The sequence below is a fragment of the Carcharhinus amblyrhynchos genome, chromosome 1, assembly GCF_965287045.1.
Source record: "Carcharhinus amblyrhynchos chromosome 1, sCarAmb.v2.hapA, whole genome shotgun sequence".
NCBI classification, from domain to species: Eukaryota; Metazoa; Chordata; class Chondrichthyes; order Carcharhiniformes; family Carcharhinidae; genus Carcharhinus; species Carcharhinus amblyrhynchos.
Genome location: NC_137324.1, coordinates 6,130,877 through 6,202,965, shown reverse-complemented (window position 1 = coordinate 6,202,965; position 72,089 = coordinate 6,130,877). Strand labels below are relative to the sequence as shown.

Genomic DNA, 72,089 nt, shown 5'->3' with positions numbered 1-72,089 from the left:
TGTCTCCTGGTTCTAGAATTCTCCACCAAGGGAAACGATTTTATTCTGTTCACGCCACCTCTTCCATTAATAATTTTGTACGCCTCTATCAAGTCACCCCTCAGGTGCCTTTGTTCCAAGGAAAATAACCCCAATCCATCCAATCTCTCCTCATATCTTTTCTAGCCCCTGGCAACATTCTTATAAACCTCTGCACTCTCCCCAGAACAATTACATTGTTCCTGTAATGTGACCAGAGCTGCACACAATACTCCAGTTGTGGCCTCACCAGTGCTTTATACAATTCCAACTTTATATCCTTACTTTTATATTCTGTACCTCAGCCAATAAAGGAGAGCATTTCCATTCGCCTTCTTTACAACCTTGTCTACTTGAGCTGCTGCCTTTAGAGACTTGTGTATTTGTACGCCCTGAGATCTCATTTCATCGACCATTCTTAGTATTTATTGTGTACTCCCTGTAACTTTCTGACCTACCCAAATGCTTCACCTCATACTTCTCTACGTCAAAATCCATCTGCCAAACTTTACCACCCACTCCACCAACCCACCTATATAATTTTGCAGATGATAGCTATCTTGTATGCTTTCCAATACTCGGTTATTCTTTGTGTTGGTTGCAAATTGTGCCCCCCACATTCATGTCCAAATGGTTAATATGTAACGCAAACAGCAAGGTTCTAAAACCGAACCCTGTGGAATACAACTTGAAACAACTTTCGATACACAGGGGCATCCATCGACCTTTCCCTTTGTTTCCTGTTAGGATGCCAACTTTTGATCCTTTTGCCACGTTACCCTGTATTCCTCACACTTCTTTGACTAATCTGCTATGTGGAACCTTGTCAAACATCTTGCTAAAATCCAGGTACACAACATCCACTGCACTACCTTCATCAACCCTTCTTGTCACTTCCTCAAAGAATTCTATCAAGTTTGTGAGGCAAGACCTCCCCCTAACAATTCCACCCGTGACTAGTCCATGCTTCTCTACCTGACAATGGATCCTCTCTCAGGATTGATTTGACTAATTTGCCCCACACCAATGTAAGACTGACTGGCCTATAATTGTCTGGCATTTCCTTCAACCCCTTTTCAAATTGTCAGGCAGTAACTAGTAGGATGCCACAGGGATCGGTGCTGGGACCCCAGCTATTCACAATATAAATGATTTGGATGAGGGAACAAAATGTAACATCTCAAAGTTTGCAGATGAGACCAAGTTGGGTGGGAGGGTGAACTGTGAGGAGGATGCAGAGATCCTTCAGAATGATCTGGACAGGCTGGGTGAGTGGGCAAATCAATGGCAGATGCAGTATAATTTGGATAAATGTGAGGTTATTCACTGGAAGCAAAAACAAGAAGCAGATTACTACCTGAATGGCTGTAAATTGGGAGAGGGGAGTGTGCAGAGGGATCTGGGTGTCCTTGTGCCCCAGTCACTGAAGGTAAGCATGCAGGTACAGCAGGCGGTAAAGAAGGGAAATGGTATGTCGGCCTTCATTGCGAGAGGTTTCGAGTACAGGAGCAGCGATGTGTTGTTGCAATTATACAGGGCCTTGGTGAGGAAACACCTGGAGTATTGTGTGCAGTTTTAGTCTCCTTTCCTGAGGAAGGATGTTCTTACTCTCGAGGGAGTGCAGTGAAGGTTTACCAGGCTGATTCCGGGGATGGCGGGACTGTCTGAGGAGAGGTTGACTAAGTTAGGATCATTTTCGCCGGAGTTCAGACGAATGAGGGGGGGGAATCTCATAGAGATTTATAAAATTCTAACAGGACTAGACAGGGTAGATGCAGGAAGGATGTTACCGATGGTGGAGGGAGTCCAGAACCAGGAGTCACAGTCTGAGGATTCAGGGTAGACCATTTAGGACAGAGATAAGGGGACGTTTCTTCACCCAAAGAGTAGTGAGTCTGTGAAATTCATTACCACAGGAAGTAGTTGATGCCAAAACATTGAATTTATTCAAGAGGCGGCTGGATAGAGCACTTGGGGCGAATGGGATCAAAGGTACAGCGGCAATGAAATAAAAGACCCTCCAACATAATTTGGACATGAACAATAAATGGGGAATTGAGTTGGCTGGTACGCTTGCTGCCTGCCAGCAGGTGGAGCAGTGGGTCTGGTTGGAGCTTTCTCTATTGAAGGGGAAAGCAGCAGATAGTTGTCCTTTAATTAGTTACCCTTAGTTTAGTTTAATAGTTACCCTTTAGTGGCTACAAAACCCTGTCCGATTCTAGGTCCCACACTACAGGAAGGATGTCAAGGCTTTGCTGTAAATATTAATTTAAGAGGCGTGGGGGAGGAAAGACCAAAGGGGTGACTCTATATAAGAACAATCTTTGCAAAAGCTGATCTAGGCACGGTAGCACAGTGGTTAGCACTACTGTCTCACAGCGCTAGGGCCCCAGGTTCGATTCCAGCCTCGGCTCTCTGTCTGGTATTTGCACATTCTCCTTGTATCTGTGTGGGTTTCCTCCGGGTGCTCCAGTTCCCTCCCACGCTCCAAAGATTTGCGGGTTAGGTGGATTGGCCGTGCTAAATTGCCCCTTAGTGTCGGGAGATTAACTAGGGCAAATGCATTTGGATAGGGCCTGGGTGGGATTGTGGTCAGTACAGATTCGATGGGACAAATGGCCATCTCCTGCACTGTGGGGATTCTGTTTTATTCTATGATGAGGGACTAAGTGGCCTCCTGTTAGCTGAGGTTCGATGACTGTGACCCAAGAGGATGAGTGGGGGTGAGGAATTAGTCTGCAGGAGTAGTGAAGTGGATGTGACTGGGTGGGATATTAAACAGTGAGGGGGTGGATTAGACTGGGTGGGATATTAAACAGTGAGGGGGTGGATTAGACTGGGTGGGATGTTAAACAGTGAGGGGGTGGATTAGACTGGGTGGGATGTTAAACGGAATGGGGGTGGATTAGACTGGGTGGGATGTTAAACAGTGAGGGGGTGGATTAGACTGGGTGGGATGTTAAACGGAATGGGGGTGGATTAGACTGGGTGGGATGTTAAACAGTGAGGGGGTGGATTAGACTGGGTGGGATGTTAAACGGAATGGGGGTGGATTAGACTGGGTGGGATATTTAACAGTGAGGGGGTGGATTAGACTGGGTGGGATATTAAACAGTGAGGGGGGGGATTAGACTGGGTGGGATATTAAATGGAATGGGGGTGGATTAGACTGGGTGGGATGTTAAACAGTGAGGGGGGGATTAGACTGGGTGGGATATTAAACGGAATGGGGGGGGATTAGACTGGGTGGGATATTAAACAGTGAGGGGGTGGATTAGACTGGGTGGGATATTAAACGGTGAGGGGGGGATTAGACTGGGTGGGATATTAAACGGAATGGGGGGGGATTAGACTGGGTGGGATATTAAACGGAATGGGGGGATTAAGAACATAAGAACATAAGAACATAAGAAATAGGAGCAGGAGTAGGCCATCTAGCCCTTCGAGCCTGCCCCGCCATTCAATAAGATCATGGCTGATCTGTCGCTGCTCAGTTCCACTTTCCCGCCCTCTCTCCATAACCCTTAATCCCCTCTCTTATCAAGAACCCATCAACCCGCTTCTTAAAAATATTTAGCGAGGCAGCCTCCACCACTTCAACGGGCAGAGAATTCCAGAGATTCACCACCCTTTGAGTGAAGAAGTTCCTCCTCAACTCCGTTCTAAACCGCCTCCCCTTTATCTTGAGGCTGTGCCCCCTAGTCCTACTGTCTTTTTTGAGCAGGAAGAGTCTCTCCACCTCTATCCTATCCATCCCATTCATCATCTTATACGTCTCAATGAGATCTCCCCTCATTCTTCTAAACTCTAACGAGTACAAGCCTAGTTTATTCAGCCTCTCCTCATAGCTCAATCCCCTCAACTCCGGCATCAGCCTAATAAACCTCCTCTGCACTCCCTCCAGGGCCAAAATATCCTTGCGCAGGTGCGGCGCCCAAAACTGCACACAGTACTCCAGCTGCGGCCTCACCAATGCCATCTGAGGACTTGTCAGCTTCCCAGGATAAAGAATTCCAAAGATTCCCCACCCTCAGAGAAGAAATTCTTCTTCTGTCTTAAATACCCCCGCCCCTCCCTTATTCTGCGACTATGCTCTCTCGTCCCTACACTCTCCTGAGTGGAAACATCCTTTGAACATTTACCCTGTCTAACCCCCCCCTCCGAGAATCTGACATATTACAATCATATCACCTCTCATTCTTCTGGACTCCAAGGAGAATAGTCTCAACTTGTTTAACCTTTCCTCATACCACAGACTCTCCTTACTGGGGACCATCCTCATTAACCTCCTCTGTGCTTCCTCCAGTGTTAGTATATCCTTCCTTAAATAGGGGACTGCACACACAGTATTTGAAATGTGGCCTCACTAGTACCTTAGCTGCAGAAACACCTCTTTACTTTTATACTCCAGCTCCCTTGAAATAAAAGTCGGCTTTCCATTGGCCTTCCCGATTACCTTCTGCAACTGTGTGCTAACTTTCTACATGATGTTTCATGAACAATAATCCTACCCTCGATTTGGACGTTCCCTTGAGAGCAACACTCGAGCAACCTTGCCCGAGGGTCCTCAACACCCGGTGAGTGATGAGAACCCTTGTATGCTCTGCTTCTGAACCCCCCAAGTGGTTGTTATCCCAAAACCCATTGTCAGATAGGGGGAAAGCAGAGATGTTTCACACATCTCTTCATCTGGTCTTGTATGATTGTTCACTGGGTATTTTTTAATGTGCCAACTCTCTGACAGAACATCTTGCCCAGGTCCACCCCCAATCCATCCGTCCTATCCAGTGACCACACAAAAAACCCCAGGGGAACCTTTTCATCGATAAACAAAAGTCCCAAGGAAACACTACATGGCTAAAATGAGTAATTATCCTGCTCTCCCAGCATCTGAGCTGTATTTCTTCCAGATATACCAACTGCCTGTAGAAGAAAGCTTAACTTTAAAATAGTCCCCGTAAACATCAAAATATTTACATCCGTCTCAACTACCATCATCAAAAGCTGAACGGCAGAGTTAATGAGGTAAAGGTGAAGTCGCCATAGCCCCAGAAGGCCATTGGTGGTGATGATATAACCTGAACATCACCACTCTGGGCGAGGGTTAAGGTTGAGAAAGCAAGGCCTTTGTGAGTAAGCTCAGCAGTATGGGAAAGACTGGGATATTAAACAGTGAGGGCATTAGATTGGATGGGATATTAAACAAAAGGGGGGAATTAGACTGAGTGGGATATTAAACAGAAAGGGGAGATTAGACTGGGTGGGATATTAAACACGGGCAAATTAGACTGGGTGGGATATTAAACAGAAAGGGGAGATTAGACTGGGTGGGATATTAACAGAGGGGGGATTGGAATGGGTGGGATATTAAACAGAGGGAATTAGACTGGGTGGGATATTAAACAGAGAGGGTGGTTTTTACACCATGGAAAGTATTAAAGAGTGAGAGGGGATGATAGAGTTGGGTAGAGGGGAGGAGGTCAATTCGCCTTCAGTTGGAATGAGTTGAATAGTTCAATGGGATGGAGATGCACGTGTTCTGTGCAGGAATGTCTCCTCCTCCCTCCTTTGCTCAGACTGTGTGATGTTAGTGTACGATTCTGAATCGAGTCTCCATCCTGCTCCGTGCTGCCCAGGACACAGTGACGGAAAATCTCCAGCTCCAACACTGGAACCATTCAGTCTGAGCAGCAAGCGAGCAGAGAGGCAAAGCATTCATTCACAAGGCAGTTTGGGGAGGATTTTACTGGTTGAGCAGCAGACTGTGCCCTCGAGAGTTTGCGGAGTTGACTCTGGCCCGAGAACACACCAGCTCCTTATATTTTCTGTTCCAGGCGGAGCTGGGGTCTGGGCCCAAGCCACTCGATAGGAGTGTCACTAATTCCAGGCAGGTTTGGAATTCCTGCTTGGGGAATGTGGTCTCCTCTCTGCCAGAGTGTTACTCTCAGTGAAACCTGGTGTGGCTGAAGCTAGGTGTGTTGGTTTGAGTGGAGGAGATGGAATTTTCCAGGGGGGGAGGAAGTAATCCTGAGCCTCCCACTCACTGTGTTCACTCACTCACAGATCATCTGCTCCAGCAATAGGCAGTGGACACACCCACTCCACCAATCCTAATGCCCCTTTCCTTGGGGAGGGGTCTGTACAGTGACACACCGCTCTGTCCACACAAACTCAGCAAGGACAGAGAGGAAATGTTAGGAAGAACTTAAGAGGTAGAACAGAAGCAAATGTGCGTGAGGGTGGGGAGTTGGATGTGATACATTGTGTGTGTGAGGGTGGAGAGTTCAGTGGGGTACATTGTGTGTGAGAGGGTGGGGTGCTGGATGGGGTACAGTGTGTGTGTGTGAGGGTAGGGTACTGGATGAGGTAGTGTGTGTGTGTGTGTGAGGGTGGGGTGCTGGATGGGGTACAGTGTGTGTGTGTGTGAGGGTGGGGTGCTGGATGGGGTACTGTGTGTGTGTGAGGGTGGGGTGCTGGATGGGGTACAGTGTGTGTGTGTGAGGGTAGGGCACTGGATGAGATAGTGTGTGTGTGGGTGGGGTGCTGGATGGGGTACTGTGTGTGTGTGTGTGTGTGTGTGTGTGAGGGTGGGGAGTTTGATGGGGTACATTGTGTGTGAGAGGGTGGGGTGCTGGATGGGGTACAGTGTGTGTGTGGGTGGGGTGCTGGATGGGGTACAGTGTGTGTGTGTGGGTGGGGTGCTGGATGGGGTACAGTGTGTGTGTGTGTGAGGGTGGGGAGTTTGAATCTGAATTCAATAAAAGATATCTGGAGTTAACAATCTACTGATGACCATGAAACTATTGTCTGTTGTTGTTAAAACCCACCTGGTTCACCAGTGTCCTTTAGGGAAGGAAATCTGCTGTCCTTACCCGGTCTGGCCCAAATGTGACTCCAGAGCCCCAGCAATGTGACTGATTTGTAACTGCCCTCTGAAATGGCTGAGCCAGACATTCAATTTAAGGGTAATTAAGGATGGGTAATAAATGCCCAGTCCCATGAATGAATAAAAGAAATTTGGATGGGTTCTGCTGTTGATGTAGAGAACTCCCAGGACAACTCCCCCTAGACTTTGGGATAGGATGTATGAGCACTTAGAGTGTTGCGATCTGATTAGGGATACGCAGCATGGCTTTGTCAAGGGGAAGTCTTGCCTTACGAATCTGGTAGAATTTTTTGAGGAGGTGACAAAAATGGTCGACGAAGGACGAGCCGTTGATGTCATCTATATGGATTTCAGTAAGGCGTTTGACAAAGTCCCTCATGGTAGGTTGATACAGAAGATTAAGGCTCATGGGATACGAGGCCAGGTATCTAGATGGGTAGAGAACTGGCTTGCAAAGAGGAGTCAGAGAGTAGTAGTGGAAGGGTCCTTTTCTAGCTGGAGGTCTGTCACTAGTGGTGTGCCGCAGGGCTCGGTACTGGGACCTCTTCTCTTTGTAGTGTATATAAATGATTTGGAAGAGAGAGTAAGTGGTGTGATCAGCAAATTTGCAGATGACACCAAGATGGCTGGATTGGAGGGCAGTGAGGAGCAGTGTCTGGCAATACAGCGGGATATTGATAGGCTGGTATATTGGGCAGATATATGGCAAATGGAATTTAATCCTGATAAATGTGAGGTGGTGCATTTTGGCCGGTATAATGTAGGGGGGAGTTATATGATAAAGGGTAAGGCTATAAAGAGTATAGAAACGCAGTGGAGCCTGGGGGTGCAAGTGCACAAGTCTTTGAAGGTGGCAGTGCAAGTGGAGAGTGTGGTGAAGAAAGCCTATGGTATGTTAGCCTTTATAGGAAGGGGTATAGAATATAAGAACTGGAGTCTAATGTTGCAGTTGTATAGAATGTTGGTTAGGCCGCATTTAGAGTACTGCGTCCAGTTCTGGTCGTCTTACTACCGGAAGGACGTGGAGACTCTGGAGAGAATGCAGAGGTGGTTTACCAGGATGTTGCCTGGTATGGAAGGACTGGTGAGCAAATTGGGGCTGTTTTCCCTTGAAAGACAGCGACTGAGGGGGGATCTAATAGAGGTATATAAGATTATGAAGGGTATAGATAAAGTAAACAGTGATAAGCTATTTCCTATGTTAGAGACACACAGTACGAGGGGCCACGGGCTTAGGGTGAGGGGGGCGAGGTATAACACGGATATTAGAGGGAGGTTTATCACACAGAGGGTAGTGGGGGTATGGAACGCTCTGCCAAGCAAGGTGGTGGAGGCAGGCACTCTGGAGTTGTTTAAGAGTAACTTAGACAGGCACATGAGTGGGATGGAGATGGGAGGATATAGGAGATTGTTTTAAATAAGGTTCATTAGCATTGGGATGCCCCGGTAATGTAAAAGGATGTGGTACGATACTAATGTTTTTCTCTTTTAATTCACAAGTTTTAAGTCAGTCCGCCTTGTTGTCCAACGAGGGGCGTACACGCGATGGGTCGTACTAGGGCTGGTCTTGAATGTTCAAGATTGGCCTAGTGCTTCATGTCGTTAGTGTGTGCTTAAACTGGACCAGATGCTGGGCAACACGACAGCTCAGTGACTGTCACTGTTTGCTGTGCAGACATGTGGATTTGGGCCAGTGTCTGTGGGAGTTTGCGCATTCTCCCCGTGCTTGCGTGGGTTTTCTCCGGGTGCTCCAGTTTCCTCCCACACCCCAAAGATGTGCTATTAGGCTGATTGGAGGTAATAAATTGTCCCTAAATTAGTTTCCCTCAATGTGGAATGCCATAAACAACAGATAAGGGTCATGGGTGGAGGGGGGACTGGTAATGTTAAAATGGCGGCGTGGGCTCGTTGGGCTGAAGGGCCTGTTTCCCGGGCTGTTTTTGTTCTTTGTAGACTTTACCACCGTCAACCTCTGCTGGGCCTGCCTTGCCGGTGGGACAGGACATACCCAGGAATGGTGATGCTGGTGCCTGGGCCATTATCTGTAAGGTGTGATTCTGGGAGTATGCCTACATCAGGCTGTGTTCTGGTTAGTCTGCGTGATAGCCCTCCAATATTGCACAAGCCCCCTCCCCCCCTCAAGTGTTTGTGAGCTGTTAGTGACTGGGCTGATCCTCCAGATATTGTGCATGGCATCTGATTTCCTCTTGATTGCTGATTGGCAATAGCGCTGGGCGAGCAGGGACAGGATAGTCCTTTCTCTCCCCTTGCTGCATTCAGCCCAAATCATATGCTTCCTATCTGGTGTCAGTCCTGGAATTACGCATGCCGTGCACCACTCAACGCAGACCAGATCATCCTGTGGGCTACAGGACTCCGACAGTGGGACTAAAGGCTGATTCTGAATCAGGGAGCTGGTTCCTTGGTGGTAGGCGCCTCTCTCCAAACCTGCTGTCTAATAACGGGCACTGGACAGGCTCCCGATCCTTTTGGCCCAATCAGAGGGCTGGCAGCTGTGGGTCCTTGGCAATCCCATTGGGGTTGGGGGAGATGGTGGGGCATGCAGAAGAAGATGGGAAGTTTGGAGATTAAACACGGCTGAGGAAACCTCCTGCTGATTACCGCCTAGCCCTGTCCCTCCGCAGTGATGAATCCCTTCTTCTCCATGTTGAACACCATTTGGGGGAAGCACTGAGGGTGACGTGGGTGCAGAGTGAACTCTGGGTGGGGAACTCAATATCTATCACCTCGGTGGCACCGGATCCGAAAGGACGACACATGGAAGAAAGGGATCTTAACTGGAAGTCTTAATCTTAGAAGGAACCCAAATTGCCCCTTGGTGCCAGGGGGACCTGCAAGGTAAATATGTACAGTTACAGAGATAGGGTCTGGGTGGGATTGTGGTCACTGCAGACTCAATGGGCCGAATGGCTGTAGGATTCTATGATTCTGATTCAAGTGACATTTTACAGGTTCGGCAATCGCAGTTCAAGTGTTTAGTGACAGCCAATATCTTGGTGTTGTTCTCAAATCAAACCTGTTAGACTATCAGTGTATCTCCTCCTTTGTCTCCTGTTCTGTGCTGCCCTCAATTTTATCAATCACTACCTGTTAAGTTTTCTCCAAGGTATTGTAGTTGTCTCTTGGTCATCTCCGAATGATCACCAAGGGATGCCAATGTGCAGAGAATACTGGGAGACAGACAGATAGTCCAAGACTAATGTTTTAGGTGGGTTCAGAGGGAAGGTAATAAGCAGGATTACTGTCAGGATGTTGAGCACCGAGTGTAGTTAACAAGATTAGTGAGCTGCAGCCTGCCATGTGGAAATATGATATTGTACCTATAACAGAGACCTGGTTCAAAGAGTGTAAAGTTTATTTATTAGTCCCAAGTAGGCTTACATTCACACTGCAATGAAGTTACTGTCAGAGCATGTCAGGACTGGGAGTTAAATATTCCTGGATACAAGGGGGTTCAGGAGAGATAAGAAGACAAGAACAAGGGGTGATAGTATTGATTGAAGGCGGCATTATGGTGCTGGAGAAACAGGATGGGTGGGATTTTCCAGCCTCGCTTGTCCCAAAATGGGAAAATCCCCCCCCCCCCCCCCCAATCACCAAGGTCAACAGACATTCCCATTGTCCGCCCCTCACCCATTCCAATTTTGTGGTGGGTGGGGCAGTAAAATCCCAGTCGATGTCTCAGAGGCTCGAGCTAAGGATTAAAAAAGGAGAATTACATTGCTGAGTGTAATCTGTCAGCCAGCAACTAGTGTGGAGGATCAAACTTGCAGAGAGGTGCGGAAATAACAGTGTAGTTATCGTGGGGGACTTTAATGATCCAGATTGCGTAAAAGGCAGAGAGGGGGCAAGAGTTCCTGAAGTGTGTTCGGGAACATTTTTCTACAGTCAGAGGTGTTGTTGAATCTGATTTTTGGGAATGAGGTGTGAGATTTAGAGGACAGTGATCATTGTATAATAAGGTTTAGATTGACTGCAGAAAAGAACAAAGAATTATCCAGAGTATGAATAATTAACTGGGGAAAAACTAACTTCAATGTGGTAAGAATAGATCTAGCAATGGAATTACCATTACTGAATCCCCCACTATCAACATCCTGGGGGTTACCATTGAGCAGAAACTAAACTGGACTTACCATATAAATATTGTGGCTACAAGACCAGGTCTGATGCTGGGAATCCTGTGGAGAGTAACTCACTTCCTGACTCCCCAAAGCCTGTCCACCATCTACAGTAAGAAGTCTCACAACACTGGCACAGTGGTATTGTTGCTGGACTAGTAATCTGGAGACCCAAGGTGAATGTTCTGGGGTCCCAGGTTCAAATCCCACCATGGCAGATGGTGAAATTTGAATTAATTAAAAAATCTACTGATGACCATTGTTGTAAAAACCCATCTGGCTCACCAGTGTCCTTTAGAAGTCCTGTGTACAAGTTTGAATGTCCTTATTTGAAAAGGATACAACTGCTTTAGGCAGTTCAGGGAAAGGGTTGTCTGAAAAATGGTTTAGCAGTTTGGGCCGTTGGAGTTTAGAAGAATGAGGTGACCTGAGGGAATTTGATAGCGTGAACAGCAGAGGATGGGGGAGACTAAAACTAAGGGACAGAGATAAGGAGAAACATATTCTCCCTCTTGTGTATAGAATTCATAAGAACATAAGAAATAGGAGCAGGAGTAGGCCATCCAGCCCTTCGAGCCTGCCCCGCCATTCAATAAGATCATGGCTGATCTGTCGTGTCTCAGTTCCACATTCCCGCCCTCTCCCCATAACCCTTAATTCCCCTCTCTTATTAAAAACCCATCAACCTGCGTCTTAAAAATATTTAGCGAGGCAGTCTCCACCACTTCAACGGGCAGAGAATTCCAGAGATTCACCACCCTTTGAGTGAAGAAGTTCCTCCTCAACTCCGTTCTAAACCGTCCCCCCCTTTATCTTGAGGCTGTGCCCCCTAGTCCTACTGTCCTTTCTGAGCGGGAAGAGCCTCTCCACCTCTATCCTATCCATCCCATTCATCATTTTATACGTCTCAATGAGATCTCCCCTCATTCTTCTAAACTCTAACGAGTACAAGCCTAGTTTATTCAGCCTCTCCTCATAGCTCAACCCCCTCAACTCCGGTATCAGCCTAGTAAACCTCCTCTGCACTCCCTCCAAGGCCAAAATATCCTTGCGTAAGTACGGCGACCAAAACTGAACACAGTACTCCAGCTGCGGCCTTACCAATGCCCTATACAGCTGCAGCAAGACCTCCCTACTTTTATATTCAATCCCCCTCGCTATGAAGGCCAGCATCCCATTCGCCTTCCTGACCACCTGCTGCACCTGCAGGCTGGGTTTTTGTGACTCATGCACAAGGACCCCGAGGTCCCTCTGCACCGTTGCCTGCTGCAGTTTTTCGCCCCGTAAGTAATAGTCCTTCCTACCATTATTCCTACCAAAGTGGACCACCTCGCACTTGCCAACATTAAATTCCATTTGCCATTTCCTGGCCCATTCGCCCAGCCTATCTAGATCCTTCCGCAGACTCTCCACACCTCCGCGCAATTTGCCATTCCACCAATCTTGGTGTCACCAGCAAATTTCGACACCCTGCACTCGGTTCCCTCCTCCAGATCATCTATATAAATGGTAAATAGCTGAGGCCCCAGCACTGACCCCTGGGGCACTCCACTAGTCACCAACTGCCAATCCGAATAGCACCCATTGACCCCCACTCTCTGCCTCCTATTTGACAGCCAATCCTCTATCCACGCTAACACCCTACCCCCCAACTCCATGCCCCCTAACCTTCTGTAAAAACCTCTTGTGAGGTACCTTGTCAAACACCTTCTGAAAATCAAGAAAGACCACATCCACCGGCTCTCCTCTATCCACTGCCCTAGACACATCCTCATAGAACTCCAATAACTTTGTCAGACACGACTTCCCTTTAACGAAACCGTGCTGCGTCTGCTCTATCAAGCAATTCCCCTCAAGATGCCTCCTTTTCTGAAAAAGTAATGGAGGGTGTATCTTTGAATTTATTTAAGGCGAGTTAGAACATAGAACATTACAGTGCAGTACAGGCCCTTCGGCCCTCGATGCTGCGCCAACCAGTGGAACCAATCTAATGACCCTCTAACCTAAACTATTCCAATGTTATCCATATCCAATGACCATTTGAACGCCCTTAAAGTTGGCCCTTAAACTGCTGCAGGCAGGGCATTCCACGCCCTGACTACCCTCTGAGTAAAGAACCTACCTCTGACGTCCGTCCTATAATTACCACCCCTTAATTTAAATCTATGTCCCCTTGTGTTAGCCATCACCATCCGAGGAAAAAGGCTCTCACTGTCCACCCTATCTAACCCTCTGATCATCTGAGTTAGACTGATTTTCGACAGGAAAGTGAGTTGTGGGAGGCAGATAGAAAAGTGCAGCTGGGACCACAAGCAATCAGCCCTAACCATACTGAATGGTGCAGCAGACTCAGCGGGCTGAGTGGTCTCCTCTTGCTCAGTGGGACGAAGGTACTGAGGGGTGGAGATGGAGTGATGGTTACACAGGAATTTGAGATGCATGGAAAGATGGTGAGAAACTAAAGGAGTTTGAGATGGAGGGAGAGACAGAAGGTGGGAGATGGAGGGAGACAGGAGGTGGGAGATGGAGGGAGAGAGAGATGGAGGGAGAGACAGGAGGTGGGAGATGGAGGGAGAGAGAGATGGAGGGAGAGACAGGAGGTGGGAGATGGTGGGAGATGGAGGGAGAGACAGGAGGTGGGAGAGACAGACCACAATTATTTGCAAAGATGGCAGTGTGTATTACTTATTAGTATTTGCTTTACTGTGTGATGACGGAGAGTTGGGTCTCTCTCCTGCCACTAACAGAATACTGACACACTATCATTACCGGTGAGATTAAAATGACTTTTAAACAGGAACATTGCCAAAGTTTCAAACGGTTAAAAAAAGTGTAACATTTTATTGGAACTATTCACTATAGTTTGGACTGATATTTAATTAGAAAGAAGTTTGTAAATAATATTTAGTAAAAATAACTTTATTGAGCATTTCTCTGGAGTTTTGAATGGGAGCAGGGTTGTTGCTGAGGGAGATGACCCCACCATCTCTCCGCTTTTTAGGGACTGGGTTCTCTTTACGTGAAGAGTTGTGGGAAATCTCCTCATCCGGCTGGAATACTGACCAACTCTCTCCAGTAGACAAGAACAGGCCAATCCTCTCGATGTGGGCTCCTGCATCAAGAAGATTCTCGACCTGACCTTGTGTCAAACTGGGGAGGGAATCACAGACAGGAGCTGGGTGTGAGGAATCTGCAACTCTAAACTCTCAGTGACAGGACAGAGTCTATATCAGCAATTTCCCCAGCCCCTAACATACAACACGAGGGGTACAGGAGAGTAACAGGGTGATGGGACGAGGTGGGTGTGTAACAGGGTGATGGGATGGGTGGGGGGGGGGTGTGGTGTGTAACAAGGTGATGGGAGGAGGGTGGGTGTGTAACAAGGGGATGGGATTGGAGGGGGGCGCAGTGTAACAGGGTGATGGGATTGGAGGGGGGGCTGTGTAACAGGGTGATGGGACGGGGAGGGTGTGTAACAGGGTGATGGGACGGGGAGGGTGTGTAACAGGGTGATGGGACGGGGAGGGTGTGTAACAGGGTGATGGGACGGGGTGGGTGTGTAACAGGGTGATGGGTCGGGGAGGGTGTGTAACAGGGTGATGGGAGGGGGGAGCTGACAATGATTCGCCCAATCTCAGATCTGGGTGTTGTTGGCTGGCCAGCATTTATTGCCCATCCCTAATTGCCCTTGAGAAGGTGGTGGTGAGCTGCCTTCTTGAACTGCCGCTCCCCCTGAGGTGTAGGTACACCCACAACGTTTTTCTGGGAGTTCCTGTCCCTCATCCCACTCCCACTGTATTAAACAGTCACTGCTCCAGTGTTTGATGGGAATTGCAGCAGGCTGGAACCGGGCCTGTGTGTGTCTGAGGATAGTGGGCCTGTGTGTGTGTGTGTCTGGGGATGGTGGGCCTGTGTGTGTGTGTGTGTGTGTCTGGGGATGGCGGGCCTGTGTGTGTGTGTGTGTGTGTGTGTGTGTGTCTGGGGATGGCGGGCCTGTGTGTGTGTGTGTGTGTGTGTCTGGGGATGGCGGGCCTGTGTGTGTGTGTGTGTGTGTCTGGGGATGGCGGGCCTGTCTCACACCCTGTAGGTAATGTTCAGAGTTTGAGTTCAGAGGGGATGGCGAGAGTTTGTTTGTTGGGGGAGAGTCAGGCTCGTGGAGGACTCCATCACTCCCTGGTGACTGGGATGGACGGTGCCTAGGGAATGAGATTATTCAGCTGCCCAGGATATTTCTCAAACTCCCTCTCTGCTTCCTCACTGAAAGCATCGCCTGGGGGAGAGAGCAGAAAAGACAGTAAACATTAACATAACCACAGGAAGGAATCCATGCTTACACAATGACTCATTACCAGCTGCCCAGACTGAATGGGCAGTGGAAGAAAATTCAACAACTTTCAAAAAGAAATTGCACAAATACTTCACAAAGAACTTTCCGGACTGTGATAAGCTACAATCCATAGAAGCCCTACAAGAGGAGGCCATGTGGCCCATCGAGTCTGTACTGACCACAATCCCACCCAGGTCCTATTCCTGTAACCCCACATATTTACCCTGCTAGTCCCCCTGATGCTTAGGGGCAATTTAGCGTGGCCAATCCACCTAATCAGCACATCTTTCAGACTGCGGGAGGAAACTGCAGCACCCAGAAGAAACCCACGCAGACGTGGGGAGAACATGCAAACTCACACTGGCAGTGACCCAAGCTGGGAATCGAACCCATGTCCCTGGTGCTGTGAGGCAGCAGTGCTAACAACCGTGCCACCCTTATAAAATAGCAAGAACAGTGAACTTAACTCCGTATAAAAAGAGAAAATTCTGGAAATACTCAGCAGCATCTGTGGAGAGGAGAACAGCGTTAATGTTTATGACCTTTCATCAGACCTGAGTCTCGAGCTGAGCCATTAACTCTGTTTCTCTCTCCACAGATTCTGCCTGAGTGTGATATTTTCAGATTGTATTTCAGATCTCCAGCACCTACAGTACTTTAAGTATAAGGGTCCAATTGCAGAGCTGTTTCAAAAGAGTTAGCACCGGCTCGAAAGACAGAATGGCCTCCAGTCCTGTATAATTCTATGAAACACAGCTCCAGATTTAACAGCTTGATCACTGACCCAGTCTGAGGATCAGCAGAGCAGATTACCAGACAGTCTAGACAGAGAGATCAGGAACATGTCTGGAGTCTGCGGGGGGGAAAAGAGGCTTTAGAAAGACTGAACCTGATGATATTGTAAAAAGTCTGAGTTCTGAGGCCAGAACTCTCCATTCACCTGACGAAGGGACAAACCTGAAAGCTAGTGAATTTACTATCAAATAAATCGGTTGGACTGAAACCTGGTGTTGTCAGACGTTTTACTGTGTTTACCCCAGTCCAACGTCGGCATATCCACATCCTGATGATATTCCCAGGAGATGGTGGGAATAAGGTGAGAGGGACTGAGGGGGGGATTGGAACAGTTCCTTCTAGCAAGAAAATTCGGGAAAGGAGAGGGTCTTAGATTATGTACTGAACTGGTTGAGTGGGAATCCAGGAGAAGGGAATTTGAACAGGATTAATTTGGGTGTTTGAAAGGTTACCATTCCATCTCGATTCTCTCTACCATTCCATCTCCAATCTCTCCATCACACCATCTCTATTCTCTCTTTACCGTTCCATCTCTATTCTCTCTATCACACCATCTCTAATCTCTCTATCACACCATCTCTAATCTCGCTATCACTCCATCTCTAATCGCTCTCTATCGCTCCAGCTCTAATCTCTCTACCGCTCCATCTCTAATCTCTCTCTATCGCTCCATCTCTAATCTCTCTATCGCTCCATCTCTAATCTCTCTCTACCACCATCTCTATCACTCCATCTCTATTCTCTCTATCACTTCATCTCTACTCTCTCTATCACTCCATCTCTACTCTCTCTATCACTCCATCTCTACTCTCTCTATCACTCCATCTCTACTCTCTCTATCACTCCATCTCTACTCTCTCTATCACTCCATCTCTACTCTCTCTATCACTCCATCTCTACTCTCTCTATCACTCCATCTCTACTCTCTCTATCACTCCATCTCTACTCTCTCTATCACTCCATCTCTACTCTCTCTATCACTCCATCTCTACTCTCTCTATCACTCCATCTCTACTCTCTCTATCACTCCATCTCTACTCTCTCTATCACTCCATCTCTACTCTCTCTATCACTCCATCTCTACTCTCTCTATCACTCCATCTCTATTCTCTCTATCACTCCATCTCTATTCTCCCTATCACGCCATCTCTATCCTCCCTATCACGCCATCTCTATCCTCCCTATCACGCCATCTCTAATCTCTCTATCACTCCATCTCTAATCTCTCTATCACTTCATCTCTAATCTCTCCATCGCTCCATCTCTGATCTCTCTCCATCGCTCCATTTCTGAAAGGTTCATAGCTCCTTGAAAGTGGAGTCACAGGTGGACAGAGTGGTGAAGAAGGCATTCGGCATGCTTGGTTTCACTGGCCAGAACATTGAATACAGGAGTTGGGACGTCTTGTTGAAGTTTTACAAGACATTGGTAAGGCCACACTTGGAATACTGTGTGCAATTCCGGTCACCCTATTATAGAAACATAGAACATTACAGCACAGTACAGGCCCTTTGGCCCTCGATGTTGTGCTGAGCTATGTCCAAACCCAACATCAAGCTATCCCACTCCCTATCATTCTGGTATGCTCCATGTGCCTATCCGATCACCGTTTGAAAGTTCCTAAAGTGTCCGACTCCACTATCACAACAGGCGGTGCATTCCACACCCCAACCGCTCTCTGAGTGAAGAATCTACGTCAGACATCCCTCCTATATCTCCCCCATGAACGTTATAGTTATGCCCCCAAGTAATAGCTACATCCACCCAAGGAAACGATATTATTAAACTAGAAAGAGTGCAGAAAAGATTTACTGGTATGCTACTGGGACTTGATGCTTTGAGTTATAAGGAGAGGTTGGATAGACTGGGAGTTTTTTCCCTGGATCGAAGGAGACTTCGGAGCAATCTTACAGAGGTTTATAAAATAATGAGGGGCATAGAGAGTAGATAGACAACATCTTAAAGTTAGGGGAATCTAAAACTAGAAGGCTTTAGTTTAAGATGAGAGGGGAGAGATGCAAAAGGGTCCAGAGGGACAAATTCTTTCACACAGAGGGTGGTGAGTGTCTGGAACAAGCTGCCAGAGGTAGTAGTAGAGGCGGGTACAATTTTGTCTTTAAAAAGCATTTAAATAGTTACATGGGTAAGATGTGTATAGAGGGATATGGGCCAAATGCGGGCAATAGGGATTGGTTGTTTGTTAAAACTGGGCAGCATGGATAAGTTGGGCTGAAGAGCCTGTTTCGATGCTGTAAACTCTATGACTCTGTCCTATCTACACCCCTCATAATTTTATACACCTCAGTCATGTCCTCCCTCAGTCTTCTCTATTCCAAGGAGAACATCCCCAATCTCTCTTCATAACTCAAACACTGCAGCTCAGGCAACATCCTGGTAAATCACCTCTGCACCCTTTCCAATGCGATCACATCCCTGTTATAATGTAGATTCCAGAACTGCACACAATACCCTAGCTGTGGCCTAACCAACGTTTTGTACAGTTCCAGCACAACCTCCCCACTCTGAAACATAGAACATAGAACATTACAGCGCAGAACAGGCCCTTCGGCCCACGATGTTGCGCCGACCAGTTACAAAAACAATGACCCACTAGCCTATACCAATCCCTTTTCGTCCATAAACCTATCCAGAGATCTCTTAAACGCCCCCAAACTAGACGCATTTACAACTGCAGCAGGCAGGGCATTCCAATCCCTCACCACCCGCTGGGTAAAGAACCTACCCCTGACATCCGTCCTGTAGCTACCCCCCCTTAATTTAAAGCCATGCCCCCTCGTGCTAGCTTTCTCCATCCGAGGAAAAAGGCTATCACTATCCACCCTATCTAAACCTCTAATCATCTTATATGTTTCAATAAGATCCCCTCTTAGCCGCCTTCTTTCCAACGAAAACAACCCTAAATCCCTCAGTCTCTCCTCATAGGACCTCCCCACCATACCAGGCAACATCCTAGTAAACCTCCTCTGCACCCTCTCCAACGCCTCCACATCCTTCTTGTAATGCGGGGACCAGAACTGCACACAGTACTCCAAGTGCGGCCGCACTAGAGTAGTGTACAGTTGCAACATTACACTGCGACTCCTAAATTCAATCCCCCTACCAATAAACGCCAAGACACCGTACGCCTTCTTAACAACCTTATCTACTTGATTCCCAACTTTCAGGGATCTATGTACACACACACCTAGATCCCTCTGTTCATCCACACTATTCAAAGTCCTCCCGTTAGCCCTATACTCGACACATCTGTTGCTCCTACCAAAGTGAATTACCTCACATTTCTCCGCATTAAATTCCATCCGCCACCTCTCGGCCCAGCTCTGCAACCTATCTAAGTCTCCCTGCAGACTATGACACCCTTCCTCACAATCTACCACACCTCCAATTTTGGTGTCATCAGCAAATTTACTAATCCACCCAACTATACCCTCATCCAGATCATTAATAAAAATTACAAACAACAGTGGCCCCAAAACAGATCCCTGAGGCACACCACTCGTAACTGTACTCCATGATGAATATTTACCATCCACCACCACCCTCTGTCTCCTATCTGATAGCCAATTCCTGATCCAACTTCCTAGATTACCCACAATCCCATACATCTGCATTTTCTGCAGAAGCCTACCATGGTGAACCTTATCGAACGCCTTACTAAAATCCATGTATACCACGTCAACTGCCTTGCCCCCATCCACCTCTTTGGTCACCTTCTCAAAAAACTCAATAAGGTTAGTAAGGCACGACCTACCCGCTACAAAACCATGCTGACTATTTCTAATCAATTCATTACACTCCAAATAACTATAAATCCTATCCCTAATAATTTTTTCTAAAACCTTGCCCACAACAGAAGTAAGACTCACCGGTCTATAATTCCCGGCAAAGTCTCTGTTCCCCTTCTTAAACAATGGGACAACATTCGCTATCCTCCAATCCTCCGGGACTACACCAGAGACCAATGACGACCTGAAGATCTGAGCCAGAGGCTCTGCAATCACCTCTCTAGCCTCCCAGAGAATCCTAGGGTAGATCCCATCCGGACCAGGGGACTTATCTATTTTCAGCCCCTCAAGAATTTCCAGCACATCCCCTTTATCAACCGTAATACTGTCTATTTTACACCCCTGCAACCCAATGTCCTCCTCAGCTATATTCATGTCCCCCTGCATGAACACCGAAGAGAAATATTGGTTCAATACTTCTCCAATCTCCTCCGGTTCCACACACAACTTCCCCCTGCTGTCTGTAACTGGCCCTAATCTTGCCCTGACCAACCTTCTGTTCTTGACATACCTATAGAACGCCTTAGGATTCTCCTTAATCCTATCAGCCAAAGTCTTCTCATGTCCTCTTTTAGCCCTTCTCAACTCACTCTTCAACTCCCTCCTAGCCAATCTAAAGCTTTCTAGTGCACTATCTGAGCCCTCCAATCTCATCCGAACATAAGCCTCCTTTTTCTTTTTAACCATCGACTCAACTCTTTTAGTGCACCACGGTTCCCTAGATCTACCAAATCCACCATGCCTGACAGGGACATACCTATCAAGGACTCGCAGTAGCTGCTCCTTGAAAAAACTCCACATTTCAGACGTTCCCAGTCCCTGTAATCCCCTAATCCAATCCATGCTTCCTAATTCACTCCTGATAGCCTCATAATCGCCCTTACCCCAGCTAAAATTGCTGACCCGAGGTTCATGCCTATCTCTTCCCATCACTAAGGTGAACGTAACCGAATTGTGGTCACTATCACCAAAATGCACACCAACTTCCAAGTCTAGCACCTGGTCTGGCTCATTTCCCAGCACCAAATCCAATATAGCCTCACCTCTAGTTGGCCTGTCTACATACTGAGACAAAAAACCTTCCTGCACGCTTTGTACAAACACTGACCCCTCTAGCGAGCTAGAACTACAGCAACTCCAATCAATATTCGTAAAGTTAAAGTCCCCCATAACAATTACCCTATTACTTTCACTCCTAACCAGGATTGTCTCCGCAATCCTTTCCTCAACCTCTCTAGAACTTTTAGGAGGTCTATAAAAGACTCCCAACAGGGTGACCTCTCCTCTCCTATTTCTAATCTCCGCCCATACTACCTCAACTGACAAGTCCTCATCAAACTTTCTCTCCGACACTGTGATACAGTCCTTGACTAGCAATGCTACCCCACCCCCCCTTCTACCTTCTTCTCTACTCCGACTAAAGCATTTGTACCCCGGAACCTGCAACATCCATTCCTGACCCTGCTCTATCCATGTCTCAGAAATGGCCACAACATCAAAGTCCCAGGTACTGATCCACGCTGCAAGTTCATCCACTTTATTGCGAATACTCCTCGCATTAAAGTACACGCATTTCAAACCCTGCTCCGCCCCACCCCCACTATGCCGTGCCTTGCATTCCCCAACTATGCCCCCCTCACTTTCACCCCCTTTCCTCACTATCCCTCCCCCCCTCCGAATCAGTTTAAACCTTCCTGCATCGCTTTTGCAAATTTACCCCCCAGGATATTGATTCCCCTCTGGTTCAGGTGTAGACCATCCCTCTTATAGAGGTCCCACCTTCCCCAGAATGAGCCCCAATTGCTCAAGTACCTGAACCCCTCCCTCCTGCACCATCCCCTCAGCCACGAGTTCAAACTTTCCCTCTCCCTATTCCTCTCCAAACTATCCCGTGGCACAGGCAAGAGTCCAGATATAACTACTCTTTCTGACTTCGCCTTTAGTTTCCACCCCAACTCCATAAATCTTTGCTTAATATCCCCTTCCCTTAATCTCCCTATGTCATGTGTCCCCACATGAACTATAACTTGGGGTTGATCTCCCTCTCCCCTAAGAGTCCTGAATACTCTGTCCGATACATCCTGGACCCCAGCCCCTGGTAGGCAACACACCAGCCCAGAGTCCCTACCCTTACCTCCAACTCTCCTATCCGTCCCCATAACTGTGGAGTCCCCAATCACGAGGCCCAATCTCTTACCCCTAACCACCTGAGGTTTCCCAATAGGCTCACCCCCAGAGACCTGCTCCCTTTGGCTATCCCCAGTTGATTTCTCCTCAACTGTAGCCTCCAGGACCGAAAACCTATTTTGGAGGGGAACAGCCCCAGGGGATTGTCCCCCCAACTGCTTTTTGCCCCTCTTCCTGGCAGTGACCCAAGACTTATTCCTAGGAGTGACTATCTCCTTATAACTCCTTTCTATGTCCTGCTCCACTTCCCGAATTATACGGAGCTCCTCTAATTCCCCTTCCAGCTCCTTTACACGCTCCTCCAGAAACTGCAATCTAACACACTTCCCACAAGTAAAATCACCTGCTCTGGCTAATAACGTACCACCTTAACCACTTTGTCTGCCTGTTCTGATGTTTGAATGGACCGGTATAAATACAGACCAAAGTTCCTCTGATTCTCAGAGCTTCCCAGAGCCCTACAAATCTCTACATGTGATGGTGGGGCTGTAGGAGATATCCCCCCCCTGTCAGAGATTGCTGAGGTTCTGGGTATTAGCACCAGCTCCCCCCTTGCTAACTGTGTTTGACCAATCAGATAGCATTTTGCATGGAAGCAGGGAACCAATAGCAGCTAGTGTTGGAGAGACGTGGTTACCTATGTGACAGTTGTGCATCCAGATTCGATGTCCATCGTATTTACAATTACACTTCATGGCGTTGTTGGTAAAGTCACTCTCCGCTACTTCATAGTTTGGGTTAATCACAACCTGTCAACCCAACACAAACATTAGTGACCCACTGTCCCAGAGCGTGCGACCCACTGTCCCAGAGCGTGCGACCCACTGTCCCAGAGCGTGCGACCCAGTGTCCCAGAGCGTGCGACCCACTGTCCCAGAGCGTGCGACCCACTGTCCCAGAGCGTGCGACCCACTGTCCCAGAGCGTGCGACCCACTGTCCCAGAGCGTGCGACCCACTGTCCCAGAGCGTGCGACCCACTGTCCCAGAGCGTGCGACCCACTGTCCCAGAGCGTGCGACCCACTGTCCCAGAGCGTGCGACCCACTGTCCCAGAGCGTGCGACCCACTGTCCCAGAGCGTGCGACCCACTGTCCCAGAGCGTGCGACCCACTGTCCCAGAGCGTGCGACCCAGTGTCCCAGAGCGTGCGACCCACTGTCCCAGAGCGTGCGACCCACTGTCCCAGAGCGTGCGACCCACTGTCCCAGAGCGTGCGACCCACTGTCCCAGAGCGTGCGACCCACTGTCCCAGAGCGTGCGACCCACTGTCCCAGAGCGTGCGACCCACTGTCCCAGAGCGTGCGACCCACTGTCCCAGAGCGTGCGACCCACTGTCCCAGAGCGTGCGACCCACTGTCCCAGAGCGTGCGACCCACTGTCCCAGAGCGTGACTCCCCTGTCCCAGAGCGCATGTCCCACTGTTACAGAATGCTGTCTGATTTCCCTGATGTGCTGATTGGTCTCTGGTTTACCTGCATGATGTAGTTTCCTGGTTTAACATCAGTGATGTCAATCCACTGGCAGTCGATGTCATGACGATACGAATCCCAGCAGCCCACAGTGATGCCCTGTTCCCCGAAGTTCGCACACTCGTATCTCTTGGCCACATCTGGCAGTGAGAAAAAGCCCGTTAGACACAAAATCTCGGAGACGGGTCCAATCTTCCATTCGGAATATGAAGGCCCAGCTTGTTAGTTTGAGCAGTGGGAATGTTTCCTCATTAAACTGTTAACAGTCTCGAGTGGAAACTTGGCAACTGAGATCAGACCTGTCACAGGATGTTCCTGGCATGAGAGTGTGTTTCTCTGATCAGAGACTGGGAGAGTGGAGGAGACTGAGAGGTGATCTTATTGAAAGTATAAATTCATTTAAGAGTTTTGACTGGTTAAATGCTGGGAAATTATTTTGTTCTCCTCTGGAGGTCTGTCACTAGTGGTGTGCCGCAGGGCTCAGTACTGGGACCTCTTCTCTTTGTGGTATATATAAATGATTTGGAAGAGGGAGTAAGTGGTGTGATCAGCAAATTTGACACTAAGATGGCTGGATTGGCGGACAGTGAGGAGCAGTGTCTGGCAATACAGCGGGACATTGATAGGCTGGTATATTGGGCAGATATATGGCAAATGGAGTTTAATCCGGATAAATGTAAGGTGATGCATTTTGGCAGGAATAATGTAGGGGGGAGTTATATGATAAAGGATAAGCCTATAAAGAGTATAGAAACGCAGTGGGACCTGGGGGTGCAAGTGCACAAGTCTTTGAAGGTGGCAGTACAAGTGGAGAAGGTTGTGAAGAAAGTCTATGGTATGTTAGCCTTTATAGGAAGGGGTATAGAATATAAGAACTGGAGTCTAATGTTGCAGTTGTATAGAACGTTGGTTAGGCTGCATTTAGAGTACTGCGTCCAGTTCTGGTCGCCTTACTACCGGAAGGACGTGGACACTCTGGAGAGAATGCAGAGGAGGTTTACCAGGATGCTGCCTGGTATGGAAGGACTGGGTTATGAGGAAAGATTGGGCAAATTGGAGCTGTTTTCCCTTGAAAGACGGCGACTGAGGGGGGATCTAATAGAGGTATATAAGATTATGAAGGGTATAGATAAACAGAGGTAAGCTATTTCCTATGTTAGAGACACACAATACGAGGGGCCACGGGCTTAGGGTGACGGGGGAGAGGTATAACGCGGATATTAGAGGGAGGTTTATCACACAGAGGGTAGTGGGGGTATGGAATGCTCTGCCAAGCACGGTGGTGGAGGCAGGCACGCTGGAGTTGTTTAAGAGTAACTTAGACAGGCACATGAGTGGGTTGGAGATGGAAGGATATAGGTGATTGTTTTAAATAAGGCTCATTAGCATTGGGACGTCCCTGGTAATGTAAAAAGGATGTGGTATGATACTAATGTTTTTCTCTTTTAATTCACAGGTTTTAAGTCTGTCCACATCGTGTCCAACGAGGGGCATACACGCGATGGGTCGTACTGGGGCTGCTCTTGGATGTTCGAGAGTGGCCTAGTGCTTCATGTTGTTAGTGTGTGCTTAAACTGGACCAGATACTGGGCAACACGACAGCTCAGTGACTATCACTGATTGCTGTGCAGATACATGGATTTGGGCCTGTGTCTGTGGGAGTTTGCGCATTCTCCCTGTGCTTGCGTGGGTTTTCTCCGGGTGCTCCGGTTTCCTCCCACACCCCAAAGATGTGCTATTAGGCTGATTGGAGGGAATAAATTGTCCCTAAATTAGTTTTCCCTCAATGTGGAATGCCATAAAAACAATAGATAAGGGTCATGGGTGGAGGGGGGACTGGTAATGTTAAAATGGCGGCGCGGGCTCGTTGGGCCGAAGGGCCTGTTTCCCGGGCTGTTTTTGTTCTTTGTACTAGGCTATAGAACATAGAAAAACTACGTCTCTCAAACGATGGTGAAGCTGTGGAATTCACTGCCCCAGAGTGCGGTGGATGCCAGGACATTGAGTACATTTAAGGAAGTGCTAGAGAGATTTTTAATTAGTAATGGGGTTGAAGGGTTATGAAGAATGGGCAGGAAAATGGGTGGCACAGTAGCACAGGGGTTAACATTGCTGCCTCAGCGGTAGCACGGTAGCACAGGGGTTAACATTGCTGCCTCAGCGGTAGGGACCCGGGTTCGATTCCCAGCTTGGGTCCCTGCCTGTGTGGAGTCTGCATGTTCTCCCCGTGTCTGCGTGGGTTTCCTCCCAGTGCTCCAGTTTCCTCCACAGACCGAAAGACGTGCTGGTTAGGGTGCATTAGATGTGCTGAACAGGCGCTGGACTGTGGCGACTAGGGGAATTTCACAGTAACTTCATTGCGGCGTTAATGTCAGTCTTATTTATAACGAATAAACTTTAAACACTAAATGGTATTATGGCTGAGATGAGATCAGTCATGATCATATTTAATGAAGGAGCAGACTCGAGGGGCTGAATGGCCTCCTCCTGCTTCTAGTTCATATGTTCTTACGTTTATTTTGACCAGAGAATCTCCTAGACCTTGATCAATTGGGCCAGTGGGCTGACGAATGGCAGATGGAGTTTAGATAAATGTGAGGTGCTGCATATTGATCGATTGACCCAGAACAGGACTTAGTTAATGGTAAGGAGTTGGGGAGAGTTACAGAACAAAGATCTAGGGGTTCAGGTTCATAGCTCCTTGAAAGTGGAGTCACAGGTGGACAGAATGGTGAAGAAGGCATTCAGCATGCTTGGTTTCATCGGTCAGAACATTGAATACAGGAGTTGGGACGTCTTGTTGAAGTTGTACAAGACATTGGTAAGGCCACACTTGGAATACTGTGTGCAATTCTGGTCACCCTGTTATAGAAAGGATATTATTAAACTAGAAAGAATGCAGAAAAGATTTACTAGGATGCTACTGGGACTTAATGGATTGAGTTATAAGGAGAGGCTGGATAGACTGGGACATTTTCCTCTGGAGCGTACGAGGCTGAGGGGTGATCTTATAGAGGTCTATAAAATAATGTGGGGCACAGATCAGCTCGATAGTCAATATCTTTTCCCAAAGGTAGGGGAGTCTAAAACTAGAGGGAATAGGTTTAAGGTGAGAGGGGAGAGATACAAAAATGTCCAGAGGGGCAATTTTTTCACACAGAGGGTGGTGAGTGTCTGGAACAAGCTGCCAGAGGTAGTAGTAGAGGTGGGTACGATTTTGACTCTAGATTGTAGTCTGAGGATAATGGGCTAGACATTTAAGCCTGAGATCGTGGTTATAGAGTCATAGAGGTTTACAGCATGGAAACAGGCCCTTCAGTCTAATTTGTCCGTGCCGCCCTTTTTTTTAAACCCCTAAACTGATCCCAATTGCCCGCGTTTGGCCCATATCCCTCTGTACCCATCTTACCCATGTAACTATCTAAATACTTTTTAAAAGACAAAATTGTCCCCGCCTCTACTACCTCTGGCAGCTTGTTCCAGACACTCACCACCCTTTAGAGTAAACAGAGATAAGCTATTTCCTATGTTAGAGACACACAATACGAGGGGCCACGGGCTTAGGGTGAGGGGGGAGCGGTATAACACGGATATTAGAGGGAGGTTTATCACACAGAGGGTAGTGGGGTATGGAATGCTCTGCCAAGCAAGGTGGTGGAGGCAGGCACACTGGAGTTGTTTAAGAGTAACTTAGACAGGCACATGAGTGGGTTGGAGATGAGAGGATATAGGTGATTGTTTTAAATAAGGCTCATTAGCATTGGGACGTCCCCGGTAATGTAAAAGGATGTGGTATGATACTAATGTTTTTCTCTTTTAATTCACAGGTTTTAAGTCGGTCCGCCTTGTTGTCCAACGAGGGGCATACACGCGATGGGTCGTACTAGGGCTGCTCTTGGATGTTTGAGAATAGCCTACTGCTTCACGTTGTTAGTGGACGCTTAAACTGGACCAGATACCGGGCAACACGACAGCTCAGTGACTATCACTGATTGCTGTGCAGACACATGGATTTGGGCCGGTGTCTGTGGGAGTTTGCGCATTCTCCCCGTGCTTGCGTGGGTTTTCTCTGGGTGCTCCAGTTTCCTCCCACACCCCAAAGATGTGCTATTAGGCTGATTGGAGGTAATAAATTGTCCATAAATTAGTTTCCCTCAATGTGGAATGCCATAAAACAACAGACAAGGGTCATGGGTGGAGGGGGGACTGGTAATGTTAAAATGGCGGCGTGGGCTCGTTGGGCTGAAGGGCCTGTTTCCCGGGCTGTTTTTGTTCTTTGTTCTTTGTTCTGTGTGAAAAAATTACCCCTTTGGACACTTTTTTATCTCTCCCCCCTCACCTTAAACCTATGCCCTCTAGCTTTAGACTCCCCTACCTTTGGGAAAAGATATTGACTATCGAGCTGATCTGTGCCCCTCATTATTTTATATTTATATAATTCCCTACCATTAACTGAGTAAGTCCTGCTCTGGTTCAATCTACCAAAATGCATCACCTCATATTTATCTAAATTAAACTCCATCTGCCATTCGTCAGCCCACTGACCCAATTGATCAAGATCCCATTGCAAGTGGAGATAACCTTCTTCATTGTCCATTATACCACCAATCTTGGTCATCTGCAAACTTACTAACCGTGCCTCCTATATGAGATGAGGAGAACTTTCTTCAGTCAGCAGGTTATGAATCTTTGACATGCTCCAGCTGTGAATACTCAAGTTGTTGAATAGATTTAGTGACTCTAAGGGATAGGTGGACAGTAAAGTGGAATGAGAGCGAAAGCCTTTCTGAATTGAAGGGCAAAAGGCCCAAATCAGCTCCTTTTTTCAATATTCTCCCAACCTCCATCAAACACTGAGCCCCAGTGGACAGGCAGAACAAGCTGCTTGAGGACAAGTGTTTTCAGTGCTCAATGAAGAAGTGGTTACAAGTCCAACCCAGACCTGCGTGCTGGACCTGGTTTTTAGACACACTCTTCGAGTCCAGAATCCAAAATCAGGCAATGTTACAGTCTCTGATAGAAATACTGTCACACATTCCTCAAACGCTGCTATCAGTGGAGACTCACAGCTTTTACCAGACATCGGAAAGGGACCAATATCCGCAGCCCCTTTCAAACATCCTTGAGGATAAGACAATATAGAGGGGCTTCACACAGCAAAGTAAATATTTTCATGATTGGGGAGAGGGGACAGTGGGAGAAGATTAAATGGCAGGCATAGAGTTTGTGATGGCGGTGTGTATGAGGAATCTCCCAGTGCTAAACCTGAAATCTCCCAGGGTTAAACCTGAAATCTCCCTAGTGCTAAACCTGAAATCTCCCCAGTGCTAAACCTGAAATCTCCCCAGTGCTAAATCTGAAATCTCCCCGGTGCTAAACCTGAAATCTCCCCAGTGCTAAACCTGAAATCTCCCCAGTGCTAAACCTGAAATCTCCCCAATGCTAAATCTGAAATCTCCCCATGCTAAACCTGAAATCTCCCTAGTGCTAAACCTGAAATCTCCCCATGCTAAATCTGAAATCTCCCCGGTGCTAAACCTGAAATCTCCCCGGTGCTAAACCTGAAATCTCCCCGGTGCTAAACCTGAAATCTCCCCAGTGTTAAATCTGAAATCTCCCCGGTGTTAAACCTGAAATCTCCCCGGTGCTAAACCTAAAATCTCCCCAGTGTTAAATCTGAAATCTCCCCAGTGATAAACCTGAAATCTCCCCAGTGATAAACCTGAAATCTCCAGTGTTAAACATGAAATCTCCCCAGTGATAAACCTGAAATCTCCAGTGTTAGACATGAAATCTCCCAGTCTTCAATCTGAAACCCCCAATGTTAAACCTGCCATTTCCCAGTGCTAGTTCAGCTGACTCCCAGTGTTAGTCCAGCTGATTCCCAGTGTTAGTCCTACCAGCTCCTGTTGATACCGGTGCAAAGTCCCTGAGTTAATCTTGCTGTGTCCTGGTGCCACTCCAAGTTCAGTTCCTGCAGTCAGGGGTCTATGGGGAGGGGTGAGGGAGGGGCAGTTGTGAGGGGTATGTTCCTGACCAGCATGCAGAGTTTCCCGGGTGGATTTGAGAAGATCTGTGCAATATCTATCAGGGACCACCCCTCGCTCACTCCGACAGGTTTATGGAGATTTTGAATTGTGTGACTGGTGGATGCTAGGCCAGGATTAGCGTTGCTGCAAGAAAGGCTGGTTCCCATGGATACAAAGAACAAAGAACAACACAGCACAGGAAACAGGCCCTTCGGCCCAACGAGCCCGTGCCACCATTTTAACATTACCAGTCCCCCCTCCACCCATGACCCTTATTTATGCTTATGGCATTCCAGATTGAGGGAAAACTAATTTAGGGACAATTTGTTACACCAGTCAGCCTAATAGCACATCTTTGGGGTGCGGGAGGAAACCGGAGCACCCGGAGAAAACCCACGCAAGCACGGGGAGAATGCGCAAACTCCCACAGACACCGGCCCAAATCCATGTATCTGCACAGCAAACAGTGATAGACCAGTATCTGGTCCAGTTTAAGCGTACACACTAACGACATGAAGCACTAGGCTATTCTCAAACATCCAAGAGCAGCCCTAGTACGACCCATCACGTGTGTGCCCCTCATAGGACAACAAGGCAGACCGACTTAAAACCTGTGAGTTAAAAGAGAAAAACATCGATAACATGCACATCTTATGCAAACATTCAAGGGAATCCCCAGAAGCTCAAAAGTAAAACAAGTGAGCCAGAAAATATGTTGGAAGGTCCATAGGAATCACTTGATTACCAGGGACGTCCCAAGGCTCCTGAACCTTATTTGAAACAATCTCCTATATCCCTCCATCCCTAGTCTGCTCATGTGCCTGTCTAAGTTACTCTTAAACAACTCCAGTGTGCCTGCCTCCACCACCTTGCTTGGCAGAGCATTCCATACCCCCACTACCCTCTGTGTGAAAAACCTCCCTCCAATATCTGTGTTATACCTTTCCCCCCTCACCCTAAGCCCATGGCCCCTCGTACTGTGTGTTTCCAACCTAGGATAAAGCTTACCACTGTTTACTCTATCTATACCCTTCATAATCTTATATACCTCTATTAGATCTCCCCTCAGTCTCCGTCTTTCAAGGGAAAACAGCCCCAATTTACCCAATCTTTCCGCATAACCCAGGCCTTCCATACCAGGGAGCATCCTGGTAAACCTCCTCTACGGGTCAGCTTCCTGAACACCAGCAGTGTTACAGCAACACAGGCCTGCTGGCATCATCAGTCAGTGCCCAACACTGTAACCAGAGCTGCCAGGGAGAGAATGTCACTCACTGTCTTCACAATCGCTGTCCTCTAGACAGAAACTGGCCTTGTGTCCCTCTGCCACCTTGCTGCCGTTCAATGTCAGGATATCATAATGAGTGAAGATGTCCATGCTATGATAGTGTCTGCGGGAAGAGAGAGAGAAAGAGTGGCTCAGGATACACTCATAATCCCAACACACCCAAACTCGAATCCCAACCTCAAATCCCAACACACCCAGCCTCAAATCCCAATCCACCCAGACGCACCCATCACACACTCCCAGGACAGGTACAGCACGGGGTTAGATACAGAGTAAAGCTCCCTCTACACTGTCCCCATCAAACACTCCCAGGACAGGCACAGCACGGGGTTAGATACAGAGTAAAGCTCCCTCTACACTGTACCCCATCAAACACTCCCAGGACAGGTACAGCACAGGGTTAGATACAGAGTAAAGCTCCCTCTACACTGTCCCCATCAAACACTCCCAGGACAGGTACAGCACGGGGTTAGATACAGAGTAAAGCTCCCTCTACACTGTCTCCCATCAAACACTCCCAGGACAGGAACAGCATGGGGTTAGATACAGAGTAAAGATCTCTACACACTGTCCCCATCAAACACTCCCAGGACAGGTACAGCACAGGGTTAGATACAGAGTAAAGCTCCCTCTACACTGTCCCCATCAAACACTCCCAGGACAGATACAGCACGGGGTTAGATACAGAGTACAGCTCCCTCTACACCGTCCCCCATCAAACACTCCCAGGACAGGTACAGCACAGGGTTAGAACATAGAACACTACAGCACAAACAGGCCCTTCGGCCCACAAGTTGCACCGATCACATCTATACCTACCAAGCCATAGAACTATCTGTAACTCCCAATCCCATTAAATCCCATATACTCATCCATAAGTCTTTTAAAAGACCCCAGCGAGCTCGCCTCTACCACCACCGACGGCAGCCGATTCCATTCACTCACCACCCTCTGAGTGAAAAACTTTCCCCTGACATCTCCTCTGTACCTGCCCCCCAGCACCTTAAACCTGTGTCCTCTCATAGCGACCATTTCAGCCCTGGGAAATAGCCTCTGAGAATCCACCCTATCTATACCTCTCAACATTTTATAAACCTCTATCAGGTCACCTCTCAACCTTCGTCTCTCCAGGGAGAAGACCTAGCTCCCTCAACCTATCCTCATAAGGCATGCCTCCCAATCCAGGCAACATCCGTGTAAATCTCCTCTGCACCCTCTCAATAGCTTCCACGTCCTTCCTGTAGTGAGGTGACCAGAACTGCGCACAGTACTCCAAATGAGGCCTGACAAGGGTCTTATAAAGTTGCAGCATTACCTCCCGACTCCTAAACTCAATCCCTCGATTAATGAAGGCCAGTACACCATACGCCTTCTTGACCACATCCTCCACCTGCGAGGCCGATTTAAGAGTCCTATGGACCCGGACCCCAAGACTGCAAGTCCTCAACACTGCTCAGACTCCTACCCTTGATATTGTATTCCTTCGTCCCATTGGTCCTGCCAAAATGGACCACTACACATTTATCCGCGTTGAAGTCCATCTGCCACTTCTCCGCCCAGTCCTGCATCCTATCTATGTCACGCTGCAACTTCTGACATCCTTCCAGACCATCCACAACACCACCAACCTTCGTATCGTCGGCGAACTTACTAACCCATCCCTCCACTTCCTCATCCAGGTCATTTATGAAAATGACAAACAGCAAGGGTCCCAGAACAGATCCCTGGGGCACTCCACTGGTGACTGACCTCCATTCAGAAAAAGACCCATCCACAACCACTCTCTGCCTTCTGCAGGCAAGCCAGTTCTGGATCCACAAGGCCAAAGGCCCTTGGATCCCATGCCCTCTCATCTTCTCAAGAAGTCTTGCATGGGGGACCTTATCAAACGCCTTGCTGAAGTCCATGTAAACCACGTCCACTGCTCTTCCTTCGTCAATGTGTTCAGTCTCCCCTCTATTCCCTTGTCCCTAGTGTTTATCAATGTAATTGTCTGAACCATTCCCCCTGACTCGGGGAGCTGACTCTGTCCGGTGCCCCTCGCCACACGAGCCCCCCTGTTTATTTCCACAGATCTTGCTCGCTCTCACTGGCCTTTAATATTCTTGGATCCTGTCGAGTGTCTCTGCCCACAGAGTTAACCCCAATCTGGCAATGCCTCCCCGCTCTTACCCGTGACACTCATGCCAAACCCAGGAGTGCCGTCCGGCTTTGGGTCTGAAGTCTGCCCGGCCGATGTTGTGAATTTCGGACGAGAAGCGGAGCAGCCGGCGGTGTCCGTAGGGCCAGTTGGCGTTCCTGGCGGAGCTGGACAGGCAGTCCTCCTCGGCAGCACAGTACAGCATGTGCAGGGGCCTGTCCTCAATGTACGCAGTCTGCTGTACAAGGCGCGCGTCCAAAATCAGGTCAGAGGAGGCTGTGGAGACACACGGCACAAAACAGTCAAAAGTTGGAACACTGGGCCAGAGCAGCAGTGACAGATCACACTGGGCCAGAGCAGCAGTGACAGATCACACTGGAACACTGGGCCAGAGCAGCAGTGACAGATCACACTGGGCCAGAGCACCAGTGACAGATCACACTGGGCCAGAGCAGCAGTGACAGATCACACTAACCCAGAGCATAGTGACAGACCATACTGGAACACTGGGCCAGAGCAGCAATGACAGATCACACTGGAACACTGGGCCAGAGCAGCAATGACTGATCATACTGGAACACTGGGCCAGAGCAGCAGTGACAGATTACACTAGCCCAGAGCACAGTGACAGACCACACTGGAACACTGGGCCAGAGCAGCAACGACAGATTGTATTGGAACACTGGGACAGAGTGGCAGTGATACCACATTTAATCAAGAGATTGATTAAGAAGGGGAAAATGGAGTATGAAAGTAAGCTAGCAGGGAACATAAAAACTGATGGTAAAAGTTTCTATAGATACATAAAGAGAGAAAGGTTAACAAAAACGAATGTAAACCCCTTTTCCAGTCAGAAACGGGAAAATTCATAACAGGGAATAAAGAAATGGCCAAGTAACTAAATTTGTACTTTGCTTCAGTCTTCACAAAGGAAGACATAAGAACATAAGAAATAGGAGCAGGAGTAGGCCATCTAGCCCTTCGAGCCTGCCCCGCCATTCAGTAAGATCATGGCTGATCTGAAGTGGATCAGTTCCATTTTCCCACCTTCTCCCCATGACATGAATAATATACCAGAAGCTCTGAGAAAAACATGTTTTATTGAGGAGCTGAAGGAAATCAGCATTGTAGAGAAATGGATTTGGGGAAATTGATGGGATTGAAGGTGGATAAATCTCCAGGTTCTGATAATCTTCATCCCAGAGTAACTTAAGGAAGTGGCTCTGGAAATAGTAGATCCATTGGTGGTCATTTTCCAAAATTCTTTGGACTCTGGAATAGTTCTTACAGATTGGAGGGTAGTTAATGTAAACGGTTATTCAAAAAGGGAGGTAGAGAGAAAACAGGGAACTATAGAGCAGTGAGTCTAACGTCAGTACTGGGGAAGTTACTGGAGTCCATTATCAAGAACTTCATAACTCGGCATTCAGGAGGCAGTGGGATAATCAACATCAGCAAGGGTTTACACAAGGGAAATCATGCTTGATGAATCTATTGGAATTCTTTGAGAATGTAACCATTAGAGTTGACCAAGGAGAACCAGTGGATGTGATGTATTTAGAATTTCAGAAAGCTGTGCTAAGGCCACAGAAGATGTTAGTGTGTAAAGGCTAAGCATATGGGATTGGGGATACTATGTTGGCAAGGATTGAGAATCGGGTAACAGAAGGGAAACGGAGAGCAGGATGAAATGGGTCTTTTTCAATGTGACAAGACGAGTCAGTAATTAAAAAAAATTTTCTGCAGGCGAGAAAGGAAGTAAACCCCAGTCAGTAGAGTCCAAGAACCTGGTGGGGGAAGGATGGATGGAAGTTAACGTGAGGAGAACCGAGCCTAGCCAGTAATCACCATCGGGGGTGTTTAAATCTCAGAAATCCAGGTTTTTTATATTCATTCATGGGACATGGGTGTCACTGGCTGGGCCAGCGTTTATTGCCCATCCCTAGTTGCCCTTGGAGGGCAGTTAAGCATCAACCACATTGCTGAGGCTCTGGAGTCACATGTAGGTCAGACCGGGTAAGGACGGCAAATTTCCTTCCCTAAAGGACATTATTGATCCAGATGGATTTTCCGACAATGGTTTCATGGTCACCAGCAGATTCTCAATTCCAGATATTTTAAATTGAATTCAGATTCCACCATCTGCCATGGCGGGATTCGAACCCGGGTCCCCAGAACGTTAGCTGAGTTTCTGGATTAATAATCTAGTGATAATTCCACTAGGCCTTTGTTTGTGGGTTAAGCAAAAGGTTTTTTTAACGCTTATTTATTAGTGTAAGCTTACATTAACGCTGCAATGAAGTGTCTGTGAAAATCCCCTAGTTGCTGCACTCGGCGTCTGTTCGGGTACACTGAGGGAGAATTCAGCACGGCCAATGGACCGAACCAGCACGTCTTTCAGACTGCGGGAGAAACCGGAGCACCCAGAGGAAACCCACGCAGACACAGGGAGAACGTGCAAACTCCACACAGACAGTGACCCAAGGCCAGAAATTGAACTGGGATCCTGGCACTGTGAGGCAGCAGTGCTAACCCACTGTGCCATCCCGGGTCCCTGGCACTGTGAGGCAGCAGTGCTAACCCACTGTGCCATCCCGGGTCCCTGGCACTGTGAGGCAGCAGTGCTAATCACTGTGCCACCCGAGGTCCCTGGCACTGTGAGACAGCAGTGCTAACCCACTGTGCCACCCCAGGTCCCTGGCACTGTGAGGCAGCAGTGCTAATCACTGTGCCACCCCAGGTCCCTGGCACTGTGAGGCAGCAGTGCTAATCTCTGCGCCACCCCAGGTCCCTGGCACTGTGAGGCAGCAGTGCTAATCACTGCGCCACCCCAGGTCCCTGGCACTGTGAGGCAGCAGTGCTAACCACTGCGCCACCCCAGGTCCCTGGCACTGTGAGACAGCAGTGCTAGGCACTGTGAGACAGCAGTGCTAATCACTGTGTCACCGTGCTGCCCCAGGTCCCTGGCACTGTGAGGCAGCAGTGCTAATCACTGTGTTACCGTGCTGCCCCAGGTCCCTGGCACTGTGAGACAGCAGTGCTAACCACTGTGCCACCCCAGGTCCCTGGCACTGTGAGGCAGCAGTGCTAATCCCTGTGTCACCGTGCTGCCCCGGGTCCCTGGCACTGTGAGACAGCAGTGCTAATCACTGTGTCACCGTGCTGCCCCGGGTCCCTGGCACTGTGAGACAGCAGTGCTAATCACTGTGTCACCGTGCTGCCCCGGGTCCCTGGCACTGTGAGACAGCAGTGCTAATCACTGTGTCACCGTGCTGCCCCGGGTCCCTGGCACTGTGAGACAGCAGTGCTAATCACTGTGTCACCGTGCTGCCCCGGGTCCCTGGCACTGTGAGACAGCAGTGCTAATCACTGTGTCGCCGTGCTGCCCCGGGTCCCTGGCACTGTGAGACAGCAGTGCTAATCACTGTGTCACCGTGCTGTCCTGGGTCCCTGGCACTGTGAGACAGCAGTGCTAATGACTGTGTCACCGTGCTGCCCTGGGTCCCTGGCACTGTGAGACAGCAGTGCTAATCACTGTGTCACCATGCTGCCCCGGGTCCCTGGCACTGTGAGACAGCAGTGCTAATCACTGTGTCACCGTGCTGCCCCGGGTCCCTGGCACTGTGAGACAGCAGTGCTAATCACTGTGTCACCATGCTGCCCCGGGTCCCTGGCACTGTGAGACAGCAGTATGAATCACTGTGTCACCATGCTGCCCCGGGTCCCTGGCACTGTGAGACAGCAGTGCTAATGACTGTGTCACCGTGCTGCCCTGGGTCCCTGGCGCTGTGAGACAGCAGTGCTAATGACTGTGTCACCGTGCTGCCCCGGGTCCCTGGCACTGTGAGACAGCTGTGCTAACCACTGTGTCACCATGCCACCTCTAAAGTTGAGGCAATCCAGTAGCTCTTGCTCTCTGAGCGCCCCTCTAGCTTAAGAACACTTCTGAACATCGCAGTCTCAATGGAACTCACAGCTAGAGAGGCCTCACGGCTGGGAACCAGCACGAGAGTTCATATCATGGGCATCACCCAGAGGAAGCCAACACGACCACAGGCGTGCCACCGATGATCAGAGCAGATAATTACCAACTGACTGTTGGAGCAAGGACAGGGTTGGTCACATTGCTGGAGCTTGTTGGAAGGTGACCAGGGTTCCCTGAACAGAGAGGGCAGAAAAAGAACCCACAAAAAGAGGACAAAGAGGATTCAGCGGGAAGAGTTTATAACGGGGCTGACAAGACAGCAGACAGGAAGAGACGTTTCAGGAATCTGATGAGGAGCTAAGATTGTCCAAGGGGAATCACTGACTCTGGGTCGGAGTGACCAACAACTAAACCTGACACTGAGAAAAGATTTACTAGGATGTTACCGGGACTTGATGGTTTGGGTTATAAGGAGAGGCTGGATAGACTGGGACTTTTCTCTCTGAACGGTAGAAGGCTGAGGGGTGATCTTATAGAGGTCTATAAAATAATGAGGGGCACAGATCAACTAGATAGTCAATATCTTTTCCCAAAGGTAGGGGAGCCTAAAACTAGAGGGCAGAGGTTTAAGGTGAGAGGGGAGGGGTACAAAAGGTCCAGAGGGGCAATTTTTTCACGCAGAGGGTGGTGAGTGTCTGGACAAGCTGCCAGAGGCAGTAGTAGAGGTGGGTACAATTTTGTCTTTTAAAAAGCGTTTAGACAGTTACATGGGTACGATGGGTATAGAGGGATATGGACCAAATGTGGGCAATTGGAACTAGCTTAATAGTAAAAGCTAGACGGCATGGACAAGTTGGGCCGAAGGGCCTGTTTCCATGCTGTAATTCTTTATGACTCAATAAGATGCATAAGCAGGTATTAGGTCAGATGACGAAAAGCTTGATCAGAGAGATTAGGAAATATCGAAAGAGAGAGAGAGGGGGGCAGGGAGGTGTGAGGAGGGAATTCCAGAGCATGGACCCAGGCAGCTGAAGGCACGGCCACCAGAGGCACAGAGATTTAAATCAGCAACGTTCAATAGACTAGAATTAGAGGAATGCAGATATCCAAGAGTGTTTGTGAGGCTGGGGAGGTTACTGAGATAGGGAGGGTTTGTGGGGCTGGAGGAGGTTACTGAGATAGGGAGGGTTTGTGGGGCTGAGGGAGGTTACTGAGATAAGGAGGGTTTGTGAGGCTGAGGGAGGTTACTGAGATAGGGAGGGTTTGTGAGGCTGAGGGAGGTTACTGAGATAGGGAGGGTTTGTGGGGCTGAGGGAGGTTACTGAGATAGGGAGGGTTTGTGGGGCTGAGGGAGGTTACTGAGATAGGGAGGGTTTGTGGGGCTGAGGGAGGTTACTGAGATAGGGAGGGTTTGTGGGGCTGAGGGAGGTTACTGAGATAGGGAGGGTTTGTGGGGAGGAGGTTACTGAGATAGGGAGGGTTTGTGGGGCTGAGGGAGGTTACTGAGATAGGGAGGGTTTGTGGGGCTGAGGGAGGTTACTGAGATAGGGAGGGTTTGTGGGGCTGAGGGAGGTTACTGAGATAGGGAGGGTTTGTGGGTCTGAGGGAGGTTACTGAGATAGGGAGGGTTTGTGGGGATGGAGGAGGTTACTGAGATAAGGAGGGTTTGTGAGGCTGAGGGAGGTTACTGAGATAGGGAGGGTTTGTGGGGGGGGAGGTTACTGAGATAGGGAGGGTTTGTGGGGCTGAGGGAGGTTACTGAGATAGGGAGGGTTTGTGGGGCTGAGGGAGGTTACTGAGATAGGGAGGGTTTGTGGGGCTGAGGGAGGTTACTGAGATAGGGAGGGTTTGTGGGGCTGAGGGAAGTTACTGAGATAGGGAGGGTTTGTGGGGGGGGAGGTTACTGAGATAGGGAGGGTTTGTGGGGCTGAGGGAGGTTACTGAGATAGGGAGGGTTTGTGGGGAGGAGGTTACTGAGATAGGGAGGGTTTGTGGGGAGGAGGTTACTGAGATAGGGAGGGTTTGTGGGGAGGAGGTTACTGAGATAGGGAGGGTTTGTGGGGCTGAGGGAGGTTACTGAGATAGGGAGGGTTTGTGGGGAGGAGGTTACTGAGATAGGGAGGGTTTGTGGGGCTGAGGGAGGTTACTGAGATAGGGAGGGTTTGTGGAGCTGAGGGAGGTTACTGAGGTAGGGAGGAGTGCTGAGGGATTTGAAAGCGAGGGTGAACTACTCCACTCTGAGACACGGAGAAGTCCTTACTCTCGGAACATATGACTCCAGCGGCAAATCGTGTCCCAGTTTTCTTGCATTTCACATTGTCTCCGTGGTTCTGACACTGGCTCAGCATCATCTCATTCCCGGTACACTTCACTCCGCTCAGGACCATCTCCTTGGCACCGGTGTCGGCATCCCAGTACCAGGTTTCCTTGGGAACAACAGGGGGGTCAGAGGTTAAGGGTGCTGACATTCATCAGCTGGTTTCCAACAGACAACCTGAGAAGGTAACTGAGTCCATTCAGCAGCAGGTCCAGGTACAGTCCGCCAGTCACTACCCACCATGATTCTATCACCCAAACACTGCGATGTGGCCCTCTGTAGATGCGGCCAATCGCTATGGGAGACCACCCCCCCACCCCACTCTCCAGAGTGGACTGACACATCCACCCCCCACATCCCCCCCCAGCCCCCCACACACGTGTTTGCAATGTGCTGCCTGGAAACCAAAGGTAGGACCATGACATGGACTAATATTTCTCAGGTGTAATGCCACACTGGGCATTCCCCGGTGTGAGAGAGAGATGGGAGGGAAAGAGAGAAAGAGGGAGTGAGAGAGAGGGAGGCAGAGAGATAGAGGGAGTGAGGGGGGAAGGAAAGGAGAGAGAGAGAGAAGAGAGTGAGAGAGGGAAATGAGAGAGAGAGAGGAGGGAGTGAGAGGGGGAAGGAAAGAAGAGAGAGATGGGGAGGGAGTGAGGGGGGAAGGACAGGAGAGAGAGAGATAGGGGAGGGAGTGAAAGGGGGAAGGAAAGGAGAGAGATAGAGGAGTGACCACTTGTGCCCATTACAGATACCTGATAGCTCGGTGCAGACATTGAACCCGGAGGAAGGAGTGAAGAAGAGGGAAAGGAGAGAGATAGAGGAGAAAGGAAAGGGTAGGAAAGAAATAGACAGGAGTGAGAGTGGTGGAAAAGGAGAAAGAGAGACTGAAAGAGGAAAAATGGGGAAGAGGACCCCTCCCATAGCTCAGTGCTGACCCAGAGATTGTAAGTTCAAATCCCACCAGGGCAGAGAGTGGATTACTTGTGGATTTGAACCAGGATATGAACTTGGTTCAGTGATATCCTCACTGTCCTCACCCAGTCTGTGATACATGTATCTCCAAACCCACTCCAGGTGAGTGTGGGTAACTTGGGACAGGCCTTGCCAGGATCTCCTGCTGAGGGAGGCCTGACACTGACCACACGGTGAGATGCCAGGGTTGGACTGGGTTAAGCACAATAAGCAGTCTCACAACGCCAGGTTAAGGTCAAACAGGTTTATTTGATAGCACGAGCTTTCAGAGCACCGCCCCTTCATCAGTGACCACACTGCCCAGAGACTGGAGCCTGGTCTCATCCCCGTGGGGTATGGTTGCTTCGCCCTGCTTCCTAGGCTGGAACCAGCCTGTGGTAACATTCCCACCCTCCATCATTGTCCGGGACGCAGGGCCTGACAGAGAGTTGGAGTCCAGAATTTCAGCTCAGTAAACCAGGGTAACTGCGTCTAGTAGGTCTGATCAGCCCCCAACCAAACCTGTAAGGTCTGTCCCCTCCCACCCCCCTGCTATTAGAACCACAGAACCCGACAGTGCAGAAAGAGGCCCTTTGGCCCATCGAGTCTGCACCGAACACAATCCCACCCAGGCCCTATCCCCATATCCCTACATATTATACCCACTAATCCCTCTAACCTACCCACCCCTAGACGCTAAGGGGCAATTTCTTAGCATGGCCAATCAACCTAACCCACACATCTTTGGGACTGTGGGAGGAAACCGGAGCACCCGGAGGAGGGTGTGGAGAGTCTGCAGAAGGATCTAGATAGGCTGGGCGAATGGGCCAGGAAATGGCAAATGGAATTTAATGTTGGCAAGTGTGAGGTGGTCCACTTTGGTAGGAAGAATGGTAGGAAGGACTATTACTTACGTGGCGAAAAACTGCAGCAGGTGACGGTGCAGAGGGACCTCGGGGTCCTTGTGCATGAGTCGCAAAAACCCAGCCTGCAGGTGCAGCAGGTGGTCAGGAAGGCGAATGGGATACTGTCCTTCATAGCGAGGGGGATTGAATATAAAAGTAGGGAGGTCTTGCTGCAGCTGTATAGGGCATTGGTGAGGCCGCAGCTGGAGTACTGTGTGCAGTTTTGGGCGCCGCACCTGCGCAAGGATATTTTGGCCTTGGAGGGAGTGCAGAGGAGGTTTACTAGGCTGATACCGGAGTTGAGGGGGTTGAGCTATGAGGAGAGGCTGAATAAACTAGGCTTGTACTCGTTAGAGTTTAGAAGAATGAGGGGAGATCTCACTGAGACGTATAAGATGATGAATGGGATGGATAGGATAGAGGTGGAGAGACTCTTCCCGCTCAAAAAAGACAGTAGGACTCGGGGGCACAGCCTCAAGATAAAGGGGGGGGCGGTTTAGAACGGAGTTGAGGAGGAACTTCTTCACTCAAAGGGTGGTGAATATCTGGAATTCTCTGCCCGTTGAAGTGGTGGAGGCTGCCTCGCTAAATATTTTTAAGAAGCGGGTTGATGGGTTTTTGATAAGAGAGGGGATTAAGGGTTATGGGGAGAGGGCGGGAAAGTGGAACTGAGCCACGACAGATCAGCCATGATCTTATTGAATGGCGGGGCAGGCTCGAAGGGCCAGATGGCCTACTCCTGCTCCTATTTCTTATGTTCTTATGAAACCCACACAGACACGTGGAGAATGTGCAAACTCCACACAGACAGTGACCCGAGCCGGGAATCGAACCCAGGACCCTGGAGCTGTGAAGCAGCAGTGCTAACCCACTGTGCTACTGTGCCACCCGTATTGCTGACAAGGATTCACTATTATCACCCAGTTAATCAGATTTTTCAAATACTCTTATCCATCGAGTATGTGACACTCAGCCACTGTTTCCAGCAGTCTCGGGGTTTGAGGGATAAGGAAGCTCCCTGTCCTATCTCCCTCGTACATTCAGGCCGTCCCTGCTCAGTCTTTCCCAGGTTGTACGTACCGTGACTGCGTGTAGGGAATAGCCCAGACCCAGCTGCCGACACACCACCATCGCTTCCATCGTGCTCCACCTGTCACTGCATATTATCCCCCACTTATTGCCGTGCAGAATTTCCACACGACCCTCGTAGGATGTTCTCCCACCGACAATCCGGATCTGTGGAAAATTCTCACCATTTGTCAGCGCGCAGAGCCCTGCCCCACCCTGGCACCCTCCCCTTTCTCTCGCTCTCTCTCTCTCAGTCTCATTCTCCTTCTATCCATCTCTCACCCTCTCTTCTTTCTCATCCCATCCACTCAGTGCCTCACCCTCTCTCTCACTCCCTCTCACTTTCTCCTCAGTCCCTCTCATCAGTTCCTGCTCACACTTGCTCAGATTTGCCTTCTCTATCTCTCAAGCTCCCTCCCCCTCTCCCATCCCTCTCTCCCCCCCCACTCAGTATGTCCTAAACTCTCACTCCACTCACTCATTCCTATCCCTTCCCCTCTCCTTTACCTCCTCTTTCTCTCTCCTTTCATCCTCTTCACACTCTCCTCTATCCCTCTATCTCTCTCCTTCTCCTCACTCCCTCCTCTCTGTCCTTTCCCTCCCCCTCACTCTGCCCTCTCTTTCTTTCTCCTTTCCCTCTCTTTCACTCCTTCCTCTCACCTCGATCTTTCTCCTTCCCCCCCCCCACTCCATCCTCCATCTCTCCCTCCTCCCTCTCTCTTTCTCTTTGTTTCTTCCCCAGCCACTCCACTGAGTGTTTGACCTCTGACCCTGTCCCAGTGGTTTAAAAGGTCGGCCAAACCCTGTCCGTGAAGCCTGGATCTATAACAGAACGGAGGTGGAGAGCTCCGTGAACCAAGAACTGTATGGGGTGTGTGGGGTGTGAGCGGGACCTTCCAGACGTACATACTTGGACACCATGGTTGGCGTATCCGATACCCAGCTGCCGACAAACCACCATGGCCTCCAGAGTCCCCCAGCTGTCTCCGCAGATCAGGCCCCAGTGCCGAGTTCCATTCGCCAGCGTCGTCAGAACCTCCACTCTTCCCTCAAAACGCGTCCGTCCCCCGCTGATCCGGATCTGTGAGTGTTAGGTGGATTAAGAGGTTAAGCTGCAGGCCGGAGGCAGGCTCACAGGGCACAGTATCGCCAAGGCAGACTCAGTGTTGTGTATAATAGAGCCCGCTGCACACTTCAGACATTCATAAAGGAGACAGGGGCAATGGAGAAGGTTTACTTAAGAACATTGACAAGAATGATATCCAAATGACTGGGCCTATCTATCAAGATTATATTCACTGGAGTTCAGAAGAGTGAGAGGGGATTTCATCGAAACTTATAAAATTCTAACAGGGTTAGACAGGGTGGATTCAGAAAGAATGTTCCCCATGGTGGGGGGAGCCCAGAATTAGGGGGCATAGTTTGAGGATAAGGGGGTAAACCTGTTAAAACGGAGGTGAGGAGAAATTTCTTCACCCAGAGGGTGGTGAATGTGTGGAATTTGCTCCCACCAGAAAGTAGTTGAGGCCAAAACCTTGTCTGATTTCTATAAGGAATTAGATATCGGTCTCAGGGCTAAAGGGATCAGGGGATGTGTGGGGGTGGGAATCAGGATATTGAATTTGATGATCAGCCATGGTCAAAGTGAATGGCAGGGCAGGCTCGGAGGGCCGAGTGGCCTCCTCCTGCTTCTGGTTTCTATGTTCTTGAGAAATATTGAAGAAGTTGGAAAAGAGAAGTGACAGGAGGGAAGGTGGGGGTGTAACCTGAGGGAGACTTCTAATAATCTGAAATATTTGATAGGTTACAGGCTGAGAGGGTAGTAAGGTTGTGGAATGCCCTGCCTGCAGCAGTTGTGGACTCGCCAACTTTAAGGGCCGTTCAGATGGTCAGTGGATAGGCATATGGATAACATTGGAATAGTTTAGGTTAGAGGGTCATTAGATTGGTTCCACTGGTCGGCGCAACATTGAGGGCCGAAGGGCCTGTACTGCGCTGTAATGTTCTATGTTCTAAAATGCTCCCATTGGTGGGAGGGCCCAGAATCAAGGACCATCGAGATAGGAGAGTCATTGATAAATCCAGTTTCCAGACTGCGGGGGGATGAAGAAGCTCACTGCCCAAGGAGAGTAGTGAAGAGTTGATATTGCTTTTATTCATTCCTGGGACATGGTCGCTGGCTGGGACCAGCATTTATTGCCCATCCCTAGTTGCCCTTGGAGGGCAGCTGAGAGTCAACCACATTGCTGTGGCTCTGGAGTCACATGTAGGCCAGACCGGGGTAAGGACGGCAGATTTCCTCCCCTAAAGGAGATTAGTGAACCAGATGGGTTTTTCCGACAATGGTTTAATGCTCATCAGTAGATTCTTAATTCCAGATATTTTTTATTGAGTTCAAATTCCACCACCTGCTGTGGTGGGATTTGAACCCGGGTCCCCAGAGCATTAGCCTGGGTCTCTGGATTACTTGTCCAATATTCACAGGGAAGCAGGATAAACACACAAGGGAGAAAGGATGAGGAGGAATTTCTTCAGCCAGAGAGTGGTGAATCTGAGGAACTCTTTGCCACAGGAGGCTGTGGAGGGCCAGGTAGGTCACTGAGTGTCTTTAAGACAGAGATAGGTAGGTTCCTGATTAATAAGGGGGTCAGGAGTTATGGGGAAAGGGCAGGAGAATGGGGATGAGAAAAATATCAGCCACGATTGATTGACAGAGCAGACTCGATGGGCCAATTCTGCTTTTATGTCTTATGGTCTTATAAAGGGACTGAAGGGTATGTGGATGGGGTGGGGTAAGGGGGGTGTTGGGAGGAGGCTCGTGTGGAGCAGAAACACTAGTAAGGAACAAATGGGCCGAACGGTCTGTTTGTGTGTTGCACAGTTAACCAACACAAGTCACTGACTCGATGGAGGCAAGATACTAAAGAGATTCTCTCACCTCCGAGAAACATCTGGGGCAGCAAGAGGAGACAATAAAACTGGCCTCAGTGCCGCAGTCCCATTGGCAGGGATAAGGACGGGGTCTGGGTAAGCCTCCTGTCAGCAGCAACGCAGCTGCCCACCCTGAGAGCTGAGATACTGCCCACACACAGTGACCATTGTAGGTGGGTCACAGAGGCCAGGGGTCACTGGCAGTGTGTTAGGGAGTGGGGAAGAGCAGTGTGGTGTACAGGGTGAAGGCACTGTACGTATTATACACAAACAAGCAGTGAGTAAGCTCTGCAGATACCCAGTATCACACTCAGATACTGTATTGTAAAAGTGATCACCTTTTAATATTAATACACAATATTACTGCAGTGTTAGAGCAATTAAACCCCAAAAAAATGTACAACCAGGAGGGAAAAAAACAACAGCCTCCACACAGAGTAACAGCAGTAAGGGCTCCACAACTGGATAACAGGAGGATTAGAGGGGTCAGTAACACAACCTGGGAATGAGGAACAGAGGGTAACAGATACTGGGAGTGAATAGTAGAGGATAATAGAGACTGAAAGTGAATAACAGAGAGTAACAGCCACTGGGAGTGAGTAACAGAGAATAATAGACACTGGGAATGAGTAACGAGGGTAATAGACACTGAAAGTGAGTAACAGAGAGTAACAGACAATGAAAGTGAATATCAGAGTAACAGACACTGGGATTGAGTAACAAAGGGTAATAGACAGTGGGAGTGAGTAAGAGAGTAATAGAGACTGGGAACGAGTAACAGAGAGTAACAGATACTGGGATTGAGTAACAAAGGGTAACAGACACTAGGAGTGAGAACAGAGAGTAATAGACAGTGTGAGTGAGTAACAGAGGGTAACAGACACTGGGAGTGAGTAATAGACACTGGGAGTGAGTAACAGAGAGTAACAGACACTGAGGGTGTGTAACAGACACTGGGATTGAGTATTAGAGGGTAACAGACACTGGGTGTGAGTAATAGAGGGTAATAGACACTGGGAGTGAGTAACAGAGAGTAACAGACACTGGGAGTGAGTAATAGAGGGCAATAGACAGTGGTAGTGAGTAATAGAGTAACAGACACTGGGGTTGAGTATTAGAGGGTAACAGATTTGGGATTATTTTCTCAGGTGTGTCACTGGCTGTTTATTCCGTTCTTTGTGTAAAAGCTCCCTCATTAGAATGGTTGTGTGTTGACTGTTACTATAGTATGAATGAGCCGTGTTGCCATTACTCCACGTGCTGCTGTCCTGTTTGTTTTCCTGCTGATTTGTGAGGGAGAACCCTCTCTCGCTGGCCTCACACAGCTGGTATATACCCTCACCCTGTCCTCACTGTTCTATCCCAGACAGGCCTCATTGTTCGGAATTCTCCGGGATAAATGGTCCCAAGAAGGAATCCAGTTAGTGAGACCCTCCCCCATGGAGGGGAAATCTGGTGAGTGGGATGTCCCTCTGTGGGAATAGACTGGAAGAGGCAGGAATTATGAACTCTAACCAGGAGATTGAGCTGTTTACCCTCCTGCAGCCCCTAATCCAGACTCGGGAAAACACAGAATGACTGAAGTTTCATTCATCTGATCCCCCCATCGGCCTCTGTCACTGCACACATCGCAAAGAGGTCAAACAATCCAAACTCTTAAACCCTATCTAAGTGTAAAAGTGAAGCACATGGGATTGGGGAGAGTGTGTCGAGATGGACAGAAAACTGGTCGGCACACAGGAAACAAAGAGTAGGAATAAGCAGGTCTTTTTCCGAGTGGTAGGCAGTGAGTAATAGGGTACTGGAGGGATCAGTGCTGGGACCCCAGCTACACAACATTTATTAATGATTTGGAAGAGAGAACTAAATGTATTATCTCCAGATTTGCAGATGATACAAAGTTGAGTTTAGAGGGTGAGCTGTGAGGAGGATACAGAGATGTTTCAGTCTGATTTGGACAGGCTGGGTGTGGCGGATACAGTATAATGTGGATAAATGTGCAGTGAAGGTTCACCAGGCTGATTCCTGGGATGGTGGGGGTGTCCAACGAGGAGAGAGTGAGGAAACTGGGTCTGTTTTTTTCTCAAGTTCAGGACAATGAGAGGTGATCACATTGAAACTTAGAAAATTCTTACAGTGTGGAACAGGGTAGATACAGAAAGGATGTTTCTCCTGGATAGAGGATCTAAACCAGGGACACTGTCTCACAGTGAGATGAGGAGGAATTTCTTCACTGAGAGGATGATAAATCTTTGGAATTCTCTACGGAGCAAGCTCAAAGGCCAGAATGGCCTCCTCCTGCTTCTACGTTCTATATTTCTAATCCCTCTCACCCAACCCCAACCAACCCTCCCCCCCACCCCCTCACTCAACAGACCAGCGAGAAAAGACATTACCTGAGGCTACTAATGTAACCAGCCCCATCAGGGCCTTTTGCAGCAGTTAGTGATCACTGGGCTACAGCGAGGCAAAGCTCCAGGCAGAGAACCAGAGAATATACACTATAACCGAGTGTGTACACCTCAGAGTACGCACCGTAACCCAGTGTATACACCTCAGAGTACGCACCGTAACCCAGTGTGTACACCTCAGAGTACGCACCGTAACCCAGTGTGTACACCTCAGAGTACGCACCGTAACCCGGTGTATACACCTCAGAGTACGCACCGTAACCCGGTGTATACACCTCAGAGTACGCACCGTAACCCGGTGTGTACACCTCAGAGTACGCACTGTAACCCAGTGTATACACCTCAGAGTACACACCGTAACCGGGTGTATACACCTCAGAGTACGCACCGTAACCCGGTGTATACACCTCAGAGTACGCACCGTAACCCGGTATGTACACCTCAGAGTACGCACCGTAACCGGGTGTATACACCTCAGAGTACGCACCATAACAAAGCGTGTATATCAATGTAGCAGGACACACAATTTCGATTGTAAACCTGCTTCTTGTCCAAGAACATTGGATTCTGTTGAGTTACTAACAGTAATTATTAGTTCATTAGACAACAGCAAATATTTCACCATCACCAGAATCACAACACAATGGAGCTCATGCATAAAACAGAGTCACATCGCACCCTTTAACCTCTTGTAGCTAGCAAATGCTATATCACACTCAATCTACACTGCCCCAAACAAACACTCCCAGGACAGGTACAGCTTGGGGTTAGATACAGAGTAAAGTTCCCTCTACACTGTCCCCCATCAAACACTCCCAGGACAGGTACAGCACGGGGTTAGATACAGAGTAAAGCTCCCTCTACACTGTCCCCATCAAACACTCCCAGGACAGGTACAGCACGGGGTTAGATACAGAGTAAAGCTCCCTCTACACTGTCCCCATCAAACACTCCCAGGACGGGTACAGCACGGGGTTAGATACAGAATAAAGCTCCCTCTACATTGTTCCCATCAAACACTCCCAGGACAGGTACAGCACGGGGTTAGATACAGAGTAAAGCTCCCTCTACACTGTCCCCCATCAAACACTCCCAGGACAGGTACAGCACGGGGTTAGATACAGAGTAAAGCTCCCTCTACACTGTCCCCCATCAAACACTCCCAGGACAGGTACAGCACGGGGTTAGATACAGAGTAAAGCTCCCTCTACACTGTCCCCATCAAACACTCCCAGGACAGGTACAGCACGGGGTTAGATACAGAGTAAAGCTCCCTCTACACTGTCCCCATCAAACACTCCCAGCACAGGTACAGCACAGGGTTAGATACAGAGTAAAGCTCCCTCTACACTGTCCCCATCAAACACTCCCAGGACAGGTACAGCATGGGGTTAGATACAGAGTAAAGCTCCCTCTACACTGTCCCCATCAAACACTCCCAGGACAGGTACAGCACGGGGTTAGATACAGAGTAAAGCTCCCTCTACACTGATGATCTCCCTATAGTTTGTGTTGGCTGATTGGTCAGGCACTGTTGTCTAAATCCTTGCTCTGCCCACCAGCTAGTTTTAAACTCCCTGTTCCTGCTTCATTTCTAATTCACCCACTCTCATTCCCCCCGAGGAGCTGAATATTGTGTTTGAATTATTGATGACTGTGGGAATGGTGAACTTTGTTAGGGGATTATGGTTAATCAGTGCAAGCAGATCTCTGGATCCGAATCCTCACTCTCTCTGCACCGAGCTCTCTGCTAATTCACTCCAGCTCTCACCCACCTCCCTTTCCCTCTGTCCCTGCCCCTACCCTGTCCCCATCTCCCCACCCTCTCCCCACCCCTTCCCTCTCCCCATTGCCCTCCCATTCCCAGTCCCCTTCCTGCACTGCCTCCCCCGTCACATCCCCGCTCTCTGTCCCCGTCTCCTTCACTTTAGTCCCATCCTCACCCCCTCTCCTACCCATACACTCCTCCTCGCCTCAATCATCCCCTTCCCTCCACTTTCCTAACCTCATCCTCCTCCCTTCCTCACCCTCCTCCTCCTCCCTTCCTCACCCTCCTCCCTCCCCCTCCTCCCACCCTCACCCTCCCTCACCCTCAACCTCCCTCACCCTCCTCCCACCCTCACCCTCCTCCTGACCCTTCACCTTCCTCCTGACCCCTCCATCACCTTCCACCCTCTGCCGCCCCCCCCCCACACTCCCTCTCGAATTCTCCCTCCAGTTCCTTCACCTCTCCTTCTCCCTCTACCTCATGCCTCTTTTCCTGTCACCCTGTGTTCATCTCTCTGCATTGCCCACCTCTATATTCTCTCTTCTCCTCTCTGCACCTTTCCTGCGGACAGTTCCTCCCTCTCCCTCCTTCCTTCCCACTCCAGATCTCTCCCTCACCTCACCTATACTTCCACCTCACTCTCCATCACATGCTCTGATATACAGTAATCATAAAACACTCTCTCTCACAGGCACACAGATACACACGCACTCACAGATATACACACAGGTACACACACACATACAGACACACACGGCACACACAAACACAAATATACACACATACACATACACAGATATACACACACACACACACGCACACATTTACTAACCACAATACACTCATACATACACACACGCACACACAGATATGCACTCATGCACACAGACACACACACACAAATACATATACACAGACACACGCACACACACCGACACACAGATATACACACGCGCACACACACACACACACACACACACACACACAAACTAACCACTGTGCCTTTAAGAAATTATTTTGTCGTGGTTCTGGTGAAGGGTGTGTAATAATGCAGCTTGGTCAAATGATGCCAAATCATCTGTAACCGGCAGTTGAGGTCATCCATTTTGGTAGGAATAACAGCAAAATGGACTATTATTTAAATGGTAAAAAATTGCAGCATGCTGCAGTGCAGAGGGATCTGGGTGTCCTTGTGCAGGAATCTCAAGGAGTTGGTTTGCAGGTACAGTGGGTAATTAAGAAGGCAAATGGAATTCTGTCCTTCATTGCTCGAGGGATGGAGTTTAAAAACAGCGAGGTTATGTTGCAGCTGTATAAGGTGCTGGTGAGGCCACACCTGGAGTATTGTGTACAGTTTTGGTCTCCTTACTTGAGAAAGGATATACTGGCACTGGAGGGGGTGCAGAGGAGATTCACTCGGATGATTCCGGAGTTGAGAGGGTTGGCTTATGAGGAGAGACTGAGTAGACTGGGGCTATACTCATTGGAATTCAGAAGAATGAGGGGAGATCTTATAGAAACATGTAAGTTTATCAAGGGAATGGATAAGATAGAAGCAGGGAAGTTGTTTCCACTGGCGGGTGAAACTAGAACTAGAGGGCATAGCCTCAAAATAAGGGGGAGCAGATTTAGGACTGAGTTGAGGAGGAACTTCTTCACATAAAGGGTTGTGAATCTGTGGAATTCCCTGCCCAGTGAAGCAGTTGAGGCTACCTCACTGAATGTTTTTAAGGCAAGGATAGATACATTTTTGAGCAGTAAAGGAATTAAGGGTTATGGTGAGCGGGTGGGTAAGTGGAACTGAGTCCACAAAAAGATCAGCCATGATCTTATTGAATGGCGGAGCAGGCTCGAGGGGCCAAACGGCCTACTCCTGCTCCTAGTTCTTATGTTCTCACAGGCTGAATTTGCAGGAGGTTAATTACCCCTAATTATTGGAGTGTTATTTTATTCTGAGCTAATGCTTTATTATTGTTATTCTTAAGAATTTTTCCCTGGGGTTTTGGAGTAGGGTTGATTACGTTGATTGAAGAGAAAATCCTGAATGGGGTGGAGCTAGGCTTACAGAGAGGAAAGGCAGGCAGTTGCTGTTTGAACTTGGGAAAGATCAGTAGCTCTTTCTCTTTCTCTCTGGAAATTGAAGTCTGGGGATCTGCAAGAAAATAGGTGTCCCTCTCCAGATAGATCTGCAAAAGGCAAGATGTATTTTCTCCCTCTCCCTCTGGAGTTCTGTTGTTTGAAGAGAGATCTTTCTCTGGAGGCTGCTATCTGAGGGTCAGAAGATGGGTGTCCCTCTGTATCCCTGTCCAGAGAGGTACAAGGCTGAAGGACTGGGAATTTAGCAAGCCTGTGTACCTTGCTAACTGTTTGTGAAGAGGAGTTCACATCTATCAGAAATATTGCTTAAATTGGAACTAATAGAACGAGGCTAGCAGTTAAGAATTATACCGAGTCACGTTTAGGTATTTCAATTGGTAAAAAGTGATGCCAATTCTTTTTGTTAGATTTTAGCTGTTGAATAAAGTTTGTCTGAATAAAAACTTCCTAGTGGATCAGTAGAATCACACAGGAATGGAACACCTTATGATCACACTAATGCCAAAATCAAGAACAGTAGCGGCCTAGTCCAATTTCATAATATACCTTGGAGTTTTTCATCTGGTCCCTAACAACATACACACACACACTCCCACAAACACAGACACACCACACAGACACACTCAAACACACACACACACTCAAACACACACACACACACTCAAACATACACACACACACTCAAACATACACACACACACTCAAACACATACACACACACACACACCACACAGACAGACACACACACACACTCCCACAAACACAGACATGTCACACAGACACACACATACACACACAAACACAGACACACCACACACACACTCCCACACGCACAGACATACACACACACTCACACCATACAGACATATCTACACACACACCCCGAGAGTCACATAAACACACACCCAGACAAACATACACACACACACACACTTACTCATACATTCACACACACACACACGCATAAACAGACTCATGCACACAGACACAGACACACACACACCCAGACTTACACACATACACGCACACACATACACACGCACACACATACACACGCAATATGGGTTATTGAACAGAAGTGCCTGACCGTGGTTTCAAAGCCCATATAGGGGACATTACAGCGAACGGCTGCATCCTCTGTGTGCCTGCAGTCGTCTTGCGTAATATTCTTGGCTGCACAATCCCAGATTGACTTTTCAAAGCCAGTACACTGCACCTCGTTGAGATAGATTGGGCCCATTCCTGCAAAAGTCAGCAGGGTTAGTCAGACCCACTCAGAGTGACACCAAACACAATGCACTGAAAGCCAAAACAAAACACCAGGAAAAAAATATTAACATACAGAGGGATCTGGGTGTACAGATCCACAGAAGGTAACACAGGCGGTCAAGGTGATCATGAAGGTATATGACATGTTTGCCTTCATCAGCCAGATCACTAACTACAAGAGTTGGGAAATCAAGTTGAAGCTATATAAAAACCTTGGTTAGGCTGCATTTGGAGTATCGCGTGTAGTTCTGGTCACCACACGACCAGAAGGACCTGGAAGCTTTGGAGAGAGTGCAAAGAAGGTTCACCAGGATGTTGCCTGGTCTCGAGGGTGTTCACTATGAGGAGAGGCTGGATAAACTAGGAATCTTTTCACTGGAAAGACAGAGGCTGGGAGGGGAGACCTGAGAGAGGTCTACAAATTGATGAGAGGCACACACAGGGGGGATAGTCAGAGGCTTTCTCCCAGGGTGCAAGTGTCAATTACAAGGGACACAGGTTCAAGGAGAGAGGGGGAAAGTTTAAGGGGAAGTTTTTAACGCAGAGAACGGTGGGTGACTGGAACGCGCTGCCAGAGGAGGTGATGGAAACAGGGACATGAGCAACATTTAAGAAGGCACATGAATAGGGAGTGTGTACAGGGATACGGACCAACCAAGGAGAGAAGATTTTTGTTTGGTTTAGTTAGAGCACCATATCAGCACAGGTTTGGAGGGCCGAAGGGCCCCTTACTGTACTGTTCTGTACTGTACTGTTCTTGGTTCTTCTTTATTTTCTAAACAGGGAGAGAATTCCAAAATCGGAAGCGCAAAGGGACTTGGGAATCTGAGTTCAGAATTCTCCGAATGTCAACTTTGCAGGTTGAGTTGGGAGTAACGAACGGAAATGCAATCTTGGCATTCACTTTGAGAGGACTAAAAACAGAAGCATTATAGGACAGAGGCTTTATAAATCTGTTCAGACCGGAGTCAGTGCTGCCAGTGCTCCGATATACCCCACACCCCTCACTGTAACACTCCGATATACCCCACACCCCTCACCGTAACACTCTGATATACCCCACACCCCTCACTGTAACACTCCGATATACCCCACACCCCTCACCGTAACACTCTGATATACCCCACACCCCTCACTGTAACACTCTGATATACCCCACACCCCTCACTGTAACACTCTGATATACCCCACACCCCTCACTGTAACACTCTGATATATCCCACACCCCTCACCGTAACACTCTGATATACCCCACACCCCTCACTGTAACACTCTGATATACCCCACACCCCTCACTGTAACACTCCGATATACCCCACACCCCTCACCGTAACACTCTGATATACCCCACACCCCTCACTGTAACACTCTGATATACCCCACACCCCTCACTGTAACACTCTGATATACCCCACACCCCTCACTGTAACACTCTGATATATCCCACACCCCTCACCGTAACACTCCGATATACCCCACACCCCTCACCGTAACACTCTGATATACCCCACACCCCTCACCGTAACACTCTGATATACCCCACACCCCTCACCGTAACACTCTGATATACCCCACACCCCTCACCGTAACACTCTGATATACCCCACACCCCTCACCGTAACACTCTGATATACCCCACACCCCTCACCGTAACACTCTGATATATCCCACACCCCTCACCGTAACACTCTGATATACCCCACACCCCTCACTGTAACACTCTGATATACCCCACACCCCTCACTGTAACACTCTGATATACCCCACACCCCTCACTGTAACACTCTCATATACCCCACACCCCTCACCGTAACACTCTGATATACCCCACACCCCTCACCGTAACACTCTGACATACCCCACACCCCTCACTGTAACACTCTGATATACCCCACACCCCTCACTGTAACACTCCGATATACCCCACACCCCTCACCGTAACACTCTGATACACCCCACACCCCTCACTGTAACACTCTGATATACCCCACACCCCTCACTGTAACACTTTGATATATCCCACACCCCTCACCGTAACACTCCGATATACCCCACACCCCCTCACTGTAACACTCTGATATATCCCACACCCCTCACCGTAACACTCTGATATATCCCACACCCCTCACTGTAACACTCCGATATACCCCACACCCCTCACTGTAACACTCTGATATATCCCACACCCCTCACCGTAACATAAGAACATAAGAACTAGGAGCAGGAGTAGGCCATCTAGCCCTTCGAGCCTGCCCCGCCATTCAATAAGATCATGGCTGATCTGTTGTGGCTCAGTTCCACTTTCCCGCCCTTTCCCCATAACCCTTAATCCCCTCTCTTATCAAGAACCCATCAACCCGCTCTTAAAAATATTTAGCGAGGCAGCCTCCACCACTTCAACGGGCAGAGAATTCCAGAGATTCACCACCCTTTGAGTGAAGAAGTTCCTCCTCAACTCCGTTCTAAACCGCCTCCCCTTTATCTTGAGGCTGTGCCCCCTAGTCCTACTGTCTTTTTTGAGCGGGAAGAGTCTCTCCACCTCTATCCTATCCATCCCATTCATCATCTTATACGTCTCAATGAGATCTCCCCTCATTCTTCTAAACTCTAACGAGTACAAGCCTAACACTCTGATATACCCCACACCCCTCACTGTAACACTGATATATCCTATGTTGCTCACTGTTGCACGCTGGAGTTGTTTAAGAGTTACTTAGACAGGCACATGAGTGGGTTGGAGATGGAAGGATATAGGAGATTGTTTTAAATAAGGTTCATTAGCATGGGGATGCCTCTGGTAATGTAAAAGGATGTGGAATGATACTAATGTTTTTCTCTTTTAATTCACAGGTTTTAAGTCGGTCCGCCTTGTTGTCCAATGAGGGGCATACACGCGATGGGTCGTACTAGGGCTGCTCTTGGATGTTCGAGAATAACCTAGTGCTTCATGTCGTTAGTGTGTGCTTAAACTGGACCAGATACTGGGCAACCAGACAGCTCAGTGACTATCACTGTTTGCTGTGCAGACACATGGATTTGGGCCGGTGTCTGTGGGAGTTTGCGCATTCTCCCCGTGATTGCGTGGGTTTTCTCCGGGTGCTCCGGTTTCCTCCCACACCCCAAAGATGTGCTATTAGGCTGATTGGAGGTAATAAATTGTCCCTAAATTAGCTTCCCTCAATGTGGAATGCCTTAAACAATAGATAAGGGTCATGGGTGGAGGGGGGACTGGTAATGTTAAAATGGTGGCGCGGGCTCGAAGGGCCAAAGGGCCTGTTTCCCAGGCTGTTTTTATTCTTTGTTCTTCTTTGCAATGTTTTGAGTTTAAATTAAATTAAGACCCTCACTGCCATTCCAAACATGTGAAATATCTCACAGACACATGTCCCCAGGTTTGAATCATATAGTAACCCTTCAGAAGTATTATTTAATCCAATATTACACTGCGGTTCTCTGCAATCTCACAGAATCCAACAGTGCAGGAGGAGGCCATTCAGCCCATCAAGTCTGCACTGAGCACAATCCCATCGAGGCCTCTCCATGTAATCCCAAGTATTTACATAAGAACATAAGAAATAGGAGCAGGAGTAGGCCATCTAGCCCTTCGAGCCTGCCCCGCCATTCAATAAGATCATGGCTGATCTGTCGCTGCTCAGTTCCACTTTCCCGCCCTCTCCCCATAACCCTTAATCCCCTCTCTTATCAAAAACCCATCAACCCGCGACTTAAAAATATTTAGCGAGGCAGCCTCCACCACTTCAACGGGCAGAGAATTCCAGAGATTCACCACCCTTTGAGTGAAGAAGTTCCTCCTCAACTCCGTTCTAAACCGCCCCCCCTTTATCTTGAGGCTGTGCCCCCTAGTCCTACTGTCCTTTCTGAGCGGGAAGAGTCTCTCCACCTCTATCCTATCCATCCCATTCATCATCTTATACGTCTCAATGAGATCTCCCCTCATTCTTCTAAACTCTAACGAGTACAAGCCTAATTTATTCAGCCTCTCCTCATAGTTCAACCCCCTCAACTCTGGTATCAGCCTAGTCTCTCTGATACTAGCAATCCACCTAACCTGCTCATCTTTGGACTGTTGGAGGAAACCAGGGCACCTGGAGGAAACCCATGCAGACACGGGGAGAACATGCAGACTCCACACAGGCAGTGACCCAAGGGCAGAATTGAACCTGGGTCCCTGGCGCTGTGAGGTAGCAGTGCTAACCACTGTGCCACCAGGCAACTCATTCCATTGCCTTCCCTACACTTACACTACACTTTATACTTCAGTGACCTGCCAGTGCTCTGGTATATTCAGGCATTGTGAAACAGGCTGGCAAAAATACAAATCTTTCCTTTTCTGCTCCGATGAGCACTCCGGACACAGATCCTGGCTCAGACACCGGCAGCCAACAATCATCCGAATCTGTGAATGGGAATCCTTCTTGAGTGATGACTAAGTAGGCAGCACTAAAACAATCTGCCAATGCGGGTGAGGTCCATGTCGGAAAAAGAATGAAATGAATTTTCCAGTCTTGGGACTGCAGCCAATGAAAGAGTTTGGTGCCAGCAGAGTGAGGTCTTTATAATAGACACACTCTCTGTCTGAACAGGAGGTTTAATGGAAGTTCAGCCAGGCTAGACATGGAGACATTCAAACAGGGGATAGGGCACTGTCTGCGGCAACTGAATCACAGTGGCTCAGTGAGGGTGTACACAGTCTGCAACACATGGAATATCGGGAATTGAATGGGAGTTATCACTGAGTCCAAGGGGATACGGCAGGTGAGGCAGGAGATCACAAAACTGAGAGCTCAGTATATGCCACACAATAACACTCTCAGTATATCCCACACTGTAACTCTCTCAGTATATCCCGCACTGTAACTCTCTCAGTATATCCCGCACTGTAACTCTCTCAGTATATCCCACACTATAACACTCTCTCAGTATATCCCACACTGTAACACTCTCTCAGTATATCCCACACTGTAACTCTCTCAGTATATCCCACACTGTAACACTCTCTCAGTATATCCCACACTGTAACGCTCTCTCAGTATATCCCACACTGTAACACTCTCTCAGTATATCCCACACTGTAACACTCTCTCAGTATATCCCACACTGTAACACTCTCTCAGTATATCCCACACTGTAACACTCTCAGTATATCCCACACTATAACACTCTCTCAGTATATCCCACACTGTAACACTCTCTCAGTATATCCCACACTGTAACACTCTCAGTATATCCCACACTATAACACTCTCTCAGTATATCCCACACTGTAACACTCTCAATATATCCTACACTGTAACTCTCTCAGTATATCCCACACTATAACTCGCTCAGTATATCCCACACTGTAACACACCCTCAGTCTATCCCACACTGTAACACTCTCTCAGTATATCCCACACTGTAACACGCTCAGTATATCCCACACTGTAACACGCTCAGTATATCCCACACTGTAACTCTCTCAGTATATCCCACACTGTAACTCTCTCAGTATATCCCACACTGTAACACTCAGTATATCCCACACTGTAACTCTCTCAGTATATCCCACACTGTAAATCTCTCAGTATATCCCACACTGTAACTCTCTTAGTATATCCCACACTGTAACTCTCTCAGTATATCCCACACTGTAACTCTCTCTCAGTATATCCCACACTGTAACACTCAGTATATCCCACACTGTAACTCTCGCAATATATCCCACACTGTAACATTCTCTCAGTATATCCCATACTATCTCAGTATATCCCACACTGTAACACTCTCTCAGTATATCCCACACTGCAACACTCTCTCAGTATATCCCACAGTGTAACTCTCTCAGTATATCCCATGCTATAACTCTCTCAGTATATCACACACTGTAACTCTCTCAGTATATCCCACACTATAACTCTCTCTCAGTATACCCCACACTGTAACACTCAGTATATCCCACACTGTAACACTCTCAGTATATCCCACACTGTAACTCTCTCAGTATATCCCATACTATCTCAGTATATCCCACACTGTAACACTCTCTCAGTATATCCCACACTGTAACTCTCTCTCAGTATATCCCACACTGTAACACTCTCAGTATATCCCACGCTGTAACTCTCTCACAGTATATCCCACACTGTAACACTCAGTATATCCCACACTGTAACACTCAGTATATCCCACACTGTAACACTCTCAGTATATCCCACACTGTAACACTCTCTCAGTATATCCCACACTGTAACACTCTCTCAGTATATCCCACAGTGTAACTCTCTCAGTATATCCCACGCTGTAACTCTCTCAATATATCCCACACTGTAACATTCTCTCAGTATATCCCACACTGTAACTCTCTCAGTATATCCCATACTGTAACACTCTCTCAGTATATAAGAACATAAGAACATAAGAAATAGGAGCAGGAGTAGGCCATCTGGCCCTTCGAGCCTGCCCCGCCATTCAATAAGATCATGGCTGATCTGTCGTGGCTCAGTTCCACTTTCCCGCCCTCTCCCCATAACCCTTAATCCCCTCTCTTATCAAAAACCCATCAACCCGCTTCTTAAAAATATTTAGCGAGGCAGCCTCCACCACTTCAACGGGCAGAGAATTCCAGAGATTCACCACCCTTTGAGTGAAGAAGTTCCTCCTCAACTCCGTTCTGAACCGCCCCCCCTTTATCTTGAGGCTGTGCCCCCTAGTCCTACTGTCTTTTTTGAGCGGGAAGAGTCTTTCCACCTCTATCCTATCCATCCCATTCATCATCTTATACGTCTCAATGAGATCTCCCCTCATTCTTCTAAACTCTAACGAGTACAAGCCCAGTTTATTCAGCCTCTCCTCATAGCTCAACCCCCTCAACTCCGGTATCAGCCTAGTAAACCTCCTCTGCACTCCCTCCAAGGCCAAAATATCCTTGCGCAGGTGCGGCGCCCAAAACTGCACACAGTACTCCAGCTGCGGCCTCACCAATGCCCTATACAGCTGCAGCAAGACCTCCCTACTTTTATATTCAATCCCCCTCGCTATGAAGGCCAGCATCCCATTCGCCTTCCTGACCACCTGCTGCACCTGCAGGCTGGGTTTTTGCGACTCATGCACAAGGACCCCGAGGTCCCTCTGCACCGTCGCCTGCTGCAGTTTTTCGCCCCGTAAGTAATAGTCCTTCCTACCATTCTTCCTACCAAAGTGGACCACCTCACACTTGCCAACATTAAATTCCATTTGCCATTTCCTGGCCCATTCGCCCAGCCTATCTAGATCCTTCTGCAGACTCTCCACACCCTCCGCACAATTTGCCTTTCCCCCAATCTTGGTGTCATCAGCAAATTTCGACACCCTACACTCGGTTCCCTCCTCCAGATCATCTATATCATCTATATCCCACACTGTAACACTCTCTCAGTATATCCCACACTGTAACTCTCTCTCAGTATATCCCACACTGTAACTCTCTCTCAGTATATCCCACACTGTAACTCTCTCTCAGTATATCCCACACTGTAACTCTCTCTCAGTATATCCCACACTGTAACTCTCTCTCAGTATATCCCACACTGTAACTCTCTCAGTATATCCCACGCTGTAACACTCTCAGTATATCCCACGCTGTAACTCTCTCACAGTATATCCCACACTGTAACACTCAGTATATCCCACACTGTAACACTCTCAGTATATCCCACACTGTAACACTCTCTCAGTATATCCCACACTGTAACACTCTCTCAGTATATCCCACACTGTAACACTCTCTCAGTATATCCCACACTGTAACACTCTCTCAGTATATCCCACAGTGTAACTCTCTCAGTATATCCCACGCTGTAACTCTCTCAATATATCCCACACTGTAACATTCTCTCAGTATATCCCACACTGTAACACTCTCTCAGTATATCACATACTATCTCAGTATATCCCACACTGTAACTCTCTCTCAGTATATCCCACACTGTAACTCTCTCTCAGTATATCCCACACTGTAACTCTCTCAGTATATCCCACACTGTAACACTCTCTCAGTATATCCCACACTGTAACACTCTCTCAGTATATCCCACACTGTAACACACTCTCAGTATATCCCACACTGTAACACTCTCTCAGTATATCCCACACTGTAACTCTCTCTCAGTATATCCCACACTGTAACTCTCTCTCAGTATATCCCACACTGTAACTCTCTCTCAGTATATCCCACACTGTAACTCTCTCTCAGTATATCCCACACTGTAACTCTCAGTATATCCCACACTGTAACTCTCTCAGTATATCCCACACTGTAACTCTCTCAGTATATCCCACACTGTAACTCTCTCAGTATATCCCACACTGTAACTCTCTCTCAGTATATCCCACACTGTAACTCTCTCAGTATATCCCACACTGTAACATTCTCTCAGTATATCCTACACTGTAACACTCTCTCAGTATATCCCACACTGTAACACTCCCTCAGTATATCCCACACTGTAACACTCTCTCAATATATCCCACACTGTAACTCTCTCTCAGTATATCCCACACTGTAACTCTCTCAGTATATCCCACACTGTAACTCTCTCACAGTATATCCCACACTGTAACACTCAGTATATCCCACACTGTAACACTCTCAGTATATCCCATACTATCTCAGTATATCCCACACTGTAACACTCTCTCAGTATATCCCACACTGTAACTCTCTCTCAGTATATCCCACACTGTAACTCTCTCTCAGTATATCCCACACTGTAACTCTCTCTCAGTATATCCCACACTGTAACTCTCTCAGTATATCCCACACTGTAACTCTCTCAGTATATCCCACACTGTAACTCTCTCAGTATATCCCACACTGTAACTCTCTCAGTATATCCCACACTGTAACTCTCTCTCAGTATATCCCACACTGTAACTCTCTCTCAGTATATCCCACACTGTAACTCTCTCAGTATATCCCACACTGTAACATTCTCTCAGTATATCCTACACTGTAACACTCTCTCAGTATATCCCACACTGTAACACTCTCTCAGTATATCCCACACTGTAACACTCTCTCAGTATATCCCACACTGTAACTCTCTCTCAGTATATCCCACACTGTAACACTCTCAGTATATCCCACGCTGTAACACTCTCAGTATATCCCACGCTGTAACACTCTCACAGTATATCCCACACTGTAACACTCAGTATATCCCACACTGTAACTCTCTCAGTATATCCCACACTGTAACACTCTCTCAGTATATCCCACACTGTAACACTCTCTCAGTATATCCCACACTGTAACACTCTCTCAGTATATCCCACAGTGTAACTCTCTCAGTATATCCCACGCTGTAACTCTCTCAATATATCCCATACTATCTCAGTATATCCCACACTGTAACACTCTCTCAGTATATCCCACACTGTAACTCTCTCTCAGTATATCCCACACTGTAACTCTCTCAGTATATCCCACACTGTAACTCTCTCTCAGTATATCCCACACTGTAACTCTCTCTCAGTATATCCCACACTATAACTCTCTCTCAGTATATCCCACACTGTAACACTCTCTCAGTATATCCCACACTGTAACACTCTCTCAGTATATCCCACACTGTAACTCTCTCTCAGTATATCCCACACTGTAACACTCTCAGAATATCCCACGCTGTAACTCTCTCACAGTATATCCCACACTGTAACACTCAGTATATCCCACACTGTAACTCTCTCAGTATATCCCACACTGTAACACTCTCTCAGTATATCCCACAGTGTAACTCTCTCTCAGTATATCCCACACTGTAACTCTCTCTCAGTATATCCCACACTGTAACTCTCTCTCAGTATATCCCACACTGTAACTCTCTCTCAGTATATCCCACACTGTAACTCTCTCAGTATATCCCACACTGTAACTCTCTCAGTATATCCCACACTGTAACATTCTCTCAGTATATCCCACACTGTAACTCTCTCAGTATATCCCACACTGTAACTCTCTTAGTATATCCTACACTGTAACATTCTCTCAGTATATCCTACACTGTAACACTCTCTCAGTATATCCCACACTGTAACACTCTCTCAGTATATCCCACACTGTAACACTCTCTCAGTATATCCCACACTGTAACACTCTCTCAGTATATCCCACACTGTAACTCTCTCAATATATCCCACACTGTAACACTCTCTCAGTATATCCCACACTGTAACACTCTCTCAGTATATCCCACACTGTAACACTCTCTCAGTATATCCCACACTGTAACTCTCTCAATATATCCCACACTGTAACACTCTCTCAGTATATCCCACACTGTAACTGTTTCTCAGTATATCCCACACTGTAACTGTTTCTCAGTATATCCCAAAGTGTAACTCTCTCAGTATACCCCACACTGTAACACTCTCTCAGTATATCCCACACTGTAACTCTCTCTCAGTATATCCCACACTGTAACTCTCTCAGTATATCCCACACTGTAACACTCTCTCAGTATATCCCACACTGTAACACTCTCTCAGTATATCCCACACTGTAACTGTTTCTCAGTATATCCCATTATAATTCTCTCAGTATATCCCACACTGTAACTGTTTCTCAGTATATCCCAAAGTGTAACTCTCTCAGTATACCCCACACTGTAACACTCTCTCAGTATATCCCACACTGTAACACTCTCTCAGTATACCCCACACTGTAACTCTCTCAGTATATCCCACAGTGTAACACTCTCAGTATATCCCACACTGTAACACTCTCAGTATATCCCACACTGTAACTCTCTCTCAGTATATCCCACACTGTAACACTCTCAGTATATCCCACACTGTAACACTCAGTATATCCCACACTGTAACACTCTCTCAGTATATCCCACACTGTAACACTCTCTCAGTATATCCCACACTGTAACTCTCTCAATATATCATACATTGTAACACTCTCTCAGTATATCCCACACTGTAACTCTCTCAGTATATCCCACACTGTAACACTCTCTCAGTATATCCCACTCTGTAACACTCTCTCAGTATATCCCACACTGTAACACTCTCTCAGTATATCCCACACTGTAACACTCTCTCAGTATATCCCACACTGTAACACTCTCAGTATATCCCACACTGTAACTCTCTCAGTATATCCCACACTGTAACTCTCTCAATATATCATACATTGTAACACTCTCTCAGTATATCCCACACTGTAACACTCTCTCAGTATATCCCACACTGTAACACTCTCTCAGTATATCCCACACTGTAACACTCTCTCAGTATATCCCACACTGTAACTCTCTCAATATATCATACATTGTAACACTCTCTCAGTATATCCCACACTGTAACTCTCTCAGTATATCCCACACTGTAACACTCTCTCAGTATATCCCACTCTGTAACACTCTCTCAGTATATCCCACACTGTAACACTCTCTCAGTATATCCCACACTGTAACACTCTCAGTATATCCCACACTGTAACTCTCTCAGTATATCCCACACTGTAACACTCTCTCAATATATCCCACTCTGTAACACTCTCTCAATATATCCCACACTGTAACTCTCTCAATATATTTCACTCTGTAACACTCTCTCAGTATATCCCACACTGTAACTCTCTCAGTATATTCTACACTTAACTCTCTCAGTATATCTCATTTCCCCCGTTGCCCCTCTCTTCCATTGTTCCATCTTTCCCATTGCCCCCTTTCCCATTGCCCCCTCACCCATTGCCCCTTCTCCCCCATTGTCCCCTCTCCCCCATCGCCTCCTCTCACCCATTGCTCCATCTCTCCCATCATCTCCTCTCCCCCATTTCCCCTCTCTCCCATTGCCCCTTCTCCCCCATTGTCCCCTCACCCCCATTGCCCCCTCTCCCAATCGCCCCTTCTGCCCTATTGTTCTTCTGCCCTTTTGCTCACCTTTTCCCATGCGCGCCCCAGTCAGGGCCTCCTTGGCGCTGCCAAACCCGAGCTCGCGACAGACCACGCTGGCAGACTGGGCATTCCAACGGTCGTCACAGATGGTGCCCCACTCATCGCCTTTCAGGATTTCCACTCGACCCTCTCCAATCTTGGCGCCCGCCTTCAGTCGCACAAACAGCTGTACCCAGGGTGGGTATGGGGAAGAGAAAGGAACATCAGCGAGATCGGAGCTGCTGCCACACGGGGGCACAAGGTGTGAGGAGGGCTAGGTTGGCATGAAAAGTGGGCGAGCAAGGCTCGCTCTACCAGCAATAACTGAACCTCCTGTTGTACCCTGAGAACGTGTGCTGGACTGTCTCCCTGGCCAATTGGAGAGGGGGTGGGGGGGGTTTAGCGAGGGAGCGGAGACTGAGGTAGGTGAGGAAATGAGGAGAGGCTTGTCACTAAAACCATCCCATCCACCTCCATCCCCCCCTCCACACCCTGTCTCTGCCTCATCCCAGGTTGGGTTTTACCAGGGTCACCAGCTCCTGACCTCATCACAACCTTGGTTCAAACATGGACAAAAGAACTGAATTCCAGAGGTGAGGTGAGAGTGACAGCCCTTAACATCAAGGCTGCATTCGACTGAGTGTGGCACCAAGGAATCAGGGTGAACTCTCCACTGGTTGGAGGCATACCTGGTACAAAGGAAGGTGGTCGTGGTTGTGGAGGTTCAGACACCTCAGCTCTTGGACATCGCTGCAGGAGTCCCTCAGGTTAGTGTCCTAGACCCAACAATCTTCAGCTGAAAGGATGGCACAGTGGGTTAGCACTGCTGCTTCACAGCTCCACGGTCCTGGGTTCGATTCCTGGCTTGGGTCACTGTCTGCGTGGAGTTTGCACATTCTCCTCATGTCTGTGTGGGTTTGCTCTGGTTTTCATAGAAATTTACAGCTCAGAAACAGGCCTTTTGGCCCTTCTTGTCTGTGCTGAACCATTTTTTGCCTAGTCCCACTGACTGTACTTGAACCATATCCCTCCACACCCCACTCATCCATTGACCTGTCCAAGTTTTTCTTAAATGTTAAAAGTGAACCCGCATTTACCACTTTATCCGGCAGCTCATTCCACACTCCCACCACTCTCTGTGTGAAGAATCCCCCCCCCTAATATTCCCTTTAAACTTTTCTCCTTTCACCCTTAACCCAAACCCTCTGGTTTTTTTCTCCCCTAGCCTCAGTGGAAAAAAGCCTGCTTGCATTCACTCTATCTATACCCATCAAAATCTTATACACCTCTATCAAATCTCCCCTCATTCTTCTACACTCCAGGGAATAAAGTCCTAACCTGTTCAATCTCTCTCTGTAACTCAGCTTCTCAAGTCCCAGCAACATCCTCGTGAACTTTCTCTGCACTCTTTCAACATTATTTACATCCTTCCTGTAACTAGGTGACCAAAATCTGCACACAATACTCTAAATTCAGCCTCACCAATGCCTTATACAACCTTACCATAACACTCCAACTTTTATATTCGATACTCCGATTTATAAAGGCCAATGTTCCAAAAGCACTCTTTACGACCCTATCCACCTGTGACGCCACTTTTAGGGAATTCTGTACCTGTATTCCCAGATCCCTCTGTTCAACTGCACTCTTTCCTCCCACAGTCCAAAGATGTGTGGGTTAGGTTGATTGGCCATGCTTAGAAATTGCCCCTTAGTGTCCAGGGAGGTGTAGGTTAGAGGGATTAGTGGGTATAATATGTAGGGATATGGGGGTAGGGCCTGGGTGGGATTGTGTTCAGTGCAGACTCGATGGGCCGAAGGGCCTCTGTCTGCACTGTAGGGTTCTAAAGTTTAAATTTTATTTATTCATGTCACAAAGTCAGCTTACATTAACACTGCAATGGAGTTACTGTGAAAATCCCCTAGTCACCACATTCCGGAGCCTGTTCAGTTCAACACACCTGACCAGCAGGTCTTTCAGACTGTGGGAGGAAACTGGAACACCCGGAGGAAACCCACGCAGACACGGGGAGAATGTGCAGACTGCATACAGACAGTGACCCGAGGCTGGAATTGCACTCAGGCCCTTGGTGCTGTGAGGCAGCAGTGCTGACCACTGTGTCACCATGCTGACCTGAGCTGATTCAATGACCTTCCCTCCATCATAAGGTCAGAGGTGGGGATGTTCGCCGATGTTTACACAATGTTCAGCATCATTCACGATTCCCCAGATACTGAAACAGCCCGTGTCCAAATACAACAAGATCTGGACAATATCCAGGTTTGGGCTGATAAGTGACAGTAACATTCACCCCACACACACACCGGGCAATGACCATCTGGGAGACTGAGGAACGGGCAGGCTGGGGGAGGGGCGGGCTGGGGGAGGGGCGGACTGGGGGAGGGGGGAGACTGGGGGAGGGGGGAGACTGGGGGAGGGGGGAGACTGGGGGAGGGGGGAGACTGGGGGAGGGGGGAGACTGGGGGAGGGGGGAGACTGGGGGAGGGGGGAGACTGGGGGAGGGGGGAGACTGGGGGAGGGGGGAGACTGGGGGAGGGGGGAGACTGGGGGAGGGGGGAGACTGGGGGAGGGGCGGACTGGGGGAGGGGGGAGACTGGGGGAGGGGGGAGACTGGGGGAGGGGCGGACTGGGGGAGGGGCGAGACTGGGGGAGGGGGGAGACTGGGGGAGGGGGGAGACTGGGGGAGGGGGGAGACTGGGGGAGGGGGGAGACTGGGGGAGGGGGCGGACTGGGGGAGGGGGCGGACTGGGGGAGGGGGCGGACTGGGGGAGGGGGGGACTGGGGGAGGGGGGAGACTGGGGGAGGGGGGAGACTGGGGGAGGGGCGGACTGGGGGAGGGGCGAGACTGGGGGAGGGGGGAGACTGGGGGAGGGGGGAGACTGGGGGAGGGGGGGGAGACTGGGGGAGGGGGAGGAGACTGGGGGAGGGGGGAGACTGGGGGAGGGGGGAGACTGGGGGAGGGGGGAGACTGGGGGAGGGGGGAGACTGGGGGAGGGGGGAGACTGGGGAGGGGGGAGACTGGGGAGGGGGGAGACTGGGGGAGGGGGAGACTGGGGGAGGGGGGAGACTGGGGGAGGGGGGGACTGGGGGAGGGGGGGGACTGGGGGAGGGGGGGACTGGGGGAGGGGCGGGGGCGGACTGGGGGGGGGGGGACTGGGGGAGGGGGGGGACTGGGGGAGGGGGAGACTGGGGGAGGGGCGGACTGGGGGAGGGGCGGACTGGGGGAGGGGGGACTGGGGGAGGGGCGGAACTGGGGGAGGGGCGGACTGGGGGGAGGGGCGGACTGGGGAGGGGCGGACTGGGGGAGGGAGGGAGAGACTACAGGGGAGGGATTAAGGAAGGGCTCGACTGCAGTAGAGTGAGGCTGAGGGAGGGTAGGCTGAGAGCAGGAGAGACTGAGAGAGTGTGAGAGTTCCTCTGCAGGGACCTGTGTGAGAAGTGTGTCTATGAGTGGCAGTACAGATGAGGGTTGAGGGATGGGAGGGAGTCAATGAGGCCAATCCCTGATACAGGAAGTTGAACAATGATGTGGAGGTGCTGGTGATGGACTGGGGTGGGCAGAGTAAGTGGGCAGAGTAAGAACTCTCACAAACACCAGGTTAAAGTCCAACAGGTTTATTTGGAATCAGAGCTTTGGGAACTCTGCTCCAGAAGGATCACCTGATGAAGGAGCAGCGCTCCGAAAGCTCGTGATTACAAATAAACCTGTTGGACTTTAACCTGGTGTTTGTGAGAGTTGTTAAACTATCAGTTGAACCTGTAAGCTCAGGGGATAGACTGGAGGGTCCGATCTCCCACTCCCCCCTTTACACTGCACTCCCCTCCCCCTTCCATCCCACCCCCTCTCCCGTTGCCCCTCTCGCTCACCTCCGCCTGCTTTGTCCGTTTGCGAGCCTTGCTGAACAGGGGGCCGGGGACACAGCTGACGGCAGCTGGCATCCCTCCGTGGCACCGGCTTGTGCTGTTTCCTTTCACCAGCTCAAACTGGCAGAGGGAGAAGTGGGCCTCAGTCCCCGCACAGGCCACCGAGTGCACCCGGTACCTCGACTGTCGCCTCTCAGACACCATCCTGGAAGGAAGAGAGATTGGTGACGGAACCTGAGTGATTGTAGGTATGAATGAGGGAGAGAGACTCCTCCCGCTCAGAAAGGACAGCAGGACGAGAGGGCACAGCCTTAAGATAAGGGAGGGCGGTTTAGAACGGAGTTGAGGAGGAACTTCTTCACTCAAAGGGTGGTGAATCTCTGGAATTCTCTGCCCGTTGAAGTGGTGGAGGCTGCCTCGCTAAATATATTTAAGTCACGGGTAGATAGGTTTTTGACAGACAAGGTGATTAAGGGTTACGGGGCGAAAGCAGGAAAGTAGAACTGATCCACTTCAGATCAGCCATGATCTTATCGAATGGTGGGGCAGGCTCGAAGGGCTAGATGGCCTACTCCTGCTCCTATTTCTTATGTTCTTATGATAGGTCACCAGTTCAAATATTAACAGGGAGGTGATGGCCTAGTGGTATTATTGCTGGACTTTAATCCAGAAACTCAGCTCATGTTCTGCAGGCCCGGATTCGAATCCCACCATGGCAGGTGAACATAGAACATAGAAAAACTACAGCACAAACAGGCCCTTCGGCCCACAAGTTGCGCCGATCATATCCCTACCTACTAGGCTTACCTATAACCCTCAGTCCTATTAAGTCCCACGTACTCATCCAAAAGTCTGTTCAAAAACCCTAACAAATCTGCCTATCGAAAGATGGTGAAATTTGAATACAATAAAAAAAATCTGGAATTAAGAATCTACTGATGAGCATGAAACCATTGTCGGAAAAACCCATCTGGGTCACTAATCTCCTTTAGGGGAGGAAATCTGCCGTCCTTACCCGGTCTGGCCAATGTGTGACTACAGAGCCACAGCAATGTGGTTGATTCTCAACTGCCCTCCAAGGGCAACTAGGGATGGGCAATAAATGCTGGACCCAGCCAGTGACACACATGTCCCACAGGTGAATAAAAAAAGGCAAAGTGCGAAGCCAGCAGATAACTCATGGACTTTGTGTTGAAAGACAGCACAGTCAGTGCCAGAGTGTCATCAACACCCAACTCAAACAACCTTCCCGTCCACTGACAGATTAAAGCAGCAGAGACAGCAGTTCCGTTCCGTATGGAAGCTCAGTAATGTTCAGACCACACTCACAATAGGCATCGTTGCTGGTAATTCAGAAAGGTCACCAACATCCCGCAACCCAACCTTCCTGTGTCAAAAATCAGCAAAGTGTGACCCACTGTCCCAGGGTGTGTGACCCACTGTCCCAGGCTGTGTGACCCACTGTCCCAGGGTGTGTGACCCACTGCCCCAGGGTGTGACCCACTGCCCCAGGGTGTGTGACCCACTGTCCCAGGGTGTGACCCACTGTCCCAGGGTGTGTGACCCACTGCCCCAGGGTGTGTGACCCACTGTCCCAGGGTGTGACCCACTGTCCCAGGGTGTGTGACCCACTGTCCCAGGGTGTGACCCACTGTCCCAGGGTGTGTGACCCACTGTCCCAGGGTGTGTGACCCACTGTCCCAGGGTGTGTGACCCACTGTCCCAAGGTGTGTGACCCACTGTCCCAGGGTGTGTGACCCACTGTCCCAGAGTGTGTGACCCACTGTCCCAAGGTGTGTGACCCACTGTCCCAGGCTGTGTGACCCACTGTCCCAGGGTGTGACCCACTGTCCCAGGGTGTGTGACCCACTGCCCCAGGGTGTGTGACCCACTGTGCCAGGGTGTGTGACCCACTGTCCCAGGGTGTGTGACCCACTGTCCCAGGGTGTGTGACCCACTGTCCCAGGGTGTGTGACCCACTGTCCCAGGGTGTGTGACCCACTGTCCCAGGGTGTGTGACCCACTGTCCCAGGGTGTGTGACCCACTGTCCCAGGGTGTGTGACCCACTGTCCCAGAGTGTGTGACCCACTGTCCCAGGGTGTGACCCACTGCCCCAGGGTGTGTGACCCACTGTCCCAGGGTGTGTGACCCACTGTCCCAGAGTGTGTGACCCACTGTCCCAGAGTGTGTGACCCACTGTCCCAGGGTGTGACCCACTGTCCCAGGGTGTGACCCACTGCCCCAGGGTGTGTGACCCACTGTCCCAGAGTGTGTGACCCACTGTCCCAGAGTGTGTGACCCACTGTCCCAGAGTGTGTGACCCACTGTCTCAGGGTGTGTGACCCACTGTCCCAGGGTGTGACCCACTGTCCCAGAGGCCGGGCTGGTCTGAGCAGGAGCCTCAGAGATCACCTCACCCTGAATATTGCTGCTGGAATGAGCTTCCACACAGTGTCCCACCCATCACTGACATGGTCACGAGCAGGGTGCAGTCACCACAGTTCAGGTGTGGCCCAGTGATGGAAGTACATGGGCTTTAGCACCTTCTGTATTTCAGTGGGAATGTCAGGATCCTGGCTGGAATGCTCAGGCTAGGGATTGGAGCATTAGAGTTATACACGTCATGGAAACTTGTCCATTCCGTCCCAGTCTATTTAAAACCCCAAAGCTAATCCCAATTGCCTGGGTTTGCCCCATATCCCTCCATACCCATCTTATCCACGTAACTATCTAAATGCCTTCTAAAAGATAAAATTGTACCCGCCTCCACTACTACCTCTGGCAGCTTGTTCCAGACACTCACCACCCTCTGTGTGAAAAAATTGCCCCTCTGACACTTTTGTATATCTCTCCCCCTCACCTTAAACCTATGCCCACTAGTTTTAGACCCCCCCCCCACAACCTTTGGGAAAAGATATTGACTATCCACCTTGTCTATGCCCCTCATTATTTTATAGACCTCTATAAGATCACCCCTCAGCCTCCTAGAAAAAAGCCCCAGTCTATCCAGCCTCTCCTTATAACACGATCGATCAAGTCCCAGTAGCATCCTAGTAAATCTTTTCTGCACTCTTTCTAGTTTAATAATACCCTTTCTATAATAGGGTGACCAGAACTGTACACAGTATTCCAAGTGTGGCCTTACCAATGTCTTGTACAACTTCAACAAGACTTCCCAACTCCTGTATTCAATGTTCTGACCAATGAAACCAAGCATGCTGAATGCCCTCTTCACCACTCTGTCCACCTGTGACTCCACTTTCAAGTAGCTATGAATATGTACCCCTAGATCTCTTTGTTCTGTAACTCTACCCAACGCCCACCATTAACTGAGTAAGTCCTGCTCTGGTTCAGTCTACCAAAATGCATCACCTCACATTTATCTAAATTAAACTCCATCTGCCATTCGTCAGCCCACTGGCCCAATTGATCAAGATCCCATTGCAATCGGAGATAACCTTCTTCACTGTTCACTATGCCACCAATCTTGGTGTCATCTGCAAATGTACGAATTATGTCTCCTATATTCTCATCCAAATCATTAATATAAA

At 48.8% G+C, this 72,089-nt stretch overlaps 1 protein-coding gene across 3 annotated transcripts; it reads right to left on the bottom strand.

Moving 5' to 3' along the window:
• Positions 1 to 14,488: 14,488 nt before the first annotated feature.
• Positions 14,489 to 68,741, bottom strand: loxl3a (lysyl oxidase-like 3a). 3 transcript variants are annotated; one of them, XM_080191116.1, is made up of 11 exons: positions 68,541 to 68,741; positions 64,659 to 64,839; positions 52,547 to 52,701; positions 43,163 to 43,333; positions 42,265 to 42,420; positions 39,272 to 39,437; positions 33,119 to 33,362; positions 30,934 to 31,049; positions 23,633 to 23,769; positions 22,799 to 22,910; positions 14,489 to 15,316 (listed from the first exon to the last, which is right to left on the bottom strand). In XM_080191116.1, exons 1-11 carry the CDS (start codon positions 68,739 to 68,741, stop codon positions 15,243 to 15,245), a joined length of 1,713 nt encoding a protein of 570 aa, XP_080047242.1. In that variant the 3' UTR covers positions 14,489 to 15,242. The 3 variants fall into 3 exon arrangements, with proteins under 3 accessions (XP_080047242.1, XP_080047060.1, XP_080047150.1); XM_080190934.1 differs by lacking the exon at positions 42,265 to 42,420; XM_080191024.1 differs by lacking the exons at positions 42,265 to 42,420; positions 52,547 to 52,701; positions 64,659 to 64,839; positions 68,541 to 68,741 and having other exon boundaries at positions 43,159 to 43,282.
• Positions 68,742 to 72,089: the final 3,348 nt, after the last annotated feature.

Excerpts from the sequence above, each read along its gene's own strand:
- loxl3a (XM_080191116.1), bottom strand. The coding sequence starts at position 68,741 with ATGGTGTCTGAGAGGCGACAGTCGAGGTACCGGGTGCACTCGGTGGCC. Across the intron at positions 64,840-68,540 it reads AACGGACAAAGCAGGCGGAG|CTGTTTGTGCGACTGAAGGC; the intron begins GTGAGCGAGAGG and ends CCCTGGGTACAG. Across the intron at positions 39,438-42,264 it reads ATTCCCTACACGCAGTCACG|GAAACCTGGTACTGGGATGC; the intron begins GTACGTACAACC and ends GTTGTTCCCAAG.